We start from the raw sequence: 72,089 nt of genomic DNA, 5'->3' as shown, positions 1-72,089 counted from the left end.
TTTACTTTATGAAAATTGATTTCTTATGCGGGAACACACTCCATTTGCATTAAACATAATGATGTCTGCAGGTGTCTTTGAGGGTGAAGAGTGGGGTGCTCTCAGTAGAGGATGTTCTGGATGGAGAGCAGGTGGATGGACAGGGTCAGAGTGAACTGAGCATCTCATCTAACAGCCTCACACAACTCAATGATCTGCTGTCCAGAGTGACCTACACCAGCACTATCTACCATGTCAGAACCTCAGACCTGGGTAAGTACAGGAGAGACACTCATGTAAAGTGTTCAATTTAAGAAATGCATAAAGCGTTTAGAAATACATACTTTTACAGAATAAAATGAATTGCGAATGTTGTTTTACGGTGACTTTATTTCTTAAGTTTAATATATGGTGGCGGTCCATTATAAGCAATTTTTCGGCATGGTTATATCTTTACTATTTGTTCAAAGAGTCTTCACTATTTTCAAGATTAGTCATTTATTTGTCAAACCACATTTTCTCTTCAGTTCATTTCTCTTTTGAGGACCATAAGGCCATGTTTCCCATCATGATTAGGAGACCATCAGTTCCTGTTCTTTATGACCCAGGAAACGGTAAGTCCACAACATACAAAGTGAAACACACGACAAAACAGCATGCTACCATGGCATCAGATGTGCTGGTTGTAACAAATGTATACATAAATGTCTATAAAGTTGCCAATAAACCAATGAAATGTCAAACCTACTTCTCACTCTCTCTCACAATTCAGATATTAACTCGCAGGTAACCATAATAACAAAAACCTTTCTGAGGTATAAGGAGCTGAACGTCCTCATCCAGAGTATCCGGAAGTTTTACCCAAATATCAAGATCATTGTTGCGGATGACAGCCTGAAGCCTGAACGTGTGTCTGGAAACAACATTGAGCACTACATCATGCCTCCTGCACAGGTACACACTTCTTCTCTACCAGTTTTCTGTGTGTACCACATAAGTGATATCCCACTTGTACCATGATCACTTGCCAGCAAGTTAAAGCTGTCATTGATGTTTCCAGTGCAAAATTTGACTGGAAGGGTAAAAATGACGGTTATCTTCATCACTTACGGCTTGTTAGATCTAGCATTCTGAACACTTTAGAGTTGGCATGAAATGGAAGTTGTGATGGTCTTTTCTTACCTACTGTGACGTGATGTCCAAGTGAAATGGCTTCTTGAACAAAAAATAATAATTGTAGGGCGGGACTTGATTTTGTCCATCTGGAAATGATTGGAATGCTGCAAGAGGGAGGGGAAGTTATTTTGACTAAAGATTATGAAGGCACATGCATTTTACCCTTGGTAAAATAGAGACCTAAATAGAGACTACACAACCGCAGATTACCTGTGCAGTGTAAGTGAAAGACTGTAAATTAAGAAGAATAATGACGAGGTACAGACTGAGCAATCACACTCTGACTGTATAAATGGGCAGACACAGACAGAACTGGCTGTCCAGAGAGAGACGCGTCTGCCCGTACTGTAACCAGGGAGAAGTGGAGACAGAGCAACACTTCCTCACCAGCTGTCCCAACTATGAGGACAGTAGAGGGACATTTTATACAAAATTTGAAATACTTTGGCCTAACTTCACAAAATTAAACAATAAAACACAACTTCATTTATTAGGTGAAAAAGAGACTACATCCTACTAGCAGCAAGATACATTGATGTCTGTCACAAAAAGAGGGAGGAGTCGACTAATCAGTAATGCGCTCACACACACTCACTCATCACTGATAAAAATTATTTTGTGGTGAAGTAAATACTACAGAAAAAAAAAACAATGTAATTTACATGAAAAAAATAGTTCAGGCAAGAATAAAATAAATTCTATATTAGAAATGAAAGCGTAAATATCAACATTATAAAATTAAATAAAATTACTCAACTTTTCTGATACTGGTGTTCCCATCATGCACTGAGCCTTGAATAATTAATGAGGTTGATTTTTCACTGTTTTCCAGCTGTATTTACACTGTTTTATCATTGCTTTTATTTTTAAGATTAGTAACTTGCCATTTTTTGATATTTTGAGTTCATTTTCTACTCAAAATGACACATTCAAACACAAAAACGATCCATCAAATGTTACCGTCATTGTGTATTGTCTACCAAGTATTAAGGTCTCTGCGTTCACTTGATGCGTAACTTCTGATATGTAGATATGGTGTCACAAAATATGTACTGTATTAATTGCTTACAGTATCTCACAAAAGAGAGTACACCCCTCACATTTCAGCAAACTTTTAGTATATCTTCTCAAGGGACAATACTATAGTAATTAAACTTGGATAGATTTATGTGCTGCTTGTATAGCAGTATATATTTACTGTCCTCTGAAAATAACTCAACATACAGCCATTATTGTCAAAATAGCTGGCAACAAATAGAGCCCGACCGATAAAGGATTTTTAAGGCCGATACCGATACAAATATTTGGTGATTTAAAAATCCGATATATCGGCCGATATATATATTTTTTTTTAAATCCAGAAACGTGTAACAAAACATGAACAGATTTTCCCTAACATTAGTTATTTGTAGTTATTTAAGAGTCCTCATCCTTACTAAAATAATATAATGCAGTTTAAAAATAAATGTATTTTTTTTTAAATTAACTTTATTGTCACAACAGAACAGAATATATTAAAGTTCTGATAAATATAATGTATATTAAAAATACAAACTTAAGATACGAAACTTAAAGTCCTTTGAACAAAAAAAATCAACTATTATTATTAATATTGACAGTAATAATTTTAAAAAAATCAATGATGATGATATTATTATTATCATCATCATTTGTATTATTATTAAACAAGACAAAGGTCACTCCTAATTCTATCCATCTATTCCATCAAGCTACAACAAACCATTTTCAATCATCATTTGCTGCCTGCCTTCTAAAATCTACTACTTAGTGATGTTCTAAATACATTATGTGAGGTAATTAACACATGGTTACCGAGTCGATCGTTCCCTGGGATGCGTTTTCATGAAAATCGAATGTAAAGAGTTTTATCTCTAAAAACAGATTAACGTTAGCTCATAACGCTAGTATATAAGAGTAAGTAAAAGTAAATCGCTAGTTAATACCACTAACAAGGCTCAAAATAGCCTCACACTAACACGGTAGCATAATGAGGGTCCCTACATGCAAACCGAAGCATTGAGAACTTTGTAAGTGTACAGACAGTTTAATAAGAAGATACTTTATAAAGACAGTACATAACGCATCGCGTTTACAGGCATCATCTAGGAAAACAGTCTCGACTAGTCGAGTCACGAACGCCGGGCTACGTTAGATTTCACAAACGTAATTCCTATTGACCAGCTCACTTAGCACGGCGTTCGTGACTCGATTAGTTGAGTCTGTTTTCCTAGATGATGCCTGTAAACGCGTAATGTACTGTCTTTATAAAGTATCTTCTTATTAAACTGTCTGTACACTTACAAAGTTCTCAATGCTTCGGTTTGCATGTAGGGACCCTCATTATGCTACCATGTTAGTGTGAGGCTATTTTGAGCCTTATTAGTGGTATTAACTAGCGATTTACTTTTACTTACTCTGTGCCCCATATACTAGCGTTATAAGATCATCTGTTTTTAGAGATATAACTCTTTACATTCGATTTTCATGAAAACGCATCCCAGGGAATGATCGACTCGGTAACCATGTGTTAATTACCCCTACAGTAACGCACACTTGGATTTCACACACGTGTAAAAGAAAAGCTAACTTTTATGCACAGGCTAGCTGCTATGTTTGATACTTTTTCTCTCTGTCTAAATATTCACTCCTCGCGTGCCTAACTTACGTTTTACAATGCAGGGACTGGAACTACAGATATGCTAGTTATAAATACAGTAATCATTACTTTATTTAGGCAGAATAAGTTCGTTGTGATTTCCAAGCTCATTGATGTTAGCAGTCTTCCTTGTAGAGTGTGGACAAACTATGCAGCGCCAACACTCATAACATGGTTGCAGGGTGTTTCGTCTGCTTTTATTTTATTTTTAAAATATTCATTTATCGGCCGTTATAAATGCCGATAACGATAGTTTGGAAAATGCCTAATATCGGCCGATAATATCGGCCCACCGATATATCGGTCGGGCTCTACAACAAATAATTGTCATGCCAATAAAGCACATTTGAATGAGAGAGAGAGAGTGTGTGAGAGTGTCTGTGCAGCATCTAACTACTTAAAGGTGCTGTATGTAACTTTTTCACTCTACTAATAATAGCTAACACTAATACTAGCATAAAAATACCATTATCTGTTTGCATATATTGAGGAAACATGCTAAGTTCACATACTCGTTTCACTGAAAAACACTTCTACAGCCAGTTATTTTACTTTGAAATGTGCATTTCCAGGCTGGAATGTTTGTTATTGTTTTTGGTCTGTGATACTGCACGTTGCCAATTTTCTTTGTCCGTTACGCTCGTTTCTGTTGCGTGTGCTCAAACTGGCAACCCGTGCGAGCGCCGTCCAGTCTGAGGAGCAGGTGGCGGGAGAAACGACAATCTCCGATATTTTAAATTCGACTGCAGTATCTATTTCGGCCACTAGTTGTCATTCTTACATACTGCACCTTTAAGGCCTGTTTACACTAAGGACGATAACTATTATGATAATGATAAAGAAATTGTTCCAAAAATTGTTCTACATATAAAAGAATAGCAGAGTTCACACCACAACTGTAACAATAGCGACACAGAGGAACAATATACTTGGAATCACTTTTTTGGAACCATTTTTCCAGTCGATAAACAACATTTATAGCCATTCATAATCCATCCTGCTTTAAAGAGCTTGAGCATTTAAAGTGGATGACGACAAATCTTTACAGCGCGCTCTTATAAACAGATCAATATCATCCGCTGGTGTGGACACCAATATAGTTATAGTTCAGCCAGGACCACTTTGAGAATGAAATTTATTGACAATCTTTGGATTTGGCGAGAGGCTTAGGCTCTAAGGTGCTCGAGCTGCCATACTAGACAGCTTGAGATACAACCTTGAGACACAAATCCCCCAAGCCTTTTAATAACCAAATGTTTCTTAGCATATGTTTACATGAAGGAGATACAATGATTACGTACATAGAGTTTCTATACAGAATCCACTGCTCTATTATGTACATGCTATAAGGTGAAGGGGTGGAGGTGGGTGTAAATGTCTGTGCGACAGACTGCGGAGCATTCGTTGAATGAGCTTAAATACTATAGTTGATTAGAGTAGGTGGAGTAACAAATCAGCTGAGCATCAGCTGATATTATTTAGCAATCAGTGGTCTGCCTGAACTACGCTTGAATTCCATTCGATCACTCAAGCTCTATTTATATTAATATTTATCATCATTCTTGGGGCGAACGGTCCTGGTGTGAAGCTGTGAGTTTAAATTCTTCAAAAACAGAGGTTGCTGATAAATATAATGTAGTGAAGCTATTTAATTTGTAAAAAGTCGCAGGGCAGCAAGGACAAGAAGTTTCTGTGCTCCTGAATGTGTGTACAGAGCACAATCTCTAATCTCTGTGTGTGTGCTAGGCAGCACATTAATACAGAATGGCGATTTAACTGACTGGAACTATACTTGTGCATTACACGATTTGAGAGAGCACCTTCCAGCCAAATCAGAATCGAGTATTCGGACCAAACACACAAATCAAAATATTCTGGATTTGCATTTAAAAAAAGCTCGATTAAACCAATCTTCTACATTTACAGTGGTTTATTGGTATTTTCTGCCCTGCTGTTAGCTGATATGAGACTATTGATTACTTTTCACAGCATCACTGTTTCTGCTGCTGATGATTTGATTTTTTTCAGGGCTGGTTTGCAGGCAGGAATCTGGCTGTATCACAAGTCACCACCAAATACTTCCTGTGGGTTGATGATGACTTTGTATTTTTGAGTGAGACGCGGATTGAGAGCTTTGTAGAGATTATGGAGGCGGTTCCAGAACTGGACATTGTAAGCATTTTTGTTTTTTTCTGTTGTGTGGAGAGGCATTCACAGGACATGGCACTGACTGTGTCAATAATTTTGCTTACTGATATCCCCATGTCTTAAAAATTAAGAATCAATTCTGATTTTGACCTTTTTTTCTGTCTAGCTTGGTGGTGAGGTATCAGGTAATCAGTATTATTTCAGTTTTGAGTATGATGAGGGAGATGAAGTGGAGGGCGGCTGCCTAAGCCGTTTAAAAGGAGGATTTCATCAGCCACTTCCACACTTTGATGGTTGCATTCTAGTAGATGGAGTTGTAAATTATTTTTTGGGTCGGACGGATGCCGTGAGAAAGGTTGGCTTTGACCCGTTCCTGAAAAGAATAGGTCACTCTGGTAAGTATTCCCCAAATTTTGTCAGTTATTGTAAACTCATTTGAGAGCGGGTTTCTTTCTTCTGGTTACATCCAGTGTGTATCTGTCTTTTAAGGCTGAGCATTGTTTTTTGGAAACTATAGCATTATTGAAATTATTTTATTTCATGCCGGTCTATTACTGTAATAGTCTAGTGAAATCACATTTGTTTATATAGCCAAGCGCTTTATACAATACAAAAGCTTTCAAAGCAGCTTCATGTTAATAAAAATTAAAATAATAGTGTTAATGTAAAATGCATCAATTATGAAATGTCTTAAATTTCAGATGTACAGAAGCTCTACAGAAGGCAGTTGTGTTGTTATTCAGCTCAAGTTTATTAAATTTAGTTAGATAACATGGTCAATGTTGCAGTTTGTGCCTTTATTCAGCTTAATTCAGTTTGAATGTTGTTCTCATCCGACCGTGTCAGTGCTGATAAATCGATAATATTAACTTCTAGTATACTGTAATGTTTCATATGAACTAGTTGGACTAGTTCTATATCAGAAATATTCCTCAAAATCATTATCATAAACAATACAAATTAGTTCCTAGATCAATATTTTCACATAAAACACCTGAAAAATTCATGAACTTCATGTAACATGGTATTTTCTTTCCTGTCCATCATTTTGCGCCATTGTTTTTTTGACATGTTCCTCCTCTGCATTCTTGCCTTTCCTCAGAGTTCTTCATGGATGGACTTGGCCAGCTGTTGGTTGCCTCCTGTAAAGGCCTCTCCATTGGCCACCAGAAACATCGGCCTCGGGGGAAATATTCTAACTTCAGGGCTCAGAAGAAAGCTGACGCGAGAAGAAAAGTGACTCATCATTTCTTTAAGAACTATCTGAATTACATAAAGTTCTGAAAGGATTTTGTCCTTCTCTCCCTTTATAAGGCTTTTGTCTCTTCTTTTGGGGTTAGGTTATTTAACAATTAATAGACTTTGTATTTGTGAGTTTGAGTTTTAGATTTAGTTTTGCTTGCCAAATAGCGCATATATGCTTGATAAAGCCATAGCCATTCTCTGCTTTGGCTTAATGTTTAATTTTATCTATCACATAATGATTAAGATAATGCTGCTTTATGACGATTGTTTGGCCATAAGTTGCATCCTGAGGTCTACAGCGTCTCTCTGGCAGCAAGGGGTTGAAATTGTCAGGATTGTTTAGTTTGGTTTTGTTTTGTTTCTGTTTGAGGTAATTAACTAGACACAGGTGTAACACATGGGGGCAAATCAAACACTATACCCTGCATCTCAATGTCCATACTATACATCCTAAACAGTATGTGAGATTAAAATAAGTGTGTCCCAAAGCATAATATGTTGAAAAGAGTATGCCAGAAGTCCCTGGATGGTCTCCTATTTCCGGTGGATTTTCGAAGTGTGGATCCGTGCTCACTATAACAGCTAATATTGTCCACAACCCACTGCACTTTGGAGGAACTACAAACACGAGTAAAAAGTGTTAAAAAAATACAAAACATGGCGGATATGTGCGACCGGCAGTGAGAGGTTTAGATAAAGGTTTGAGTGACTAATCAAAGTTTAACCTGATAAAAAAACGTTAACGTTATCCTTGTTATTTCATCTGCAAGAACAATGTGGACTTTTATAAAGATCCGTTTGGCCATTAACTTTTAAATGCATCATTATGCATTAATATGAGGAGAGTCTCAGCGTGAAAGACCTGTGACTGACCACCAAAGTGCTTAATACTGTTAAGTGTTAGTCATTTGTTCACGTGTAGTTATTCATTAATGATGTATTCTAAAGTGTTACCCTAATATTACCCTTAAACAGACATCCGTAAAAAAAAATTACTGTCAAATATTCAAGAACTGAATGCATCAAATGAATCAAATAATATTTGTCACCATAAAACCACCCTGTGGCACACATGCCTGGGAACATCACACCATCAAGCAAGCAAATGCAGTTTAAGAAAATGTACAATTTCCAACACAATTTTTGCAGGCCCTGACAATTATCCAGTAAGCAAAACAAGTTCGTTCTTAACAGGAGTTTCTTTCTCGTTTTGCTCCTTGCAAAGTAATCCACAACATCAAAACTGAGCTCTTTGACTCTATGGCAATAAGCTATAGCGAGTTGACAAGTTCTTGGCACATTCTCGTTCTCAGTTTTTAACTTGAGACATTTTGGAAAATGAGTGCTCTCCCTCACAGTTTGTAACTGGCAGCATCAGAATATGAAAAATATTTCTTCCACAAAGTGAATTGTGACTACATAATTTTACTGTGATGAGCTGAAATGGCGGTACCAAGTATTACTATTGGTATTTTACTATACTGATTGGAGAAATTAGAAAATGCTGAGCAGTCTGGTTGAGGAACGACCACTCCCCGAGAAGACAAAGGACATTTCTGGAAATTAACAACTCTCTCTTGAGAAACTAGCATCCCCATCCAAGAGTCAATCACCTCCCCCACCTCCCCCTCCTTCCCCTCCTTTTGCTATCAGAAGACATCATATCTGAACACTAGCGCTACAGCTGAGTTTACCTGCAGTCGTTATTGCAGTGATGGACTGCTGTCTTTCCTCAGTCGACTGCTGTTTGGATTTCATGTGATTTCTCATTGTGGTGGTTTCATTAATTAATTAAAAGTACTTCCATTTTGTAATATAATTTGAATCTATGTAATTCCATACTTCGCTAGGCAGATGATGACATTATGTGATCAAATACCATTCACTTGTTAAACACGCTCCACAGCACCACCCAGTGCATTTAATTATAACTGCGAGTTAGTGATTGGGATTTATCATGGATTCACTGCATTAACGGCCAGCAAAGCAACGTAGTAAAATTCGAATAGCATTTTATTTTTCGAATTATTACACACCGAATATTTGAAAATTCAAATATTCGTGCACATCCCTAGTCTGAGTATTAAAGAAATGCCACAAGAGGCTCGGGGCAATTTGTAGTTATGATCAGCCTGTAATGCTGGATGTCTTCAGACATTCAGCATTATGTATTTTTCTAATGTCAGGTTTGCATCTTTTCTCTTTATTCCAGAGCATTTTTTGTTTTCTATTTATTATCTTTGAACTGATTATGCAATTGGTATGATACATTTACTTGACTAATAATAAATTGTCACATTTGGATTTATTCTTACTCTCAAATTATTTTCCCAAGTAGATTAAGCATATTGTAGAGGATAATCTTGTTCAAACTTTCTTTAGCCCTTTTGAGGTTAGCGGAGGAGTCTCTCCCGATTCACATGTCCACAAAGCACGCACGGAGATGCAGTCATAATACAAGCCGCGGTTTAATAAACATAATCTCCGGTTTACTTTCAATCAAAAAAAAAAAACATATATAACTTTCCAAGAAAACAAAAAACACAATAGCATGCGATTGAAGAAAACTGTTGCTCTCCACACTCTAACCTGTCTACCAATAATTCTAATACACATTTAAGACCTGCACATTCGCGCCGTAATGACGTGTCAAGGAGGAGGAGCAAGTCCATTCACGTGAACAGGTTAGTCCAAATATGAAACAAAGAAAAATATAAAATAAGTAAATTAAACATATCAATTTAGTGCACAAAATTCTAAATATGTCTCCTACATCCTGGCCCCTAATTGTTAATGCCAGAAGCAGAACAATTAAGCATAATATTTTGAATGGAGCCAAAACACACATAACTAATACAAGTCTTGCCATATTTTCAATATACCAAACCAAATGTCAATTCATATTGCATTTATCAAAACGATTACATTGCATTCCATTTATCAATGTCAACACATTGTCATATTTAACTTCCTTCTCTCTTCTTTATATCATCCCCATGAAACCCCCCCACAGTCTATGCCATACATGCATTTAATCCACAATCCATAGGGAAGGAGATGAAGAGTCCAAGGGGTGTAAATGTGGTGTGAAATATGAGAAGTCCATGTACGTGCAGAATTTTGAGTGTATATGTGGTGCGAAATTGAAAAGTCCATGTATGTAAAAATGAACTGGTGTGTGTGAGCACGCAAAGGTATGTACGGGTTTGTCAGGATATGTGAAAGCGTGCATATTGAGCAGACTATAGAATGCTGACATTGCATTGTCAGACTCTTAAGCTGATTCTTCAGCTTCCAGGAGCAAGCAGAGTTTGGTGATGGGTCTTTGTAGAACAGCAGTTCTAGTCTTCAGTATGACACTGCGGACAAGACCCTTGGGCCCTGGCAGGGTCTTCACCACACGACCTAGGGGCCACGAATTCCTTGGTGCTGTATGGTCCACTATGACTACTATGTCATTTACCTTGAAGTTTCTCTTGGTATTGACCCATTTTTGCCGTTGCTGCATCAATGAAAGATATTCAGTGGTCCATCGTTGCCAGAAAAGGTCTGCAAGGTATTGAACCTGTTTCCATCGCTTTCTAGCATACAAGTCATCCTTATTGAAGAGTCCAGGTGGCAAGAGAGGTTTGGATTTCAACTGCAGAAGGTGATTTGGTGTTAGGGATTCAAGATCATTTGTATCACCTGATACAGTTGTAATGGGCCGATCATTGAGAATGCATTCGACTTCGCAGAAAGCTGTTTGTAACATATCATCATCCAATGTCTTTTGTTTTAAGACAGAAAGCAGTATTTTTTTTACTAGCTTGATTAATCTCTCCCACACTCCTCCAAAGTGGGGTGCAAATGGTGGATTGAATATCCACCTGACATGATCACTCAGCAAAGCATCTTGAATTTTGCGAAGGTCAATCTGGTTCAAGGTGGCCTCTAATTCCTTCTGTGCACACACAAAATTGGTGCCACGATCAGACCTGATGGTCAGTATTGGTCCTCTCCGACATAAAAACCGTCGAATAGCATGCCATTGATACAAGAGTCTGTCAAGTGTGCTTGCTACCTCAAGATGAATGGCTCGGCTCGCCATGCAGGTAAATATCACTCCCCATCTCTTCACATGAGAACGGCCTCTTTTGACTTCTATAGGTCCAAAGTAGTCAATACCTACATGTGAGAAAGGTGGTAGATCAGGAGCGACACGTTCCTCTGGTAGGTCAGCCATTTTCTGTTCTCCAGTTTTAGCCTGCATTCGTCTGCAAAAGACACAAGTTCTTATTATCTTTCTTGCAGAGGAATTGGCAGATGGTAGCCAGAACCTCTGACCCAATCTTGAGAGCATGTGATTTCTTCCTGAGTGTCCAACCTTTTGATGAATATCACGCAGGATCAGTCTGGATATGTGCGAGTCTTTGGGTAGGATAATTGGGTTCTTTAGACTCACTGGCATGGCTGCTTTGCTTAGCCTTCCTCAAATCCTCAAAATGTCCTCATCAATGATTGGATCCATTTTGTATATGGAGCTATTTGATTTGATGGGTTTGTCTTCTCTCAAGAGTGTAATCTCAGAGTCAAAGTAGCACTGTTGTTCATAGCTAATGATGGACTTCTCAGCTTCGTCCAGATCCTCTGGAGTTAATCCTTGTTGCTCAACTTTCCACTTGGAATCTATCATAAGACCTTTGTCTTTCTGATTTCGAAGCATCAAGAGTCTTTTGAGCCTTAGCCACCATGCAATAGCTCTTAATAGTTTCCTCCATGAAGAATAATATTCAATTATTCTGGTAGTTGCATTGTTCTGCAGGTTCAAGCAATTCACAGAGATCTCCCGTTTTACCTCTGTATCGTTTGATGAGATGTAACGGAGATCTTCTGGTACCTCAGGCCATTCAGATTTCTCATTTGACAGGAAGTGAGGACCGTTCAGCCATCTGGTGGAATTTAGGAGGGCTTCTATCTGTAGACCACGTGAGCTGTCATCTGCACGGTTGTCTCCAGAACATACATGCCTCCACTGATGTACTTGCGAGAGGTTATGTATCACTGCAATTCTGTTGGCAACATAAGTATGAAATCGTTTTGTTTGGTTGTGGATGTACTTCAGTACTACTGTACTGTCTGTCCAGAAAGTAGAATCATCCAGTTCCATGTGAAGTTCCTTTTGCAACATTCTGTCCACCTTCACAGCCAGGGTCGCGGCTGCAAGCTCAAGTCTAGGAACGGTCATCCGTTTCAGTGGGACTACTCTGGCTTTTCCCAGTACAAAGGTAACGTGAATATCTTTGATACTGTTTGTAAGTTTGAGGTAACTCACCGTCCCATATCCTAGCTCACTTGCATCACAAAAGTGATGCAATTCTGCTGTCTTTACAACACCAAAATTTTCAGGCTTCATGCACCTGTCCACTTCAAATCTGCTCATCTGGTCTAACTCTGTAAGCCATCTTTGCCATGGTCTCATTTCATTTGAGATTATTTCATCCCACCCATATTTCTCATGGCAGAACCTTTGCAGGATTTGCTTAGCCTTGAGAACAAACGGGGAAAGGAAACCTAGTGGGTCATAGATAGAATTGACTACAGAAAGGATTGTTCGTCTTGTGGGAGCTCTATTTATAACGGCTACCCGGAAGGTAAAGACATCCTTTTGGATGTTCCACTGGATTCCGAGTGCCCTCTCAAGAGGAGGTTTTTCTCTGTCCAAGTCCAGTTGCTTCACAAGAGGGGCTCTGTAACTTTCTGGAATAGTCTCAAGGACTTCAAAGCTGTTGCTCACCCATTTACTCAAAGTAAATCCTCCTAGGGTGCATACTTCCCTGAGGTCTTTAATGAGCTTGATTGCTTCTTCCACGGAAGCCACAGATTTGAGACAATCATCGACGTAAAAACTATGATTAATTGTATCAATAACTTGTGAGCTGTATCGTTCAGAATTATCAATTCCTGTTTGCTTTAAGGCAAAATTGGCAATGCTGGGAGATGATACTGCACCAAAAAGATGAACATTCATCCTATAGACTTCCAGTGGCTGGTTAACATTCCCTTGTGGCCACCACAGGAATCGAAGAAAGTCACGATGATCATTTTGAACGCGTACCTGATAGTACATTGCTTCGATGTCTGCCATTATTGAAATTCGTTCCTTCCTGAATCTAAGCAACACACCAAGAAGTGGGTTAGTCAGGTCAGGACCTTGGAGAAGTTCGGAGTTAAGAGCTTTGCCTTTGTATGAAGATGAACAATCAAAAACGACTCTAAGCTTTCCCTTCTTCTTGTGGTACACCCCATGATGTGGTATATACCATAGATGACCATCATTCCTTTGGAGTTGTTCTTGTGGCACCTTTTTTGCGTATCCCTTCTTCAGCACATCCTCCATGAACACACTATACTCATTTGCATAAGCAGGATCCTTCTTGAATCTCTTAGCAAGGTTAAGTGTACGTTGTGCTGTCACTTCATAGTTGTTGGGCAAGGTTGCATCTTTATCACGAAGCGGTAAAGGTAAGTGATAATGCCCATTTTTGAGTTCCACTGAAGTCGTTGCTATGTTCATGAATATTTTGTCTTCAGCTGACATTTCTCTTTTCTCCTCATAATCCTTTTCAGGAAAGTCATGATTATATTGCCCGATAAGCAGATCCTGAAGATTTTCCATAGAGATGCGATTGGCCATCACTAACGTTAATCCAACTTCATCCATAGAGGGACAAGAATTGAGTGGGCCATTAACCACCCACCCTAGCACAGTCTTGACCGCATATGGTCCATTTCCTTGACTGTTCACTATTTTCCACGGTTCCATAGCTTTTGGAACATTAATTCCAATCAAGATTTCAATGTCAGCGTTGATTCTTTTCAGTTCTATTTCTTTCAAATAAGGCCATTTTTCAAGATCATGGTGAGTGAGTAGGTTCTCTTTTGATACAGGGATCTTGGGTTGAGTGTATACTTTAGGCAGATCTATGTATCCACCTCCATCAATACTACCTACTTCTAGTCCTGTGAGCTCATAGCTCTTAACAGGTCTCTCCTGCCCCATCGTTCTCAGAAGAATTTCAGTTCTGCGTCCTTTGGCATTCAGCTGATTCATGAGGTTCTCAGTGCAGAACGTCGCCGAACTGCCTGGATCAAGAAAGGCGTAAGTTTTGATGATCTTACTGCCTTTGGCAACTTTAACTTGGACTGGCACGATTGCTAGTGCACATTCCCTACTGGCCCCTGTTGCACGATCAGCTGATACTAGTGCACTATTAACTGGCGTTTCTTTTGATTCTGTGAAGTTTGGCAAAATCTGCTTCTTTGAATTTTCATTGACAATGTGGAGCAATGTAGGATGTTTTCGTTGACATATCTGGCAAACCATTTTCCTGTTGCAATCTTTGCTCATGTGACCCTTTTTTAAGCATCCAAAACAGTGACCATTCCTTTTGAGATATCCAACCTTTTTGTCTTGGGATTCTGATTTTAATATTTTGCAGTCAGTTAGAGCATGGTTACCTTGGCAGAAACTACATGAGGTCAAAACGGCAACATGGGTGGTGCCTGCTTGCTGCTGCACTTTAGGTGCCTCTCTGCTTTTTTGCTCCTCAGCTCCTGTCACTGTAGTAGCAAAGCTGCTGCCCCTTTTAGGCATCCTCAAGCTGGTTGTTCTGGATTTTACAACTGTACCTTTAACAAACATTCATATAATATTGTTAATCTCACAGTTTCAAACTACAATCCGGCCTCTAGTTCATAAATGCCAGAGGAGAACTGGCCCCCGACTGAGCCTGGGTTCTCCCAAGGTTTTTTTTTTTTTTTTCTCCATTAGGTCACCTGATGGAGTTTTAGGACACCATTAGGTCACTTGATGGAGTTTTTTCGGTTCCTTGCCACTGTTGCCTTTGGCTTGCTCAGTTGGGGATATTTTGGGGATATTTAATTTTATTCTATCAATCAATAAATTCCACTAGAAACAAACTTTGTTGTATTATTTTATTTTAATACTGTGAAGCTGCTTTGATACAATCTGTATTGTGAAAAGCGCTATACAAATATACTTGATTTGATTTGATTTAACAGGAGTAGGATCTTTGATATCTCCGAAAACTGGATGGAGTAAAATCTCAGACTGAATTTCCAGAAATTCTACAAGATTTCTAAATCTAATACGAGTATTCGTTCTTTGGAATGACTCAAAAGTTACAGTCCGCCACCTTTCGCGGAGCTTGTATGGGAGTTTGGATACAATCAATTTCAAGTTTGATACAACGTCCAGTTCATCCATGTATTCTAGATCCTGCATGACATTGCAACATTCCCTAAGGTACAGAGCATAGGCATGAAGTGATTTTCCATCATCAGCTTTAATGGCTGTCCAATTCAGTGCCTTTTCAATATAAGCATTTGCAATCTTCATTTCATTGCCGAAATGTTTCTTTAAAAGTTGCTGAGCTTCAGTATATCCTCTGCGAGCTTCCATGTGCAGACAGCTGCGAACAAGGTCTCTGGCTTGGCCAGCAGTAAACTGTTCAAGAAAGTAGAGTCTATCCTGACTGCTGCTAGTCTTGTCTTCAATCAGATATTTAAAAGCATGAGAGAAAGACTGATAAGACAGTGGATCTCCATCAAAAACAGGAACTTCTCTCTTAGGCAATAGAGAAAGATTTTGCTGCTTAATCATAAGATCAGTCATTTCCTTTTGCCTTTGAGCCATTAAGCTTAAGCCTTTGTTTGAGCTATTACTGACCTCCAACTGTGGGCTTGATGGACTTGCGGCTGCTGCTACTCGAGAGCTTCTTTGCACGTGACTAACTGCTCTCTGGAGTGAAGTTTTAGGTACGGCTGTTACAGGAGCGAATTCTATTGCAGAGGCATCAATAAAAGTGGGTTCAACATTATCTTCCATGTTTGCATCGTAATAGTCATTCATAACATCACCTTGTGACTCAGCATTATTTGTCAGCACTTTGATCTTTGCATCTGCTTCTGCCATTTGAGTTTTTAGTTCTGCCCTTTGATTTTATAATGGCTTCTTCCATCTGTAACACTTGTATATCAGGCAGAGTTTTAGCGCGTGCTTCTAAAGCAGCTTTTTCAGCGGCAGCTATTTTAGCTGCAGAAGAGGCCTTAGATGATTTAGACTTTACAGACACACTTGAAATGTTTGAAATACTGTCTTTAGGTTCGACTGCTGTTAGTTGACTTTGTTGTTCTTTTTTCCATATTTCAACTTCTTTAATAAAGTAATCGAAATTCATCATTCTAACTTCAAACCAATCTACATGATCATTTTCCTTTTCTTCTTCTGCCAAAAGCTCTTGCACTGCTTTATGCACACTTTTGAAATCGTGGATATAAAATAATAACGACGACATGCAATCATCTACCTCTTCAACGATTCCACCTTCAGTAAGCAGAGCTTTAATTTCATTCATTTTCCTCGTGCATACTCCTAATTTGCCTCTACGCGTTGCAATGCGTGAATTTAAAAGCCTTTCGGCCGCAGCGGCCGTCTGAATCTCCTCATCCATTATGTAATACAAGACACAAATACTAGCAACTCCTTTAGCGTTTAAACGCACATTCCAAACTTCTGACAATTGTTTGTCTTACTGCTCACGCTACATGCATGTTGTTTACATGCGTTTACTCAAACATTCCATCCGAGCTCAGATTCATTGATCAGTTGTGTTACTTGTTTACATTCTTGTACTCACAGCTGATGCGTTGTTCATTGATAAATCGCGTCCATCCACATCATGAACGTGAACAGCACAGCTTCCAAGTTCTCTTGAGAAGATAATCCACAGTAAAGTCCTTTCTAGTTTCGTCAATCGATCTCTAGTGCAAGTTTTCTTCAATAAATTGTAGAGGCTAATCTTGTTCAAACTTTCTTTAGCCCTTTTGAGGTTAGCGGAGGAGTCTCTCCCGATTCACATGTCCACAAAGCACGCACGGAGATGCAGTCATAATACAAGCCGCGGTTTAATAAACATAATCTCCGGTTTACTTTCAATCCAAAAAAAAAACATATATAACTTTCCAAGAAAACAAAAAACACAATAGCATGCGATTGAAGAAAACTGTTGCTCTCCACACTCTAACCCAGGGGTGGGCAAACTACGGCCCGCGGGCCACATACGTACATACACATACCTTGAGCCAAAAAGTTTGCCCACCCCTGCTCTAACCTGTCTACCAATAATTCTAATACACATTTAAGACCTGCACATTCACGCCGTAATGACGTGTCAAGGAGGAGCAAGTCCATTCACGTGAACAGGTTAGTCCAAATATGAAACGAAAAATATAAAATAAGTAAATTAACCCTTTCATGCATGAATTATGATAACCTCAGTCAGAATTTTTTTCCTATGTGTTTTTATTGCTCTTAGGGCATGAAAAACAAGAATTGATTTTTATTTTATTTTTTTTACAAATTTTTCAAAGAGATCTTCAGATGTCCACTTGAGTGGACAGCATGCGATTGGTTTAAACTTAAGATATAATATATTAAATATAAGACAATAATCAAACACATAAAGTATGTGAATTTAACAAACTAATCAATACAATTATATCAAATCATGTGAAAACTATAAAATATATACAAAAAATATAAATGCAAAATATTGCAAAGGCTTCATACAACTTCATACAAGTTGCACTTTGCGTATCTTTGATATCAGAACATGAGGACGTGATTCCATCAGAATTTTCTACAGTCTGTCAAGGTACAACTGTGGAAACCACTCAGATGCTCCCTCCAGTGCACCAGAGTATGGAGATTTACCCTTATTAGCTGATCATTCTGATTATGTTCAAGATGGACATGCACATTTCTATCATAGCCCTCCTCTGAGAAAACCTAGCAATACGTTTTTTTCAATCTCATCTGAAATGATCAGTGTTGGGGGTAATGCATTACAAGTAACATGCATAACGCATTCAGATTACTTTTTTGATGTTACAAGTAAAGTAATGTGTTACAAGTAACATGCATTACCTAATCAGATTACTTTTTTATGTAACGAGTAAAGAAACGCATTACAAGTAACATGCATTACGTAATCAGATTACTTTGTGATGTTATGAGTAAAGAAACGCATTACAATAACGCACATTACATAATCTGATTACTTTTTGATGTTATGAGTAAAAAAACGCATTACAATAACATGCATTACGAAATCAGATTACTTTTTGATCTAACAAGTAAAGTAATGCATTACAAGTGTCATACATTATGTAATCACATGACTTTTTTCGATGTCAATGAAAATTACATTCTAATAATACAAGTACATTTATTTACAGTAAAAAAAGTCACTGCAGATTAAGTTTTTAAGTTTTAAATTTCAAAAACAATATTCACATTATAATTATGAATTGTAGCTGAAATATAGCAATTGATGCATGACGTCCACTACAGTGGACATGTGATTAATCAGAGTTGTCTCTCAATCTAAAATCAAAACTTGGAAAATTTTACTGTGATATGACTCATTAGATATTGCTTGATGCTGCAATATTTTTTTTACCTACAAGAGTCTCCTAGGATAGAAGGAATGGGTGGATATTCCGGAGCAACTTGGCATGTCTGACTGACCCTTGGCCATCTTGGTTTGGAGGGGGAAAAAAAATCGAAACACAAAGGCTTGCCACTTGGTTGCAATTTATAGGATGATGCACCAGGGTCCAATGAAGAGGCTGATGTGCAACTTTGCCATAAAAACCCGTGCAAATTCAAGAAAATGCTTTTTTAATAGCTGTCCACTGTAGTGACCACTATGCGTGAAAGGGTTAAACAAATATCAATTTAGTGCACAAAATTCTAAATATGGCTCCTACACATGTTCCCGCAAATCTGTGTCAGATTAGTGAGGGGGGTTATTATCTAATACAGAATAATAATAACAACAACATAATTATATAATTAAAGGATTAAAAGGGATTTAAGTGAATAAATAAATAAGAGTGGTAATAGAAGTCTTAGGCCTAATTATAGTTGAAAATAATATATTTTTTAAAAAATGTGCACACATTCACCCATTTGTATGCCTAATATGTCGAAAAACACAAACGTTTCTTGTCTTGTCACATTCATTTACAAATTACGTGAATAATGATAGCATATTTTCAATTCAAAACAGCGAAATTCCATAAATAGTTGAGTAGTTTGCATCACTAGATTCTATCGTAAAACAGTTGTCTAATACTTACATCAACTCAGTAAGACAGGAACTTCTTTAATAACTTCTTTGATTTATTTGACATTCACGAGCGCAACCTAAAAATGTAATCAGCTGAAAATTTTTAGTTTTACAACTTTTTGTCATCCTAACAACAACTTAATCTACACTAAAATGATAAGATAAGACAATTAACATTAACATAATTGATAAGACAATTAATAATATTTTTATTTACTTTTTCTGCCATTGAATAAAGAACATGAGACTTGAAAGCTTTGTAAAGGAACTGAGAATCATTCAGAATCAGAATATGATGTGGCCACTTGAAGAAAGATAAAGAAGTCTTTCTCTTAGGGTTCTTCTGCTCATAATGGTTTGCCCTTTGTGCTTATTACTCTCTGCAGATTTTCCACTCCTTCATTTTGTAAATGCATTATTGTTCAGTGTGAATCTTAATGTACAAAGAAATTTGATGCCATGATCAGTAATTCCTAGCTTGGTGGTGCAATGTAAAGTGATCGGCTCCATTCCGAGCAACTGGACAAGGAGGAAGATTTCTCGGATATGCTCGTAAGAAGCAGCAGCTATTATTTGATGGTTTTAATAGATGATATATATTTGTAGATTCGTATATATATGTATATATGTTTTTTTATTTTTTTTATTTGTAGTTCACTTCAACAACAGCGCATGCGTGAGAAGACCGCCATATTGCACTTCAGAACCAGGCGATCCATGGTAAGTGCATCTCACTTTTGCCGGGTTTCCATGTATGGTTCTCATGGCTTTTGTTGTGACTGTTTACTGATGGCAAAGATGTGTGTGTACTTAGGTAGAATGATTTGTCTAATGGCTTTCATCACAGCTTATGAAAATTCAAGAAAAGTGTGTCTTGTCCTGTTTACATGACGCAGTAGTATCTGAAAGCTAGTCAGCTATAACACTAACTTAAGTTAGGTCACCCAAAAATGTAAATCATTTACTCACTTGCATGTCATTCCAGCCTCACATTCAGTTTGTGTTTTTAGTTGTCATTGAAATGTTGTGATGTTCCTGTGTCAGATGTGTGTAACTGATGTGTGTAACTGTTCTTTCAGATCATTTCTCATTATGACGTGCACGCGCAACATCCTACTTAAATGTTTCCTGCTTGCTTCTATACTGATCATTTGCTTCGTGTTGAAAGTCATGAAAACCATATCACCAACCCGGTGCGTATACAGTCCTTTTTTCTCTGAGTCTGTATCCGCTTCCGCTTTAAGTCGTGACATAATGAACACTGTTTCCGAGTCCAAGCCTCAACTCATTTCAAATGAGAATACGATCTTAACAGCCACTTATAACCACTATTTATTAATTTCACACATTCAAGATATTGTTTTAAAAACTCACAGTGTACATTCTAATCTCCAGGACGATGGCGTCCCAGACACCAATATTTTAATGATTTATAAAAGATGAATCACTGTCTACCCATCTGATATTTCAGTATGGAGATAACAGTTATAGGGTCATGATTTTTCAGTAGTATACATAGTACAGCATACCTTAGCACCGATTGCTGTTTGCTTTTGGCATCTGATAGAATGTTTGGACCTGGAAACCATGATGTCAGACTTCTCAATATGATTTACACCGATTTCAGAGCAAAAATGGTGTTTATAGTAACAGGGTGTTTCTTTGACTATGGACACTTTCAGCCCTGTGAACAAACTTTGTTTTAAGGAAATTTTCACACACTCAAACTCTTATTTGAATTGCCTATAATGTCAAACAATGGATGTACTGCAGTGCACATGCACAACTACCCCAGTGATGAATAATAAATAAACCAAAATGTATTTGAAATAATATTTTATGCTAAGTATACTACAAATACATTTACATATTTATGTAAATAATATAAATACCTTGCTTTTGTACTGTTGGAATATAATTGATATACATAAAGTCTGCTAAATTGGAACAACTAATTTTGTACTTAATGCCCTTTAGTAATCCAGAAATAGTTGGAGGTCCAACTAAATATATACTTAAGTATATTTTATCGTGCTAAAGTGGAACTATGGCAAGTATATTTTGGATACACTTTAAATATTTTGCATTTAACGACTGATATTATACAGAGATCATACTATTCTTACTAATAGTCATATTAAAACACATTTTAGGCTTAATATTAAGAAATGTGCATTGTGCAATAAAAAAGTACTTCAAATAAAGTTTAATTATAATATTTAGCCTATATCAAATCTCAAGCAATATGTCAGTAAATATGTTAATAGATTTGTAGTATAAGTATGAAATAAACGTATTTTAAATACATTTTGGTATTTGTTTTTTCACTAGGGTACTATTGTCTAATTTTGTCATTCTTATTCTTAAAGTCATGAATATTTCAACATATTTTCCACCACAAATTGTTTGTTCTCAAAATAAAATGGTTAAACTTCATTAATTTCATAGCATTATTATAAGCATTATTTAACATCATTAAATTCATAGCATCATATCATTTTATGTATACTGAATACAGTTAAATAATATACTCACACTTTTTGCATAATTTGATGAAATTGCAGTTTGATTGGAAATGATGCACAAAAAAACAAAACCTTTGACATACACTGCCGTTCAAAAGTTTGGGATTGGTACGATTTTTAAATTTTAAAGAAGACTCTTATGCTCACCAAGGCTGTATTTATTTGATTAAAACAAAAACAAAAAAAACAATCCAGTAATATTATGAAATATTATGACAATTTAAAATAACTGTTTTCTATTTGAATATATTTTAAAATGTAATTTATTCCTGTAATGCAAAGCTGAATTTTCAGCATCATTACTCCAGTTTTCAGTGCCATGTGAAGAGGGTGATTTGATACTTAAAAAAAAAACATTCATTATTATTATCAATCTTGAAAACAGTTGTGTAAAAAAACATTTCAGGACTCTTTGATGAATAGAAAGTTCTATTTCATTTATTTGAAACAGAATCTTTTGTAACATTATAAATGCCTTTACTGTAACTTTTGATCAATTGAATGCATCTTTGCTGAATATTGATTTATTTTATTTTGTTCTGGGGCCTATACCATGAAGCCGGTTTATGTGGCTAGCCAGGTATGTTTCAGTTTAGTTTGTCTTTAATCCTGGGTTTTAAGCACCATGAAAGTGGTTTGGCTTTTAGCAGTGTTCATCGCCATAGTAACTTACACTCCACGGCTAACCTGGTCTCGGGCAGGTTATGCTCCAGATAAGAGATTGCAAACCGAACCAATCAGCTGTGAGCAAAGTGACATGTCTGATGCGCTAAAGTCACTCCACCGGTTTCTACTCCAAATTAAAGGTCACTACATACAGTAGCAAATAATATTTAAAGACAAAATCATCTCGCTTTTAGTAATGCTTATTTAGAATAATAATTTTGTATGATATAGATATTATTTATGTTATTATTACACCCTTAATCGATCACACATGTACAATTTTAGTTTATCAATTATTATTATGCACAGTTTAAATGAATAAATATAAAGGTAATATAATACGCTTTAGAATCAATAGATAAAGCTATAAAATGACTAGCCTACATGTGAGCTTAAATGTTCAATTCTCTCTATACCTTTATCAACTTACCAACTTTTACTTGCACTGATATAGCAAGATTTTTTCTTTTAGTTGTCCTCTTTCAAAGAAAGATATTTTCTCCATGTTGTGTAAATTTGTTTAAATTCTTAATATTTTTCAATCTCGTGATATTCTGCAGAAGAGAGAAGTGAATTGCGCCGCTTCTCTCGTGAGAAATGAATCGCAGTTTCACTCTTTCTCAGCATGTGATTGGCTGTTCGCTACTAATGTCACACCTAAACTCAGGATCAAAGCCTGAGTTGACAGAGAAAGTTGATGATCAGCATCATGGTACCAACAAAGCCTGGTTAGATTGGTTTGGTTTTGTCAACTCAAAACTAATACTGTAACACTGAGTTTGTTCAACTACCATCATGGTACAGGCCCCTACTTCCACTATGGCTACGTTTACACGTGGCCGGTTATTTTCATAAATGGACATTTCACCCTCTCCGTTTTCAGAAAAGTGTTCGTTTACACAAACCTGTGTAAATGCCGTCAATAGCATGCCAAACCTGTAGGTGGCAGTGTAACGAGAAGCTCAAGCCCATGTTAGCCAATCAGAATCCCGAAAATATAGGTCGCACCTTTGACGCAGTGCAAGTTCTGTCGCATACTGTGACGTTGACTGCCTAAAACCAGAGCCCGTCTACAGAGAGCCTTGGCACTTCCTATTAGCCCCATTGTATCGATCTTGGTTGCAGTTCCATTAGAATTCCACTGAAGGTGATGACGGGCGAGCGCAGACTGAATGGGAGTCTATGGGGCTAGGCGGCTAAATGTGTCTCTTTCACCCGATTGCCATTGAGAAATCTCAGAATTTATTGTAGGTTTTGCAAGTTCAACACGGGTTATAGGTCGAAAGTTGAATGAACGAGTACTTATGTCCTTTCGATTTCTTACAGGTTGAGTTGTTGTTGCCCATAACACGCTAGCATTCTGCTAATGAACGCTGATTGGTCAGTGAAGGACTGATTACGACCAGAGATACCGCTTGATGGCATCGTGGCATCCGAAGCGGGACCAGAAACAAACAAAACAAAAACTCTTCTAGCACGTGTATTTACCTGTGTCAGCTGTGTTGTCGATGCCTCGAGAGAAAAGAAAGTGCAGAGCGCGAAAACACCAGAGTGAGTGAAGGATTGCCGTGAAGCAGTATCTCTGGTCGTACGATGTGTATGACGTCATTGACATTTTAAAAGACTTTTTAAAGCAAACAAGTGACTCTAAAAAATCTAACACCCAGCAATGTGTAATTTCTTTGCATCTCCTTTCGAATACAACATTCAAATTACTAGACAAAAAATGATATCCTGAGAAAAGTGGATTTTGATGGGTATAGCGCCATAGACCTCCATTCATTCTGCACTCGCCTGCGAGCGCCCCCGCATGGACAGAGACGTGTTACTGCAGCCAGTCCAGAAACCGGAAGTAACCAGAGAGAGCCAATTCTCTTCCTATTAGACATTCTCTGCTAAAACTCAGTTTTTCTCAGTTTACATGCAAACAAAGTTTTCTGGAGTTTTCCAAAATCTCCACTCTGGCCGGAGTTTTTCGAAAGAATCGTTTTTAGAGGCGAATTCTCTGTTTGCGTGTAAATGAGGGGCACAACCAAAGGGAAATGTCTCCGTTTTTCAAAATAACCATGTACGTGTAAATGGGGCCTCTGTCTCCTTTGTTTCTATGGTTACTGTCATTATGAGTTCATTTGTCCCAGCTGTGTCTTATTAATTATCGTGTTTCTGTTTGCTTTTTAAGATGGACCCTTCACCCTTGCCTTCAGTCTTTGTCTGGTCTCCGTTGTGTTAATGTGTGTTTTCCCTGCTTGTCAGCTAGTTCCAGAGAGTTATTATTAAAGTTTGAATCTGCATCTTTAATCAGAGTCTTCAGACTGTTCCTGAGATAACCACAGTGTGACAGGAGTAATGATGCTGAAAATTCAGCTTTGCATCACAGGAATTAATTATTAATGAATTACATTTTAAAATATATTCAAATAGAAAACAGTTATTTTAAATTGTAACGACATTTCACAATATTACTTTTTTGTTTGTTTGTTATATTTTTAATAAAATAAATGCAGCCTTGGTAAGCATAAGAGACTTCTTTTAAAAACATAAAAAGTCTTACCGATCCCAAACTTTTGAACAGCACTGTAAATGTGGTCAAAGTCAAAGGACCTATTTATCTAAGTAGGCTAACTACATCTGTTAACTTTATTCTGTCCAACAGTGCCAGTCCTGGGCAAGACACGGTCTCAAGGTAAACGGTCAATAAAATGTTGCTAGTTAATATTAAGTAGATCTGGTTAAGATGGTCTACCTAACCTGGGGTCTTTTTCTTATGTTTAGTATAACGGGACACCATATCTTTGGATCTTCGCCCAGGCCAAATGTTACTTGTGAAGGAGCTGAACTCACCAAGCAATTTGCGCCAGAAGATCAACTGGATGACATAACTGAGCGCAGAGCACAGGCGTTCAATCAACATCAGCTCAGGTTGAACTGGGTTTTTTTCTACATCTCACCCAAAATCCTGTAAAACAGCACCACAGTGTCATGTTAAATGATGTTTTATTAACAAAGTTAGGGAGGAGCACGTTATACATTACAGATACAGAGCACAGACAATTAAACCTAATTAAACACGAGTGGAGCACACTCAGTTAATCAACCCAATCGACGAGTTAAGAGGTGTAGGCCTATAGGGGAGAGTGGGGTGAGTTGTGCCAGTTTTTACTCAAAGTGACTTTAAAGTGAGGCCATGGCAGTAATGCCTTCAACTTAAGGATGTACATATATTTCAGGATGTGGTGCATCCCTGAGAACAATAACTTTGGATCTGAAATAAATTGTTTCAGAAATATAGCTCTTGGAAAAAAAGTGGTCTCATGGCACAACTTGCCCCTGGTGCGGGGGAAGTTGTGCCTTTGGGGGAATACAATGGGGGTAAATTGTGCCAGTGATTTCTGAAGTAAAACAGAACATTTTAATGTTATGAACCATAATGCTATATGAAACCAAGATAAATTCAATACAAAATTACTCATTTAAGGTTTATTTAGATATTGTCACCCTGGAATACCATAGCATGCGTTTTTCCTACTATGGTCAATTGCATAGGGATTTTGTATTGAACATAACTCTGGATCACAGTGTCATAGAGACAAGGGGGCGGGCTCATTTTACTCAGACGACCAATCAGTCTCTCAGGATCATTGTGAAGCTATCAAGCTACGCCCTAGCAACCATTTAGAGCACCATAGCAACACAATATATGATATTTGTGAATCATTTCAGGCAAAAAGGCTTTGGCAATAGATGCCTGTTGACAGCGCTGTCTGTCAATTATGTAACATATAAGAATAAAGTGACTAGGCTCATTTCTAAACATCCTATTGTGACATAGGCCACTTAAAAACGGAATAAAACTTCTCTTTAATAACATAGTGCAAACTCAAAACTGAAATCAGTGTTAGCTAAATTAAACAAATAACAGGCAGGCCCAAGTAAAACAATGATGAGGCATGCCCATCTCCTCACTTCTCAAGATTATCCCCTGTGAGAATGTAGGTCTAGGTGGTCTGGATCTGGCACAACTTAACCCAGGCCCTTTGGCACAAATCACCCCGGACCCACAAGTTTGAAAAACTAGCATGATCCAGCAGTTAAGAGCTAACATCATGCTAACTGTATAGACTCATTGTGTAGCCTACTAAAGCACTAAAACATGTGTGAAATGTTTTCAAACTTGTCTATAATTGTTCAGACACTACAATCAAAAAACCTTAATCATAGAAATTTTACTTTGAAAGGGAAAAAACAGTTTTTTGCACTAAAATATACTTAACTCTCATGCCATGTGTCTCTCTTCTTTGGAGGACGAGTAAAAGTGATTGCTTTTCAAAATGATGTGGTCACATGACCAATTTCTTCTATGGTTTTCCAGAAACAAGGGTGGAACTACTTCCCCCCCTTGCACAAATCACCCCACTCTCCCCTATATATATATATATTTACCTCCGTTTATTGACAGTTTAACAGCATTTGGCCCCGCAGTACCTTCATGTCCGAATCGAGCTCTTCCCGTCTGATGAAGAATCTTTCGTCGAATCAGGATCTTTGCCGCAATCCTCTGGTGTTGTCTCGCGGGCGTCAGGCCAAACAACCGGGTCCTCGCCACCGCGGGCGAAAGGAACATCCGCAATCTTCTTCCGCGTATTTCTCTTAACCAGACCATTTAATAATTCCTGCCATAGAGAAATGGAAAATAAGGCAGTGGAGGAAAGAACGGGCCTTCCTCCAGCGTCAGGCCGCCGCAGCAGGCCCTAAGTAAGCCGCGCCGCAGATTCAGTCCCGGCCAGTCCACACTATCAACGTCTGCCGGGTCAACTCCGTGAATAGGGTGGCTCAAAACCTTCTCGTTTTCCGTCCCTGGTTGAACTTTGTATCGTTTCAGTTGTTGAATCAAGCCAGTTGTGCCATTGGATACTCATTTTGATCGGGGAATACGCGTTTTAAATCGTTTATGTACAAATGATTTGCCTAACACGATGCTTCCTTGTGGCGTAAACTCACGTAAACAGTAACGTTAGCCTAGGTCGCACATTACGTGCAGACTGCACACAGAATCATTAAGAACCCATCGTTAACGCTGTCCTGCAATTTATAGTAATTTAAGTAATTTAAACCCACACACATTTATGCAAAGCTTTGTCTTTTACCGTAAGTACTGAACTTGAACTTCACTAAAATGAATACGCGTGTGCCACTCAACCAGCAACGGATAAAGGGCTGTTTGATGATCATCCAACATCAAACAATGATTGCAGTATCAAACCGATGTGTCACAGGTGAATATATGCAGGTTCTAAAACGTTTTAATCTTCTCATCATGTAAGCGTATGTTATCATTTCGAGAAACTAATGAGAAAAAAATGTGTGCGTGTGTAATATATATATATAGTGAGGAAAATAAGTATTTGAACACCCTGCTATCAGGGGCGTCATGCAAGCCAAAATTCTGGGGGGGCACAATATGAGACGTTGCAATTGTTTTCTGACGGGTGATATGGATCATGTTAGGAGGGGTCAGGGGGTTTCTCCCCCCTTAACGGAGCTAGCAGCAACCCTCCTCTATCTGAGGACTAAGTTAAAGTATCTATTTTGTAAGTTTATGTAAAAGACAGGTTGATGAAAGAACTGTAAGCTCAAATTCAAAAGCTTTTGAAGTCTACTTCATTAAAGCATGTTTACACACACACTTACTGTACACTTAGGCCTACTACACATGATTTTAAAAACAGTACCATTGCAGTTTTTATGTTATGATTTTAAATTGGTATGTGACCTAAGAACGATCTTACATTAAAGGTACATAAAGGTGCTGAGGTCTGACTTTGTGGTGTTCTGAAATTAAGTTATTTTAATATTAATATGTGATGAAGGACTTTGAAAGAAGTTTGACAGATTTCAGTGCTGAATAAGGTTAACACTACCCCGTTTATTTGAAAATGGCTAATATCAAATCCATAACTTTTTGATCAAGTTAAAATTTCCAGGTCAACCACAAATAATCCCACTACCTTTTAATATCATCCGATAACTAATTCAATGCTGATTTGTTGCTTTGCCCACTTACCACTTCAAGACCATCTGTAAAACATTGCCAGCTCAACGTGCGAGACGAGTGAGTTGCTTGAATATACAAAGCAAAGATTCTAGAGCGCTACACGATTTGATATACACAGACACCATATTAGGAAAAAGGGGCGGGCTGATGCTGACCGATTTATTACACATCCAGAAGAATACATTTCAGTCGTTATAGGCTCTGGTATATTGTGGAGCATAATAGGAATAAAGTTGTGACAAAAAAATTATCAGGGAGGAAAAATCTGAGGGGGCACGTGCCCCCTCACTTTGAATGGGCATCACGCCACTGCCTGCTATTTTGCAAGTTCTCCCACTTAGAAATCATGGAGGGGTCTGAAATTGTCATCGTAGGTGCATGTCCACTGTGAGAGACATAATCTAAAAAAAAAAATCCAGAAATCACAATGTATGATTTTTTTTAACTATTTATTTGTATGATACAGCTGCAAATAAGTATTTGAACACCTGAGAAAATCAATGTTAATATTTGGTACAGTAGCCTTTGTTTGCAATTACAGAGGTCAAACGTTTCCTGTAGTTTTTCACCAGGTTTGCACACACTGCAGGACGGATTTTGGCCCACTCCTCCACACAGATCTTCTCTAGATCAGTCAGGTTTCTGGGCTGTTGCTGAGAAACACGGAGTTTGAGCTCCCTCCAAAGATTCTCTATTGGGTTTAGGTCTGGAGACTGGCTAGGCCACGCCAGAACCTTGATATGCTTCTTACAGAGCCACTCCTTGGTTATCCTGGCTGTGTGCTTCGGGTCATTGTCATGTTGGAAGACCCAGCCTCGACCCATCTTCAATGCTCTAACTGAGGGAAGGAGGTTGTTCCCCAAAATCTCGCAATACATGGCCCCGGTCATCCTCTTCTTAATACAGTGCAGTCGCCCTGTCCCATGTGCAGAAGAACACCCCCAAAGCATGATGCTACCACCCCCATGCTTCACAGTAGGGATGGTGTTCTTGGGATGGTACTCATCATTCTTCTTTCTTTAAACACGTTTAGTGGAATTATTACCAAAAAGTTCTATTTTGGTCTCATCTGACCACATGACTTTCTCCCATGACTCCTCTGGATCATCCAAATGGTCATTGGAAACTTAAGACGGGCCTTGACATGTGCTGGTTTAAGCAGGGGAACCTTCCGTGCCATGCATGATTTCAAACCATGACGTCTTAGTGTATTACCAACAGTAACCTTGGAAACGGTGGTCCCAGCTCTTTTCAGGTCATTGAACAGCTTAAAAAATCATACATTGTGATTTCTGGATTTTCTTTTTTTTAGATTGTCTCTCACAGTGGACATGCACCTACGATGACAATTTCAGACCCCTCCATGATTTCCAAGTGGGAGAACTTGCAAAATAGCAGGGTGTTCAAATACTTATTTTCCTCACTGTATAATTTGTTTTTTGTTTTTTTAAACGTTTAATAATCGTTCTCTCAGCCCCATACAGTTTCTGATAAGCTTGGGATTCCAATTGCACAGGTTAAAACCATGGGTTCAGTCTGTCAAACTTTACCCCTAATTTCCACCAACTGCAGAACGGAGTCACACTGCATATCTTTGTTGTTTTGAGGTACATTATTTTTGGGAGCCCCTTATAAATTTATTCACTTATTATTAACTTTATTTTCTTCTTGTGTTTTTCTCAGGATGAAAACAAACAAAGAAATTCTTATAGCCAAGGCCAACTCTCCTCTCCAATATCCTACCAGTTTCAACGTAGCTCCTCTGCAGAAAAGTTTAATCCCAGGTCAGCATAGCTTTCCTGTTAAGTCTTGTCTAGGGGCCAGATTTACTAACAGCTTGTGCCAGTTCAAACCCTCTTTTGGCATTAAAAAACTACTGTCAAGATTTACTAAAGACACGCAGTGAAAATTTAGCGCTAACAAAGCATGGAGACAGGTATTTTTGCCCTGTTAAGTAAATCTGGCCCAAGGAATGTTGTTCAACTGGGCACAACCTCACCCTATATGCTGTTTAGCAGTAACATTATACCTTTAAAAATGTTACAGCTAGATATAGCGAGTTAGCTTTGAAAGCATAAGATCTCACCCTCCCTTCAGAGTGCTCTACAAAGCCACGCCTCCTTCAAAACACATGAACTAGCACAACAGCGATCAAACAGTCAGGAGAGATGGTTTAATTACCTCATGTCTCAAAACACATAACATAACAAAAACAATGAACAAACAAATTAAAGAGAACTGACCTGCACCTGACTGCTTCAGTTTCATTTCTGCGTTGATAGTGTTGCCATTTAAAAGCATAAATTCTCAAAACCGCTCAGAATATAACGTCACAGGTTTACATCTCTTCAAAATTACTGTAGTAATGGCATGCATTACATTGTTAGCGGGATGTGAAGAGACTTTCAACCAGCATTAGGTATCCACGATATATCGACCACATATCGATATCAACGATAAATGGTAATTTTTTATATTATCGTTATCGATCCGATAAGAAAATTAGGCCGATATATTAAAGCCGAGAATTATTTACTTAAGCTGAGCCACTTCAGATGGGCGCTGTTCGCCATGATGGAATCACTTTGAAAAGGAAGATACAGTTAAGTGAAACATGTGCAGCACAAATCTGTCATATACGCTTCATAACATTATAATGAGGACACGACTGTAAAAGAATGTAGTGGATTCTTGTTCGCCAGTGTTTCAGCGCGACGAGTGCGTTGTGGCGGAAAGCACGCATCAACGGATTCAAGCTTATGACAAGCACAGTCAATTTCGCTTGAGCATTCGCAGCATTTTGTGCTATTGTAAGTTGTAATATTATGTTTATTTTGTGTATATAAATCTGATTAATCACATATAGGATGCCTTGGTTGAGTTAATATATGAATGATGCAGTAAAGCACTTCATTGTACTGGTGATCAACTTTAGCTCTAGCGCGTGCAGCTCAAACAGCAATGCACATTAATAAATATTGGGACTGTTATATACATGACATTATAATGAGAACACTATTGTAATGAATTATCTTGGGTTTAGTTGCCGTCTCTGCGTGTTGTTGTGAGAATAGCGCGTCAAGAACAGAGATTATAGCCTACACGTTCTGACCACCACAGTTAAATTCGCTTAATTGCATTCGCGTCATTTTGTGCAGATATAAGTCGTAATATTAAGTAATATAAATATCTGATTAATGTCATATAGGATGCGTTTCGTTGAGTTAAAAAACCCGCTAGAAAAGTTATTCAGTTTCCCGGTGCTCATTCTCTTCAGCTTCAGCACGCGCGCTCAAACAGCAATGCAAAACATTAAAAGCTATGATTGGGAATGCATATAGGCCTATATAGTCTACATATAATTAATTTTGTAATAAAATAGTTGTAAACTCTTTGAGTATAGTTGCGTTCTTCAGCAACCGTTAGGTTCATTAAAGGAGCAGTATGTAGGATTGTGGCCAAAACTGGTACTGCAATCACTTTCAAATTACTGTAGAGCGGTGTATCCCCTTTAATAATGTTGTCCATAGGAATGTAAAATTAATTATAAAAGTTAAGGAATCTTACACTGGTTCAAAACTAGGCTACTCTATTGAATGTGTATATAATTTATGTTGAAGTGTTTGGGACATGGCTTTTAATGGTAAGCTTTTTGTTTTTGTAATCAGGCTCTCGAAGTATATAAAAATTTGAATTTAAATGTATCGGCTTTCAAATGTAAAGAATTATCGGTTATCGGTATCGGCCAACATTTTCATATTGGTGCATCCTAACCAGCATGACAATTTCTTTTCTTTTTTTTTTTTAGCAAATCACCATACTCTGCATTTAAGTGAATTGTTTTATATTATAATTTCAGGTCTCGCTCTTCAAACACAAGCAAGAAGTGTAACAACAATCAAGAGTGAGGCATACAAGGTTGGTTTAATCTTCCAATTTCCTTTTGTGATTGTTTTTTTTTTTTTCATAGGTAAATTTGTAGGTAATTGCCTTGTACAATTCATTCAATATTCATTCAATATGCATGCACATTAGAATCCTGTTTCACCATTAAATACTATTTGTTAAGCGTTAAATGCATGTTGATGCAAAATCTTGAGACAGGTGAATTCAGATTCCATTCTTAATCTAAACTTACATTTGCATTAAACACAATGTCTGCAGGTGTCTTTGAGGGTGAAGAGTGGGGTGCTCTCAGTAGAGGATGTTCTGGATGGAGAGCAGGTGGATGGACAGGGTCAGAGTGAACTGAGCATCTCATCTAACAGCCTCACACAACTCAATGATCTGCTGTCCAGAGTGACCTACACCAGCACTATCTACCATGTCAGATGTAAGGGCTATCTTTATATAAAAGTCCAGGAGAGACTGAATTGTAGCTTCCCAGCCAGCACACCCATGTGGGGCCCAGATGGGCTTGACCTGGGCTATCTAACTGGGGCCCAGCCAGTTTTGTCCGCAGTTTCCATGTAGGCCCCACATGGGTTAGCCCAGATTAAATGAACACTGCTCAGTGTGCACACTACCATGGGGTCTATTTGACCCCAATCGACTTTTCCATAGTAAATAAACATGGTTCTCTTCATCTCAGTTGCATACAATCTATACACACACAAAAACCGGGCTTGATTCGGTTGTTCTAAAGGTATGTAAAAAAAAAAGGAAAAAAAAAATAACAAATCTGGTATTTGGTATCAATATGACCCCACATTGAAATATATATATATTTTTATTTTTCATTTGTCTCAAAAAAAATCTATAAATCTGAAAATGTCCATACCACAATGAAGTCCTAGTAATAGAGCACAAATGCAATGTGGAACGAACATGATCACTTGCACATACACGTGACTGCAATAGAAAACATTTTTATAGAAATTGGCAAATAAAATCAATAATTCCAGCATAAATCTGAAAAAATTCACACATAAATGAAGGTCTGGTACTAGAGCACAAATGCAGCGTGAAAAGAACATGACTACACACAGAGGTTTTGATGCTGATGTTTTATTGAAAATAATAGTTGAGTTTGAGATCAAGCACACAACGAAGGAGATTCAATAGGAGACTTTATTTCAGAAATAATACCAGGAAATATAACCACACATCAACTTAAATTAAAAGATACAAGACCAGGAACAGGGAGAAACAGGTTGTGTTCATGGCACAGAGTCACACTTGTGGTGATGGGCCGGTCAAAAATGACCAGCCTATATTTTATATTTATTCTATTTTATAGCAAAAATATCAAAAATGACCGGCTTATAAAAACTAGCTTATAAATCACTTGTTATGCTATATTATATTTATATTTGCATCTGATTAATTATAGGCCTCATTTATCTGAGAGAAGGCATCTAATTTTTTGAGTACAAAAAGCATAATTTTTGAATAATTTTGGAAATATTAAATAAAATCTGGAAAAAAATTACATCGTTGATCACACTAGTCTACTTTAATGTTTCACCAGGAAGTTTGTTTTGAAAAACTTTTATTTTGTACAAAATGGCACATAGTCACACTTGTGGTGTTCCCGGTCAAAAATGGCCTGACATTGAAAGTAAATGGGAGAGACTGAAAATAAGAGGGAAATTTAGTTTTCAGGAGCATGTTATGTTCATGTACACATGTGCATGCAAACATCGAGCCTTGGACCTGTGCATGTGTGGATACATGCACACACACGCTACACACAGACACAGACATGTATGCGCGAATTGGATTTAGTCCGCAGTGACTGACCACGTTTCAGAAGAATCTTTCTTTCATGTTCTTTGTTTCATCACAGTTTTCAGACATCTGACATTACCACACACACACACACACACTCTTTTGAGTATTACATTCTTTTTCACAGAGAGGAATTTGATCCTACCCTGAACTGCATCTAATATCCATTCATCCATCTGACATTACCACGTCTGACATTACACACACGCAAACTGGCATACTGGTTTTAGTCCGCAGTGACCCTGTTTCAAAAGAATCTTTCTTTCATGTTCTTTGTTTCATCACAGTTTTCATACAAAATATTATGACATTTTGTTTTGGGACTTTGAAGTTCTCACATTTACAAATAAAGATGTTATAGCACAGACACATAAATGCTTCATGGTGTCTTGCTTGGCATTTATTTTGTAGCAGGCAGCACAATGGCAAAGAAGCTCTCTGTGCATTGATCGAGATTCTAGTGACGAGGAGGCGATGCAGGATGGATCTTGCAGTGAAGGAACATTAGAAGATGTATCAGAAGAAGGCACCACATGCTACAGACCTTGAAACAACTGATCAGCAGCAGTCTTCTGATGATGAGGGCCCTGTTGATGTTACAGTTACATTCTGGTCAAAAGATGGAACTTTGTCCTGGTCTTCATCCCCACCTATGAGGCAAGGTAGGTTTTCTTGTGAGATTCATCCTGCATAGCCACCTCCTCATCACTAGAATCTCGATCAATGATCTGATGAAGAACATCATGCACAGAGAGCTTCTTTGCCATTGTGCTGCTACAAAATAAATGCCAAGCAAGACACCATGAAGCATTTATATGTGTCTGTGCTATAACATCTTTATTTGTAAATGTGAGAACTTCAAAGTCCCAAAACAAAATGTCATAATATTTTGTCTGAAAACTGTGATGAAACAAAGAACATGAAAGAAAGATTATTTTGAAACCGGGTCACTGCGGACTAAAACCAGTATGCCAGTTTGCGTGTGTGTGTGTAATCTCAGACATGTGGTAATGTCAGATGGATGAATGGATATTATATGCAGTTCAGGGTAGGATCAAATTCCTCTCTGTGAAAAAGGATGTAATACTCAAAAGAGTGTGTGTGTGTGTGTGTGGTAATGTCAGATGCAGTTCAGGGTGGGATCAAATTCCTCTCTGTGAAAAAGAATGTAATGCTCAAAAGACTGTGTGTGTGTGTGTGTGTGTGTGTGTGTGTGTGTGTGTAGCGTGTTTATGCATGTATCCACACATGCACAGGTCCAAGGCTCGATGTTTGCAAGCACACATGCACATATGTGTACATGAACATAACATGCTCCCGAAAACTAAATTTCTCTCTTATTTTCAGTCTCTCCCATTCACTTTCAATGGCAGGTCATTTTTGCCCACATAGACAAGTGTGACTATGTGCCATTTTATACAAAATAAAAGTTTTTCAAAACAAACTTCCTGGTAAAACATTAAAGTAGACTAGTGTGATCAACAGTGCAAATTCTTTTAATATTTTATTTAATGTTGTTAAAATTCATAAATAATGTGTGTTTTTTTACTCAGATAAATGAGGCCTATGATTAATCAGATGCAAATAGAAATATAAAACCAGTCCTAATTGAAAGGGAACAAGTTGACAAAAAGATTGAATCCAATACTGGGTGATAATATAGCATAACAAGTGATTTATAAGCTAGTTTTTATAGGCCGGTCATTTTTGACCAGGAACACCACAAGTGTAACAAGGTGACAACCCTTATGTCTAATATTATGTTATGAGTTTTATATGGGTAATATGTTATTAATTTTGTTTTATTGTTTTGTGATTCTATGGAAGAAGATCCAGTACAGTTTAATCAGAAAACCTGAATGAGTTTTAAAGCACAATTTACACTACACATTTTTTACTCGCACACATTAAGAATCAGCTTAACAATGGTGACATGCTTCATGCTGCAATGCATTCTGGGAGGAGCTATGGATGAGTTTTCTATGATGCACCCAGAATGCATTGCTGCATGAAGAATGTCCCCATCGTTGAAATTTATAGGCTGATTCTTGATGTCTGTGTCTAAAACTTTTTGTGTACAATGTGTTTTTAAACAGGAGCTTATTTTTATTTTTTGTTTTATTGTGTTTATTTTAGTGTTTTATTTTTTAAATAGTTGTTTATCTAACTGCTGGATCTCATGCTGTAGAGTCACAGGTTTACTATTAAGATACATGAGATCTGCAAAAAAGGCTACTACGTGATGATCACAACTAATATATATATATTATATTATATTATGCAATTATCTAATCAACCAATCACATGGCAGTTGATTCAATGCATTTAGGGGTGTGGTCCTGGTCAAGACAATCTCCTGAACTCCAAACTGAATGTCAGAATGGGAAAGAAAGGTGATTTAAGCAATTTTGAGCGTGGCATGGTTGTTGGTGCCAGACGGGCCGGTCTGAGTATTTCACAATCTGCTCAGTTACTGGGATTTTCACACACAACCATTTCTAGGGTTTACAAAGAATGGTGTGAAAAGGGAAAAACATCCAGTATGCGGCAGTCCTGTGGGCGAAAATGCCTTGTTGATGCTAGAGGTCAGAGGAGAATGGGCCGACTGATTCAAGCTGATAGAAGAGCAACTTTGACTGAAATAACCACTCGTTACAACCGAGGTATGAAGCAAAGCATTTGTGAAGCCACAACACGCACAACCTTGAGGCGGATGGGCTACAACAGCAGAAGACCCCACCGGGTACCACTCATCTCCACTACAAATAGGAAAAAGAGGCTACAATTTGCACGAGCTCACCAAAATTGGACAGTTGAAGACTGGAAAAAGTTGCCTGGTCAGATGAGTCTCGATTTCTGTTGAGACATTCAGATGGTAGAGTCAGAATTTGGCGTAAACAGAATGAGAACATGGATCCATCATGCCTTGTTACCACTGTGCAGGCTGGTGGTGGTGGTGTAATGGTGTGGGGGATGTTTTCTTGGCACACTTTAGGCCCCTTAGTGCCAATTGGGCATCGTTTAAATGCCACGGCCTACCTGAGCATTGTTTCTGACCATGTCCATCCCTTTATGACCACCATGTACCCATCCTCTGATGGCTACTTCCAGCAGGATAATGCACCATGTCACAAAGCTCGAATCATTTCAAATTGGTTTTTTGAACATGACAATGAGTTCACTGTACTAAAATGGCCCCCACAGTCACCAGATCTCAACCCAATAGAGCATCTTTGGGTTGTGGTGGAACGGGAGCTTCGTGCCCTGGATGTGCATCCCACAAATCTCCATCAACTGCAAGATGCTATCCTATCAATATGGGCCAACATTTCTAAAGAATGCTTTCAGCACCTTGTTGAATCAATGCCACGTAGAATTAAGGCAGTTCTGAAGGCGAAAGGGGGTCAAACACAGTATTAGTATGGTGTTCCTAATAATCCTTTAGGTGAGTGTATATAATTCCACCAAATCCGCTTATCTTTGTAAAATGGCATAGCCTTTTAAATATCTGAACGTACACTCTTAACATCAAGAATTATATTATGATAGACCTTTAGTAATTAGAACTAAATCTTGGTAACCATGCATGAATGCATATTTGTCATTTTAATTGAACTTAGGACTGGTGGTGGTGCTTAAGATATTAGTCATTCAGTGTTTTAAAAAAAATAATAGTAATAGATAATACTAGTATTAAAAGATAATAATACTACTACTAATTCTACTACTAATAACAATATACAACACACTTTTTTGTCTTCTTTCCTTAGTTCGTCTGTCTTTTGAGGACCATGAAGCCACATTTCCCATCCTGATTAGGAGACCATCAGTTCCTGTTCTTTATGACCCAGGAAAAGGTAAGACCACCACCCACTAATTAAAACACTACAAAACAGCATGCTACCATGGCATCAGATATGCTTGTTATAACAAATATACCTACACATCTATAAAGTTTGTAAAACCTGCTAATGAAATGCACCTACTTCTCTCTCTTTTGCAATTCAGATATTAACTCACAGGTAACCATAATTACCAAGACATTTCTGAGGTACGAGCAGCTGAACGTCCTCATCCAGAGTATCCGGAAGTTTTACCCAAATATCAGGATCATTGTTGCGGATGACAGCCTGAAGCCTGAACGTGTGTCTGGAAACAACATTGAGCACTACATCATGCCTCCTGCACAGGTACACACTTCTGCCCCAACACTTCAATTGATCTAATGCTGTATGTCACACATCTTGGATTTTAAGCGTAGATTACCTGGCAACTAATCACTGCTGATGATTATTTGGTACCACAGGGCTGGTTTGCAGGCAGAAATCTGGCTCTGTCCCAAGTCAGAACTAAATACTTCCTGTGGGTTGATGATGACTTCTTGTTCTTGAAAGAGACACGGGTCGAGAGGTTTGTGGATATTATGGAAGCAATTCCAGAACTAGATGTTGTAAGTATGGAATTATATTCTTTAGAGGGGTGAAAGGTCTTGGAGCACTACAGCACTGTTAAACAAGCTCTTTTTCTCTTGTTAGCTTGGTGGTGAGGTCTCAGGTGAGCAGTTCCATTTCATTCTCGAGTATGATGAGGGAGATGAAGAAGAAGGTGGATGTCTAAAGCGTATTAAAGGAGGGTTTCATCAGCCACTTTCTGGATATAATGAATGCTTTTTAGTAGATGGCGTTGTTAATTATTTCTTGGCGAGGACTGAAGCGGTGCGAAGAATTGGCTTTGACCCATTCCTTAAAAGAGTTGGACACACAGAGTTCTTCATTGATGCACTTGGAAAACTGTTAGTTGCTTCATGCAAGGGACTTTCTATTGGACACCAGACACATCGGGCACAAAACGAATATGACTCATACCGGACTCAAGGGAAACTTGAAGAGAAGAGAAAACTGGCCCATCATTTCTTTAAGAATTATCTTAATTACATCAAGTACTGATTAGTATTAATTACTGATCTTTTTTTTAAATAATCAACTACAAATCGCACAGATCTGCCAGTCACAACACAGTAGTGAAAAATGTATTTCTATGGACGAAATGCAGCTGAAGAATTGCAGAGAACAGTGAGCTGTTGCGGGTGAAGTGCACGACCTAAGTTGCCCTAAACACAAGAATGCTTTATATTAAAGGTTCACTCACAGGACTTCCGGTTATGGGGTGGTATTGAGAAGATGCGTATTAACGACCCTCCTATATTGTTTGAGTAATAATCCTTCAAACTCACTTAAAACTTTATCACATCTTTAGTTAATTAATACACAAAGACCAATGACGGAAATGGCACTGAAAAAACACAGAGAAAGTAAATAATAAAGCGCAAGAGATGTCGCAAGATTCTGATCACGCGGACGAACTAAGAGAGATAGAGGAGGATGACGACAGTGAATCTACAAAAGTAACAGAGTTGAACCCCAGCAATGCAGATGTTTTACAAGCCATTAAAGAAATGGACAAACGAGTTACAAGTAAAATCGACGGTGTTATGTCAGCAATCAAAGAGGTGAAGGAGCGAGTGAAAGAGGACGAGGAATGCATCTCTGGAGCGGAGGATGAAATCGTTCAACTACGATCTCACACGAGCTCGCTTGAGTCACAAGTTAAAAAACTGACAGACAAGGTTGACGACATGGGAAAACAGAAACAGAAGGAACAACCTAAGGTTGGTGGGTTTGCCGGAAAAAGAAGGAAATGATGTGTGTGCATTTTTAGAGGCCTGGATTCCAAAAATATTGGAAATGGACTCAAGCACATCTTTAGTCATAGAGCGCGCATATAGAGTGGGTTCACAACGAAACCTGACCAGAACACAAGACGAGATCCCTGTACACCATCAAGAACACTAATAATGAAGTTCTTGAACTTCAGACAAAAAGAACAGGTGCTGAGAGTGGCCAGGTCCAAGGGGACCGTTTCATATAAGGAACACACTCTTCATTTTCATCCAGATGTTTCTGCTGAAGTTCACAGGAAGCAGAGAGCTTATGATGGTGTCAGACAGAGGCTATGAGAGAGAGGAATCAGTAAACACAGGTCATCTACTACCCTGCTCGTCTACTTGTTACACACCAGGAGAAATCAAGGGTGTTTAACATACCAACTGCAGTGGAAAGCTTCATTGAAGAACTAGACAAAGAATAAAGGTGGGCTTAGTTCAGATGGACTATTACAGTCTGGAAAGTAGGTTGCTTTAAAATAATTCAGATTATATTCCACAAATATCGTTATGCTCTTTTTGTGGTGAGGACTGAATTAGCCTAACAGAATTTGTTTGATCTTGACTATAATTAAAGTCCAACTGAAATCAACATTGACCCTATTTACTTTGTTAGCGCATATTACTAGTCTTGTGGTGAAAAATTTATCCGTGCAAGTTAATACACAAAAAAAGTTAATACACAAAAAAAGTTACTTCCGGTCTGGAATGGCGTTCCTTCTCTGATGACGTCAGTTTGACAGCTTGGGTTGAAAACACTTAACCACTCCCCTCAAACCGTTAGTCTGCTATGAGCAGAGATGGAGAGGAGGAGCGCTAAAGTAAAGCCCTGCCCTCTGTTCAATATTCCTTTTCACTGGGAAATACGTCACAACACTGGAGAAAAGTTGTTTGCAACTTCCGGTTCACACAGACTTTAAGCATATTCAGTTGTTATTGCTCTATGGAGATGTGAAAATGTGTGTTTAGCCTATATTTTAATATAAGTGAGAATAATTTTATAAACAGGGTTGTGATAATAAATAGATATAGGCTGCGTTCGAAACCGCATACTCAATGAGTAGGTACTTAATTTCAATAAGTACTTACTTAACGAGCGCTAAAAGAGTAGGTACTTTATAGCCAGATCTCGTTGAGTATGAATGAGAACCGGACATCTGCCATGTTGACGTTATCATGTGACCTACGACGCGTTATCACAAGCGCAACAACTTAAAAGATTTGAACGACACGTTTAATTAATCTGTCTGTAAATATCATGATATTGATTAAACTTGCTCCTTTTGTGGACTTTTTGAAGAAACTGCTGCCCATTTATTTTGTGAATACATTTAGGGTTGATTTAAGTTCTTATACCCTACTAATGTGACCCACCGTTTTATCCTTAACGATATTTATTTTTATTACGAAATCCCAAAATTGTCATCTCTTAAATGTTGTTAATTTCTTTATTTTATATCCAAATATTTTCATCCATAAGCAAAAGTGGCTTACTGCTTTATGTTTTCCTCTTTTTCTTGTTAAATTTAACTCTCGTTTCATCCCTCAGGCCTATAAATAACAGAAAATGCATTTTTTAAATGTATTATATAATTAATTATTTAAGAAAATATATATTTAGATATTCAACCTTATAGGTTTTTTCCTGTGTATAAAATCTCATGTTTGCAAACCCATGAATGATATATATATATATATATACATATATATAGGCCTATAGATAGATAGATATATATACACATATACCTCATAACATCAGTAACTCGACAGCCCTACCTAGAACGGTTTTCCTCAGCGTTTGTAATGTCTGCACAAAGGGCTGCTGTGCGAAGATTGGAGAAAACTGTTGATTTTATACTCGAAAAATTTAAGTATCATTATTAAAAATTAATATTACCCCAGAACGAATTGCATTGCTATCCCACCCCAAAACATACAATAATAACAACGATAAATGCTGACCAATTAATTATATTACTTTTTACTGAAAATGATATAATTCAATAAAACAAACAAAATGTAATGTATGTCATTTGAAATAGCTATGCATGAATACACTCTAGATGTGTATATAGCGAACATACCTACATTTTCATTCAAACAATAAATAAAGCATGAATTAATTGTATTTTATTTACTGACAACAATGAGAAATATTAATAAATTAGTTAAAGAATGAATCAAAGTCACCATCACACAATAAACAAATGCATATACAAGTCAACACATGAAACAAAGCTTTATTCAAACTACAATCATATATGTAGGCTACAGGCGCTGAACCCCACATCCTTCTGCCGTCTCAACACAGCGGTTCCTATTCTGCGGCTTTATTCTGATGAATCAGCTGACCGCCAGAGGTGAGCCGTTCCCTCGTGCCGGAGGTTGTTGCGTGATGTGTTGTGCTTCACAATCTGAGGCAATAAGGGCAGGTGGAGTGATGGAGGGTCTCATGAGGGCAGGTGGAGTGATGGAGGGTCTCATCCATGGCACCATCTCCAGGATTCAGCTCTGGGCTCCTCATCCTCAGTACTCACACCAGTCTGCTGACATTTCAGATGCTGCAAAAATGCACAAACATAACACAAAAGCAGTCATTATTTTTAGAAGACAAAAATGCTTTTTTTCCACAAATGCCGCCATCATCTTTCCTTGCAGGTCCTGCTCCACCACAACAGCTGTGCAGCAAATGCACAGAAATCAAGAATCAGAAAAGTGCTGTAGTAGCTCAGTTTGAAATTACAATAATTTAAATAAACTACAACTTAATATTTAAATAGTTGTTGTTATTCATTTCTGTAATGTCACAAAGCCTTTGATGGCAGCATTCAGCTTCATGAGACTCACATACCTTTGTGATTTATGAGCTCAACACTACATTTACATGTTGAGGTTGTTTTAACTTTTTATCCTACATAAATGTTCCTTAATTTATCAACAGTACTAATGGACAAATAAAATAGATAACTTATGTTTAGTTACTTTATAGATTGGTTCTACATAATAGCACACATCACTCAGATGCCTATTTCATGTCTATTAGACGTAGTAATCTGCAATTCTTATAGAAGAGTTTCTTGCCAGATATTAAATAGACATTTAGTAATTGTATTTAAGATGTATACGGTTTAAAATGTATGCAAATCCACTTTGGAGACGTATGTGTCCTTACTGGAGCTTCTCTGTTAGCTATATGTAAGCTGCTCATCCTATCCCATAATAAAATGTGATTTACAGCAAAATCACAAATATATAGCGTCTTTACACCTTCAACAATTCAACAGTTTACTGTACAGTAGTTCAACACATGCGATCATTTGATTTGTAAAACTCACATTTGAAAACAGTCTCGTCCGTCATCCTTTCCGTCACGTTCGAGTATGACCTATCCTTCTTCTTCTTTTTTATGACGTATCCTCTCGCGTGGCCTCCTGGGATAGAAGAGTATCCATCGGTTGAGCACTCAAAAATCTGTCCAGAATCAGTAAGCCATCCGGGAACTTCTCGCCTACTCTTTTATGAATATCGATGTTTCGAACGTACTGCTTCCTTCACGTACTGTTTTCGCCTACTATATAGTAGGAAAGTAGGCATATTCGAACGCACTTAAGTCCGAATCTCGCGATAATTAGTACGTCACCCAGGTAATTCTCGCCTACTCTTTTGGATTCGTACATACTTTTTCGCTCGCCTACTCTTTTTCCCATACTAAATAGTAGGGAAGTATGCGGTTTCGAACGCAGCCATAGGCTTAAGTACCTGATAGTTCCTCACGGTTGTGTGGACCAATCAATGTCATACAAGGAGTGTAAGGGGTGGGGGTTTAAATGCAGTAGCATGAACGCTACTGGGGAAAACGGGGATGTTGTTGAATATGTAATAGGTGTTTTGTTCATGATTTTCTTTTTTTTTTTTTTCTTTTTTTTTTTGCTTCTCAGTATTTAAGGTATGTGTGTCTTAAAAGGGAATGTGCCTCCTAATAGGAAATGAGGAGACAGAGAATGTGAATTTTTTAACCTGGAATTGTAGAGGACTGGGTAATTAAAAAAAAAAAATAAAGCAGGTAATGGACAGGATCAAACAATTACAGGTGCAAGTCGTTTTTCTTAAGGAAACTCACATGGTAAAAAGTGAGACAATTAGGATTCGTCGGAGATGGCAAGGGCAAGTTTTTGCTGCCTGTCACACTTCTAATGCAAGGGGAGTAATGACTTTAATTTATAAATCAGTCCCAGTACAGGTTCAGAAGGTAACTAAAGATCCATTAGAAAGATATATTATGCTACAGTGTACCATTTTTTTCAGAAAAGATCAATTTAATTAATGTATATGGTCCAAATGATGACAACCCCAAATTTTTTAATGATTTGTTTTTGCTAACTGCTAGTTTGCCTGGATACTATCTTATCGCAGGGGATATGAATTGTGTACTAGATCCTACCAAAGATCGTTCCACAGGGATTGATAAAACGCATACTAAAGCTAGGAAGTTGATACAGGAATTTATGAAAGACCTTAATTTATTAGATGTAACTTTGGACGGATCTTAACCCAGCAGCAGTATCATATTCATGTTACTCTGGTATGCATCAGACATACTCACGTATTGATTATTTTCTTGTATCGGCAAACTGCTTAACAAAATAACAGATTGTATATATCACAGCATAGTCATCTCTGATCATGCAGCAGTATCCTTATCATACAAAACTACAAAATTCATAGAGAACACCCCTAGATGGCGCTTTCAGATAGGATGGCTTCGGGATCCAGAGTTTATAGAATATATGAATAAACAAATTGATCTGTATTTTGAAATTAATCATTCTGAAACATCTGCTAGTATTAGATGGGAAGCATTCAAAGCTTTTATTCAAGGACATATTATTTGTTTTTGCAGTTCAAAAGCCAGGAGGTCTAGACAGGAAATGAAAAAAATTTGAAGATCAGATCAAAAAATTAAAAAATGATATTTTCCAGAAAGCTACAGACACAGAAGCAAACAATAAATTATTATTACTCCGGTCCCGATATAATGAATTATCAGCAGGTAGAGCAGCTTCAAAAGTTTTGAGATTGAAACAAAAATTTTATGAATATGGAGATAAAACTGGTCGGTTACTTGCATGGCAAATCCGACAACAACAAACAGAACGTACCATCACAGTAATTGAGAGTTCAACAGGAACTATAGTTGACCCTATAGAGATCAATGAAGCATTTAGAAATCATTATAAAAAACTCTATAGTTCAGAGTGCTCATTAGATTTGGATACACAGACGCAATTTTTAGATAGTCTAAATATACCACAGATTTCAATTGAAGAAAAAAACTAATTGGATGAAGACCTAACATTTCAAGAAATTGGAGAAGCCATTGATTCTATGAAAGCAGAGCAGGCCCAGAAGTTTAAAAAAAAAGTTATTAACCCCGTTTTTGGAAATGATAGTGGAGGCCTATCATCAAGGCCTTCTTCCTACATCAATGAGAGGAGCTTTAATCACATTATTACCAAAAGCAGGAAAATCAAACACAAAGTGTGAAAATATGCGGCCAATTAGCTTGTTAAATTCCGATGCAAAAATATTATGTAAAGTTCTAGCTAAGAGGTTAGAAGGAATTCTACCAAATTTAATAGGAGAGGATCAAAATGGTTTCATACAACGCAGGCAAGGATTTGATGTTCGAAGAGTCCTAAATATTCTTCATGAACAGAGGAGTGAACGAGATACTGCCCTACTATCATTGGACGCCGAAAAGGCATTTGATAGGGTTGAATGGTCTTATTTGTTTGATTTGTTGTCTAGATTTGGGTTTGGTGAAGGGTATTGCAGGTTATTATAGCCCTACAGCAGAAGTGTTGACAAATAATATGGTTTCAAAACCATTTAGCATATCGAGAGGGTGCAGACGAGGTTCACCCCTTTCTCCTCTTCTTTTTTGCCATCTCCATCGAGCCTTTTGCAATAGCAGTAAAAAGACATGGGGAATTAACAGGCATTAGGATTAGACAGATAGAACATAAAATAGCATTATTCGCTGATGATGTAATTCTTTTTCTAAAACATCCTGATACATCAATACCTGCTTTATTAGATCTTATTAATACATTTGGAGAAATTTCTGGATAAAAATTAATAATTCTAAAAGTTCCATTCTATATCTAAATGAGATTGACAGACAGCAACCTAGTAAGTGTGCTGCAACCTTCAATATTGTTGATTGTTTTGCATACCTGGGTGTAAAAATTTTACCAAAATTAGAAGTTGTGCAAGTAAATTATGATCCACTTCTTGAAAGTGTTAATAGCTCTATAGAAAGATGGATGTCCTTACCCAAATCCTTAATTGGCAGAATAAATATCTTGAAAATGAATGTTTTGCCAAAATGTTTATATTTATTCCAGAACATTCCTCTGCCTCCCCCTAAAACTCTTTTTCAAAGACTTAAAAAAATATTCACTAAATTCATCTGGAATAACAGATGTTCCAGACTCCGTCTGACACTTTTGTACTTGCCATATGAGAGAGGAGGTCTACAGTGTCCTAACCTTCTTTGGTATTATTGGGCTGTATTATTTTTTATCTCAAGACTGCCCACTATGGGTGGATATAGAATCTTCTGCTATCAAATCGGTCCTGCCTTTATATTTATGTTTATATTCATCAGAATTTAAAGATCTATAAAAAAAAAATGTCTCCAATCCTATAAATATGACTGCCATATGGTATGATGTGAACATTTTTTTAGGTGTCTCCTACCCTTTATCTTGCTTTAGTCTCATTTGGGGCAATACAAAGTTTAAACCAGGCAGACTGGACGCAGGTTTCAAGATTTGGGCAGACAAGGGCAAGAAAGATAGCAGATCTATATGTTAACAACACTCTTATGTCATTTGAGGAAATAGTCAATACATATAATATTCCTAAAAAACATTTCTTTTAGTATTTACAAATAAGAAATTTCATACTCAAATCACAGAATAATTATCTGGATATGCCAACGTTGTCTATCTTAGAAAAATAAATTATAAGAAATTGTTCAAGTAAAGGCTTAATTTCATCATTATACAATATGCTGGTGTCAGGATCAAAGGATTCTTCAAAATACAAATTGGAAGCCTGGAGATTGGATATTAATGAGGATATTCAGATGGAGGACTGGATGGAAGCATGTAAAGAGGCTCAATCACAAACAATGAACACACGACTGAAACTGCTACAATATAAGTGGTTGATGCGGATTTATATAGCTCCAGTTGTATTGCATAAATATAATGAAAATGTCACTGACACTTGCTTAAGATGCAGTGAGTTTAAATGTACATTATATCATTGCATATGGGAGTGTGCGAAGAAGTCAAAAAATTATGGAAAGGTGTGAAAGAAATGATAGAGAAGATTCTTGATGTTAACATTCCATTGTCACCTTTACTTTTTCTATTACATTTGTTTCAATGAGATCAAGTTAAAAAAGAAAGAGTATATATTTATAAATATATGCATTATTCAAGCAAAACAAAATAAAAAAAAACTCACAATTTTAATTTGTAACAAACTGACTTGTTTTAATATGAAATGTCCTCATTCCTTTATATCCGCGGGACTGCATGTGGCGCTGATATCTGTGTCTCACTAGTAGCAATCGCGACCTGCTTCATACCACAGTCATGTTAAAAAACATGAATGTATTCACTCTTCCATAAACATTATTTCCCCATAATCATTAATCATCAAAATGCATCCATCCATGATAAATACATCCAGGGTGTGTAAATGTTAATGTTGAGGAGTTTGGAGTTCTTTTTTTTTTTTTTACATTTGGCAGACGCTTTTATCCAAAGCGACTTACATTGTGTTCCAAGGTACACATTTACATTCTTATCAGTTCTTGCTTTCCCTGGGAATCAAACCCATGACCTGGTGTTGCAAACACCAACACTCTACTGTTTGAGCTACAGGAAAGCTCTTATATGGATGAATGTTATTGTACAGTACATATGCCTATGATATTTAGATATTTACTCATTTATTGTACCCTGTACCAATGTAGATTATCGTTGGAAGTGTGATGGGATCCTTAAAGACACTTGAAGAGATTAATGTGCAGTTTGTCACCTGGAATTGTAAAGGCCTGAAAGGTGCTGTGAAAAGAGTTAATATACTGGCTCAGAAGTTCAGAAGTTGCCTTTATACACGAAAATCTTAAAAATCAAGCGCACAAACAACTATATAAAAATTGGGTTGTCCACGTACCATTGAAAATTTAATTGCAAGTGGAGCGGCTATCATAATTAATAAAAATATTCTTTTTATCACATCTGATTTAATTTCGTACCCAAATGGTAGATATATTATTGTAACTGGAAAACTCTATAATACCCCTGTAACACTGGCAAACATCTATGCTCCCCAACTACGATAATGAGAAATTTATAAACTCAATACTAGCAATCTTACCCAACCTTCATAGCCACAACCGAATTTTAGCAGGAGATTTTAATTTGGCGATGGACACAGTATTGGACAGATCATCAAGTAGGCAACAGCCTGTATCTAAATCAGCAAAACTGATCCAGAACTTTTTAAAATCCGCAAATATAATAGACATTTGGAGACATTTACACCCCCCCAAAACAATTTTTTTTTAATTTCTTTTCGCAGCCACATAAATCTATTCTAGGATTGATTATTTTTTCTTGGATTCTAAATTACTTTCAGCAGTAAAGTATATTGATTGTTCTATCGGATCATGCCCCATTAAATTACAACTAAGCTTTCCTAATAGATATACTTCCAGAACCTGGCAAATGGATTGTAGTTTATTATCTGATGAGAAACATGTTGAGTTTATAAGATCCCAAATAGAATTTAATATGCAAGTCAACGAAACCCCAGAAGTCTCTAAAAGAACATTATGGGAAGCTCAGAAAACTTATTTACGAGGTCAAATTATCTCTCTTTGTGCATATCGGACTAAAACACAAAAAGAGAATAAACAGAAACTAATTGAACAAATTTCAGAAATAGATCAACAATGTGCAACAATGTGTAATCTCCCACTACTGAACTTCTGGCAAATAGGATAACACTTCAAACAGTATTTAATCTTTTATCATCAGCTGAGACTGCAAAATTCACTGTAAAAAATTTAACCGTGATTTTTACGGTAAAAAAACGGCAACTGTGGTTGCCAGAACTTTACCGTCAAAAATACGGTAGCAACGTTATTGGTTTTACAGACTTAACTTAAAATTTACAGTAATAAACCGTATTTTATTATCTGATATAATGTGAATTTACCGTCCTATTGAAGTATTAATATCTGTTTTGTACCATTGTAATACACTGATAATCTCCAATCACAGCAGTGATGAAAGTCACATGATCAATCAAAGCTCATCACAAGCAGCTCTTCCACAAAAAAGTTAATAGAAGCTGCACAGTGTCATTCACACAAACATTAAACACCATCATGGTAACACACATGAAATTGTAAAAATGCAATAAACATTAATTTAACAACATTAAATGTAACATAAAACCCTAATGTACATAACTGATTAGAAAAAAACGAAGAAAACTATGAAGAAACATAGTTATTTCAACAAAAATACATCAAATGTGAAGTGTCACGCAGGGAATTGTGGGAATGTCAATTTACGTTTTTTCACTGTAAATTATACAATGAGTTGTTCTTTTTCACTTTCAAAAACTGTCAATTTAACGGTATTTTACAGTAAAATTACATTAAATGTACCATTAGATCTATCACAGTTATTTACCGTATGTAGTACAGAAACTTTCTGTTAACCAATTAACAGTTTTTCACTGTAGCATTTTTACAGTCTTTTACCGTTAAAATTACGATCATTTTTTACAGTGTTGATAAATCTCTCCAGATATAATTATTATGAAAATGAGGATAAAATATGAAAATATTTGGCTCATCGGATAAGAGTTTCTGAAACATATTAATTAATAATGAAATTCACACAGGTTCTGGTTGTATAATAAGAGATCAATTATAAATCAATCAATCATTTAAACTATTTTGTGGTAAACTATATTCTGGAATGAACAAAAGAAGTCAAACACTTGGACGATTTCTTTGATAGTTTAGATATCCCTTCCATTAATGAAGGAGATAAAAACTATTAGAGGAACCTATTACTCTGGAAGAGGTTAATTTTGCACTACATAGTTTACAACCTTCAAATGCGCCTGGCAACTTCTGCCAAAATTCTTTACATAAAAAAGGAAAGGACCCACTTGATCCAGCGTCATAGACCAGTGAGTTTGCTAAATGCAGATGACAAAATATTATAGCTAAAATAATGGCCATAAGGTTAGAAAATGTGCTCCCAACAATAATTCATGAAGATCATGGTTTCATAAAAAATAGACAAATGGTTCACAACATTTGCAGATTATTTGATATAACATACTCCTCTCCTTCAAGATCTCATTCTGAAATACTTATTTCATTAGACACTGAGAAGGCCTTTGACAGGGTTGAGTGGGATTATCTCTTCACGGCCCTGGCGAATTTTGATTTCGTCTCCACATTTATCTCATGGATAAAGCTCCTTTATGCATCCCCAATGTCATCAGTACAGACAAATAAACTAAGGTCGGATTACTTTGTTAACTCGCTCTACTAGACAAGACTGCCCATTATCTCCGTTGCTTTTTGCATTAGCAATAGAACCTCTGGCAATCTCTCTGCAAAGCTCAACTGTCTATATATAGGGTCGTTCGAGATGGGGAGGAGCATAAAGTCATGTTGAATGTGGATGATTTATTATTAGCCCATATATTTCCAATCTGTTCCTGTGATAGTTTCTGTGTTAAAAACATTTGGACAAATATCAGGGTATGGGGAAAAGGTTGGGTTGAAAGTATACTATTTCCAATTAACAATCTAGCTGATCAACAATCTTTGGAATACTTGCCCTTTAAAACTTCAACCCAGTTTAAATACTTAGGGATCAATGTCACTAAGATATTTGCAGATCTATATAAAGACAATCTTTCAAAATTACTGGATCAAACAATGTGGGATCTACAGAGATGGTCTCATATCCCAATCTCATTAGCAGGAAAAATGTATAGTATAATAAAAAATATATTTTTTATTAATGTATACCAATATATATATATATATATAAAGAAATGTTCTTTACACAGCCTTGATAAAAAAAAATCAGAGTTTATGTGGAATAAAAGATACCCAAGGCACTTTTGCAGAGGCCCAAATCAAAAGGAGGAATGGAATTGCTAAATTTTCAGATTTATTACTAGGTGAGTAATATAATGGAGCCTTCACATGCTATGGTAATTAGGGTAAATACCAAAAGCCGACATGGAAAATGCACATGAACACCCCCTCGTGGTATTTTCCACTGGGCAGCTCGTAGAATATTTTGATGCACGAGTTGCCGAGATGAGATAACCTTTGACTTTTTCAAAATGGCGGAGAGCAATGCAAGAGTTGTGAATGGTAAGCATTGTACACAACTAAACATTTTTTGCTACTGTTAGCGGATAGTTTTTGTAGCCTATACAATGTTGTGTCATTAACAATTGTAATATAATGCGTTAACACTCAAGTGTCAGTTTTGAAAATACCGTAATGGTTTGGTGTTACCTACCCAGAGCAGATGCTAGCTAGCAGTCAATAGGAGCCTCCTAGTAATGAGCGGTCTTTTCCCTACATTATGACAACAAAAGCACTTGAACACAACACACTGGTAAATACCAGTTCACAAGTGGAAAATATCATCTTTTCCATAGCACGTGAAGGCTCCATTAGTATCGACTTAGGTTACGTCTTCATTAATCCGGATACATTTGAAAACAGCGTTTTCATTTATAAACGCTCTCTGTCCACACTAGCGTTTTCGGACGTTTCAGTGTGGATGAGAAACTTTTGAAAAACGCCTGAAAACGCTTAATTCACATTTACTGCGCATGCGTAAAACCCCACAAAAGATCATTGATATGATTCAGAGGGGAAAATAAATAATGAAGTTATCGTGCAATTCTTCTGACAGGATAGTTTTATTTAGTGAAATATCTCACCATTCACTGCAGTCCAGGTCGCACGCAGTCACCATATGTATGGTCTAAAACACAACTGCATGTATTGCGCAGGACAGCAAATGTGAGTAAATTCTGTCATCTTTGCAGGACTGTGATATGAAGAGTGTGCAATGTAGAATATTTTTAGCAGCAGTGTGAAAGTGAACAGCACATAACAGGCATACTGGTATAAACATGAATATCTATTGGTAGCCTACAATATGCGTCACATGACTAAACTTACATCATCGTTTTTAAATACCACCGGTTTCACAGTCCACACTACAACGCGAAAACGGCGTTTTCAGTATCCGCTTTGGAGTGCGATTTCAAAAAAGCTTTGTTTTCATCAATAAAAACGCCGTCTCAGTGTGGACGGAAGGCCAAAACGGAGAGAAAAATATGTTGTTTTCAAACGAACGTATTAGGCCTAGTCCACACGGACACGGGTATTTTTATAACCGAAGTTTTTCCTTCTGCGTTTTAAAAAAAAATCCCGTCCACACATGCTCGGTTTAAAAGAAAATCTCCGCCTACATGAAAACGCAAAAACACGCTATCACACACCGTCATGCCACACCAGCAGGCGGCGATTGTAAAGCCACGTTGGCCAATCAGAAGCCTGAATCAGAAGCAAAAACCCCGGTTTTACGGTCTACTTGACAACACTGCAACTGGCGTTTCTGAAAATCCTCACCCTGGCAGGGGTTTTCAAAAATGTTCGGTTTCAGTGACCTGATACTGCGTTTCCGTGTGGACGAACGACCGAACCGCGTAAAAAAAGTCACGGTTATAAAAAATACCCGTGGCCTTAGGATCGACTGTCCTGCACAGTTCATCTCCAACCCTAATCAAACACACCTGTCTTTAATTTTCAAGTGAACCTGAAGACCTTAATTGATTGCTACAGGTGTGTTTGATTAGGGTTGGAGATGAACTGTGCAGGACAGAACAATCGGCAGGAGCAGGATTGGGCACCCCTGCAATAGACAATCCTGTAGTTTCGCACACACTCAAGATTTGGTCCTAGGTCCAAAGGTTTTTTGATTAGCAAGCCCTATCATAAAAAAAATCACTCTTTCACTCCCTCATTTAAAAATACAATATTTGACGATTGGGTTGGAAAAGGAATTTATAGTTTTATAGACTTATTTATTGATTAAGTATTTGCATCATTTCAACAGCTACAAAATAAATACAACATACCTCGTCACATTTTTTTAAATATTTGCAGGTGCAAAACTTTATTAAACAAAATAATCCATTGTATCCCAACTCTCCAAATCAATCCACAATGGAATTGATGCTTATGCATGACCCCCACAATAAAGGATGTATTTAATATGAAACGCTATTCCAATTGACAAGCACATCAACTCTACAACACTTCAAATCTTCCTGGGAGGAAGATTCGGGTATTGAAATTAAAGAGGAGCAATGGGAGGCAGACCTTAAACAGATTCATAGCTCATCAGTATGTGCAAGACATGGCCTTATACACTTTAAAATAATGCATTATTTACACTGGTCTAAACAAAAACTCAGAAAGAAATTTCCAGTTACAGCCCCTTCATGCGATTGTTGTGGGCTTGCACCGGCATCATTGGCCCATATGTTTTGGAGCTTCTCAAAATTGTCAACCTACTGGAAAAGTGTTTTTCAGACATTGTCAAGAATATTGCAAAGGCCTATTGATCTAGATCCCCTGATGGCGGATCTAGGCATCACAGAATCTAAGATAAAAACAGTGCTGAACACAGTATAGTTTAATTTATCAGTCTACTAGCACAAATATTAATTTTATTAAACTGGAAACAGAAAGCTGCCCCTACACATATAAATCTAATGAGGGATGTAATGGAGCATTTAGAGCTGGAGAAAAATCAGATTCTCCTTGAAAAAGAAAGAAGAAAAAATTAATAAAATCTGGCAACCTTTCATAGATTACTTTAATGACATTAATTATTCTGGTGATAATTAAATTGATCCCTTAATACATGCGAACATTTAAGCTAAGGAGAGGAATAAATTAATGCTTGAGGTATATATTAGCCTAATGTCCCCATCCCCCATTTTCTTTTTCTCTTCCTTTTTTTTATTTATTTAATATATATCAAATATGAACTAACAATTTACAGGTTTGGAACGACTTGAGGGGGAGTAATTCATGACAATTGTTTTTCATTTTTGGGTGAACTATCCCTTTAAAGGAAGGAAAATTCTATTATTAGCAAGGAAATCCATTCTACAGGAAATAAATAACCTTGCTCTATATTTCATAGTGAAAAGCAAGAGTGAGAGTGAAATCTTTGAGTCTAATCTCTTGGATTAAGACAGTCAAGACCTTGTAATGGGATTAGCTAAGGTGACGCATTTAAGGCAAGAGGCTTGTCTCCAAGATAACAGATCACTCAGATGAGGCCTTTAATTGGCATAGACATAACAGAGGTAAAAGACCAAATACAAGATCCTTCAGACTATAGGTCAACATTTGCATTTCTCCGCCATTATGGATTTTACAACATCCTGATTTTATTTGAAATGCTTGGATATGGTGTGACTTGTCTGCTTACACTCACCTACAGCTGGATTGTGCTATGGGAGAAGGAAAAGGATCAAGGATAACTCCATGTCAGCAGTCACATATAACTGGTCTGTGCTGGTCTCTGAAAAGAGAGATCAGAGGTCACAGTATTTGTGTTTCTTGCCTTGAAAAACATGCATTTAAAAATGAGTGATCTCCATGCCAGTTATCTCTATTATTATTGATAATTATAGATGATGAGAGTATATATCAGCCAGGCTGATTAACTGCCTATTTTAAGAACAGCTTTGTCAATTGATAATGAATGATTTAATCAATCAATTATTTAAGTGAATATGGTTTACAATGAAAATTTTCAGAAAATTCAGAAATTTAGTAATACATTTGTTTCTAATATATTCACTCAATATTCCTAAAAGAAAGTGTAAATTGAATTATGTGTATATAAGCATTATGTATAAGAGCTGTACATAAGCATTTTATTGTCCATCAGCAAACCCCTATATCGATCAACCACTTATTGGTTCTTCTTGATGTGTTTTGGGATGATTGACTTTTAATAAGTTGGCTCTTATTAAAAGTCGGTCATGTCTAGTCCACCTGCTTCTTATCCAAAACTAATTCACTTGTCAAGAGAAGGTCAGTGGCATGTTAGTGGTGGTTGAGGAGATTCCCCCTTCCATATGTAAAGCGCTTTGAGTACCCAGAAAAGCGCTATATAAATATAACAAATTATTATAATTATGTTGACCTCTATATTTTTTTTAACAAAGCAAAAGCACTTAAAATCATCAAATGCACAGATACATCCTCGGCACAAAATCAACATTTTTCCATGGCACATGACATTACATAAAATGAAATCTTGTAGAAGAACAGCCCACACACGAGCAAATAAACTGCTCTACCCTTATTCCGGGTGATTTGACCTCCTTAATTACCGAGATGGCTTAAGCTGATCAGAAATCTGGATGAAGGAAGTGTGCTTGTTGGGGATCAGTCTCCACCCCCCCTCACCTCTTACCATCTGGAGGTGATCCTGAAGAGGCGACAGCACCAGACCGAAGCGCTCAGTTTATCTCCAGACCACAAACCCTGTACATGGTCCCTTAAAGTGCAGAGAGTGACCTGTTCCCTCCATTGGCTGCCCCACTGACCAATAGGTAAGTAAAACATAACAATGCTCTAAGGGTGATAAATCTGTATGTATGCATAATTATGTTCTAACGATGAATTATATGAATGACAATATTAACAATACAGCCAGATAAAGGTAACTATGTGACTACAGTAAAAGTTACGAGGAATTTTGAATGATGTAATGCTATGCTATCTGAATGGCATCAATGTAAATTGCAGTAGTGGAAAATCTTCTTTCCCAAATGGAACAACCATATAAATAAGTTATGACATACTTTATCATGCTCATCTGGGAAACGCTACTTGTGTCAAAAGTTCTTGAAAATGTTATATGAAAATGTCATTTTATGTGACATTACATTTTGTAGAATCAATTACATAAATATTTAGCCTAGGCCTTTTTAATGTAGAAATGGAATTCCAAGCTTTTATGATATACACTTGTTTAATGTAATACAATTTGATATTAGATTAATATTAGCAATTTTGTTCACACCTTAATCAGAATATAACGAGAGAAGACAAGTAGTTTTTAGTTAAATTGCAAACATCTCTAGAAACAAACAATGACAACGCTAAACACAATGAATATTTTGTAACTTGTTGGGTGACAGACAGGTTTAAGTTGTTTGGTGTTGTTATTCAGTTATATTGTGTAAAAATATTCAGTCTGTTTAAAATAGCAATAGAGCAGTCACTTTACAATGGCGACTCAACTGATCTTTTTCAAATATAATAGTTTAATATCACACAATCATGCGTCGAACCTGTTCTGCTCACTTGCCTTCTAAATACTGAAATCTGTAAATGCAGTGACACTTAATATAAGCATTTCCATTTCCAGAATGTGTTATACAGTAAATTGAACTTAAAGGACAAATATTGGGATATTAATCACCATATGTATGCTAGTGCATGCTCGGATTTAAATCCCATTCCTCTCTACATTATGAACATTATTTTTAATCCTTTTTTGAGGTATTTGGAAATGCAAATAAAACACACAAAGTCTGCCAATGTCACAGATGTAACATTAGACCCTGTAACTTTATTTGCTCAGGGCAAGATGGCGCGGGATATGTCCGATAAGGACATCCTGAAAATGGAGCTAGAACAACTTCAGAAGGAGGTTAAGACCACTAGAGAGCCTGTAAGTTCCTCTGCCTTCTGATTGGCAGCCCAAAGAAATATGTGTCATTCATTCTTTACATAGCCCCCTTGCATTTTTTGTTTATTAAATATTTTGATAATGCTTTCAGGTACCAGTAAAAGGCACGCATCTGACATACTTTCCCCCTTTCCTCAGGTCTCTAAAACTGCAAAGGAGATTTGTGAATGGGTTGAGGCCCAAGCCGCAGAAGATCCTCTCATAAAAGGAGTTCCTGAGGACAAAAACCCCTTCAAGGAAAAGGGTGGATGCATAATAACTTAGCCTATGTGAATTCTTGTAGCAAAAGTATATGAGGATGTGTTAATTTGTGCTAATGAGAGCTGTTTACCTGTTATCTGAACTTAAATGAGGAGTAAGCACATTGTGCTTAGCTTTAGCATTTCTACTAGACTCCATACAGACTGCAAGACTTACAGAGTCAAAAAGGATTGTGTCTTGTTATTATTAAGGATGGCAGCCCTCTTGAAGCAAACTCTTTGTAAATAAAACTGGCTGTAATTCCATTCTTGTTCCATCTGTCATTCCATTATCCAAAAAATAAAGTCACATTCAGAAAGCAAAAAAATCTGTTCATAACATGTAATGAAATTACTTTTTCCTTCTACCACATAAATAAAGGATTTCTGTTTTGGAACTGAGACTCCACAAGCGAAGATACATTCCATGCTTGCTCTGAGTCATATAAACATGCCAGCTTGTATCTGATTTTCTGTGTAAATAACAATCATAAATAATTTGAGTGTTTTGCATGGGGTACAGTAGGGTATTTGATCTATACATTTAAAATGTGTGTTTTAAAAAAAAATATAGACACTCAGCCACCTCATCGCCTTCATAGTTTACCCTATACAGTTAGGCTGCATATGCTATCTCTGTGTGATGCACAAGCTGTCTGTATGTGTGTGCATTACAATGCAGCAGTGCATTAGTTTAGAACAACGATTAGTGCCGCGGACACACTTAAAGACTAGCTGAAACATTCTAAGACTGAACTGAACACACTTACAGACTGTTTCCAATGACTGGAGCAGAGTTTAAACACGGACTGAACGGACGCAACTGTATCTGACTCACTTTTGGGCATGATCAGTCTTAAAGGTATAGCGGAGGATTTTTTACTTCCGGGTGGATCACCTATACTATTGGTCCTCCTAATTGTCAATCATTCTGGTGAATCAATCAAACTTATTCAAAAAGTGGAGAGGGCGGGTCTTATCTAAAATTCGGAAAGATCCTCCACTATACCTTTAAGTGTCAAATTACATTCATAATCTGCCTTACAGTTGTTAAGTGTGTCCCCGGCATAACTTGCGTATACAATAAGCTGTTGAAAATGTGCATTCACCCGATCAATTTTGAGCATCTAGATGGCATAATCAAACATCTTGTGGAGCCTCTTGAGTATGCATTTATTTGTCATTTTACCATGGAAAGTGTAAAAAGTGTACTTTAAAGATTTCTTATCCTGTTGCACCTTCTATAGGCCATGCTCAGTGACTAGTTGACATTAAGCTTAAAGCATCATGGCACATTAAAGGAGAAGTTCACTTTCAAAAAAACTTTTGCTGATAATTTACTCACCCCCATGTCATCCAAGATGTCCATGTCTTTCTTTCTTCAGTCGCAAAGAAATTAAGGTTTTTGATGAAAACATTCCAGGATTTCCCCCCATGTAATGGATTCTATTGGGACCCAAACGGTAGAAGGTCCAAATGACAGTTTAAGTGCAGCTTCAAAGGGCTTTAAACGATACCAGACGATGAATAAGGGTCTTATCTAGCGAAACGATCGGTCATTTCCAAAATAAATAAAAAAGTTTAAGTTTTATAAGCACAAACGCTCGCCTTGCTCTGTTCTGTGATGCGCGTTGAAGACGTCACGTAATACGCAATTACGTTGAAAAGGTCACACTTGACGTGTTTACAAATGTGCGGAAGGAGGACCATATACACATTTTCAAATGTATTTGTGTCAGTTTATCGTTTAAAATGCCCATTTCGTGTGCGTATCCTGGGTGTTTTAATATTAAAAAGCCAAAAAGAACATTTTCTTCAGGACAGAAATTTTTCAAGCGTGACCTTTTCAACGTAATTGCGTATTACGTGACGTCACGAACGCGCATCACAGAACAGAGCAAGGCGAACATTTGTGCTTATAAAACTTAAACTTTTTTATTTATTTTGGAAATGACCGATCGTTTCGCTAGATAAGACCCTTATTCATCGTCTGGTATCGTTTAAAGCCCTTTGAAGCTGCACTTAAACTGTCATTTGGACCTTCTACCGTTTGGGTCCCAATAGAATCCATTACATGGGGGGAAATCCTGGAATGTTTTCATCAAAAACCTTAATTTCTTTGCGACTGAAGAAAGAAAGACATGGACATCTTGGATGACATGGGGGTGAGTAAATTATCAGCAAAAGTTTTTTTGAAAGTGAACTTCTCCTTTAAAGACGACTAGTCTGTGCAACCCCTACTATATAGTAGGCGAAAAACAGTACCAGGCATGTAATCAGCTAAAGACAAAAAAGGAAGCAAGCCTGACCCCCATGCCACCAAGCGAAAATAATTATATAAAAAAAATCTTATTAAATTAATACAAAAATATCGGTAACACTTTACAATAAGGTTCCTTTATTAAACATTAGTTAATGTATTAACTAACATGAACTAACAATGAGCAATACATTTATTACTGTTTTTGTTAATGTTTGTTAATGTTAGTTAATAAAAATAAAGTTGTTCATTGTTTGTTCATGTTAGTTCACAGTGCATTAACTAATGTTAACAAGATTTTAATAAAGTATTAGTAAATGTTGAAATTAACATTAACAAAGATGAACAAATACTGTATAAGTGCAGTTCATTATTAGTTAATGTTAACTAATGTAGTTAACTAATGAACCTTATTGTAAAGTGTTACCAAAATATCTTACTATTGCAAGAATACTTATTTTTAAGGCAGGTGCGTAGGGGAAATCTGCCACAAAAGTTAAGAACAGTCTTGAAGAAAACAATTAGATGACTTAATTTGTAAGACTAGTCTAGTGCAACCGGCCACAAATCTAGTCTCGGGTAGCCAGACCTGAAGTCAGCCAGCAGTGTGAAGAACCAACGGTCCCTGGGCGTCACGGGCTTCTGTCTGAGTCCATCGCAACTCTAGGGGGCAGCATTGCAGCATAAATGAAGAGTGTGTGAAGACACAAGACACCCTGCAGTAAAAGCAGCTCTAAAGTACTGATTTTTTCCCCTTCTACTGTTTTGATTTACTTGCGTCTAATTTATCAGCAATGAGTAGTCGTAGGCTACTATGCACAACATATGAGAAGTTAAACATTTTGAAACTATGAGTTCTGTTCTTTGATGTTGTGCAAAGTAATCTTTATTTTATGTTTCTGGGAAGGTGTTATATCAGTAACAGTCTTTTCCTTGAAAAACAGCCCTTAATATATATGTTTTTGTAAAGCAGTGTTTATTTATTAATTGTTTTGAATGAAGCATTGCCTTGATTACTTAAAGTTACTTTAACACATTATATTTTTGGCTTAATTTATGAATTGCCTACTTTGTAAAAATCATAAATTAACAAGCATCTCTTTTTACAAACTGCAGGAATTATATTAATTTATAAGGCTCTTTTGTGTCAAATAAATCATTCCAAATGATGAAAAGATTCCAACAGTAGTGACCAGGTTGAAGCTCTATATATAGCGCCATCTATAGACTCAACATCTCATTTACACCACTAATGTACATCTAACATTCAAAGGTGTGTTCAAATCTGTAAGTAAAATATCTTTCCATTCTCATCATGTATTAGAAACAATCTCAGTTAACTAGTCAATCCTTGAGAATATTTTGCTTTGAAATATGCTGCAGTTTGGTGAGAAAACAGCTTATCTGTCGAGTCGTCTGAAACCTGATGAATTTGTCTTTGACTTGTGAGTTTATTTACCTGGGCCTCAAGGGGCCCGACACTTACTTTCACCACTGATGGTGTTATCCTTGTAAATCTTCCGGTGAATATTTTGACAAGGCCTGGAATCAAAGGTGTGGTGGTGAGCCTGAGCTCTGGAGGACTAAGTGGACATTTCCTTTTGAAACATGTATAATATAAGCCTGTGATGAATGAAGCCATTGTCAGAGACACAACCCCAGTCCTCTTACTTTTCCTTCTCTCTGACTCACTCACTCTTTAAATAATTTTCAAAGTGTATCTGTGCATTTCAGATGGATCTTTACTTACTCTCTCAGACCTCTCCCTCTTCATTTCTCCTGTTTACATTTTGTAGCCATGAATAACTTTGTAGTTATTAGTGTATTTTTGTGTGTTATTGAGAAAGGTAATTATAATTCATTTAAAACGCTTTGACAAGTCTCCAAAATGCTGTGACATCGTTTGCCCAATACATGTTTAAAGTGGAAATAGAATTGAAGAAAACCCCATGAGCAGTTTAACATTTTTAGAGCCCCTTTAGATCTTAGCTTAGATATGAAAATTAATTATACTTATAATTTAACAGTGGTAATTGAGTGTAATACTACATAATTTTTTGGGGAATATGAAAGTTAAAGAAAATGTGTTGAAAAATGAGCAGTAAACTTTTTCAAAGTTTTCAAAACATAGTTGAATTTCATCAGTAGAATAATTTTTTTTTGTGTGTATGCATGTGTGTTTCCAGATGTCCTGTTTTGGGCCAGATTTACTGAGCATGGTCAGAAAGAGAGAGCGGCTGCGGGGGAGAATTTAGGAGAGTAGGAGGTTTTACCGGATTGTCACTGTGCCACGCATGTCAAACTCACCACAATACATAATTAGCCTGTCTTTGCTGGGCAGTGCCAGGATATCTATAGCCACTGGTGGCTTGCTGTAATTCATGCTCTCTAGTCTAAATACTGATTCAGAGGGAGGAAATCTTTCTGAGAGAAATATGAGGCTTTCAGTCGAGGCAGTGAAGCACTTTGAGATACGAACATACCTCCAAGTTGTCATTTCTCACCATCATGTTGTTCCAAACCTTATTTTTTCATACTATACAATGAAAGTAAATGACAACAATTTGCTGCAAAAAAAATCCTCTTTTATGTTCTCCAGAACAATGTGAAATGGGTAAATGATGACAGAATTTTCATTTTTGGGTGAACTAAGTTCATTCTTTACATTGCCATCCATTGCAGTTGACAATACTGTTTAGTTACAAGGTCTCAACTCTGTTGGTTGGTTTTTGTAACAACAGCCATGTGTGTGTGACTCACTCTGATCATGGAGGTCTGGGTTAATGGCTTGTCTTCAAATAATCTGTTTATTTTTTGGTTGAGAACTAAATTTGCAGGCACTGTTTAGACAGCACAGCACCACACGCTGTATATGTTTTGTCAGGTGATTTCAATCAAATAATAAAAAAAGGATTTATTATATCAAGACAACAACTACATATTTACTACTTTTATAAAGATCTTTGTGAGAAAAAAATTGTATGAAGAGAGTTTGGGGCTTCCTTAAATCAAGACAAACAGAATTAACAGGAAATTGCTAAATGAATGCAATTGCTATTTTTTGTACACTTTGTCACATTTAATCACATGTATTTTGCATTCATTTTCAGTAAAATAGGTAATGTATTATAAATTGAATTGTTTGACTACATATGGATTCCAATTATTTTATTTAGTTGATGCACCCAATTATCATTAACTTCTTTTTAATTATTTTATCAAGCTTTAGTTGGTTACTCACCAAATTCAGAGTGTAGAGCTGGTAGATGTAAAGTTTTTCAATCTAACAAATTATATTTTAGCATATTTGTAATGCAAAGATATGTTCAACTGTTCAAAAGTCTGGGCTCAATAAATGTAATAAAATAAGTTATTTTAAAAATATTATTTTAATAATATTTCACAATATTGCTGTTTTTTTATCAAATAACTGTAGCCTTTGTGATCGTTTTTGTGCCTTACATAATAATGTGCCTTACATAATTTACTTCCATTATATTAAAATGCCAGGATATTCTTCCCAAATATACTTTTTGTTTGTCACAGAAGTAAGATAGTCATTCAAGTTTGAAATGACATGAGGGTAAATTATGACAGATTGTTCCTTTTTGAGTGAACTGTCCCTTTAATGAAAACATAAAGTATTCAAATATAACGTGAGATGTAGAGGAGGGAATGTGTGAATGCTCAGATTTCTGAATCTCCTCCCTCACATCAGCAGAAGGGAATGTTCCTCCCTTTCGCACAAGGACTGGCGCGTCTGTGTGTGTGAAGGAGGGATGGTGAAACTGGTGTGCGTCAGGGATCCTTTTCCGCTCGCGCTCTCTCTCTTCTCCAGATGTGAATCTCCCGTGGCCCTTCTCGTTGGCTCATCCAGCGCTCTGACGAGACTTCCAGCTGTACGGCATCCAGAATAGGCCACAGCTGTTTCCAATCTGTGTGCTTTTCCAATGGGGAGAGGAAACTCAAGAATAATATAGGACTTTACTCTTGTTACTAAACAATTTATAAGACTGTCTTAGACACTCATTTATTGGTCAAAACCAGAAACATTTAAGTGCATTTCTAAAGTTAGATGCATAAGTCATGACTGAGTTTAAAACACCTTTTAATAATATCCTGCCTTTTTTCAATCACAGGCACTTCATACCATACAAAAGTTTAAGGTCAGTTAGATTTTTTTTAATGAAATCTATACTTTTGTTCAGCAAAGGACCATTATATTGATCAAAAGTGACAGTAAAGACCATTATAACTTGACAAAAGTTTCCACAGAAATATCAAGCAGCACAACTGTTTTCAACATTCATAATAATAAGAAATATGTTTCTTAAGCATCAAATCAGCATATTAGAATGATTTCTGAAGGATCACGTGGCACTGAAGACTAGTATAATGATGCTGAGAATTCATCTTTGCATCACAGGAATAAATTATATTTGAAAATAGAAAAGCTAATTTCACAATATTACTGTTTTTACTGTATTTTTTAACAACAACAAAAAATATCCTTTGTGAGCATAAGATACTTCTTTGATGTGTGTCCAGCAATCTTTGAATGTGAGAGTGTGTCAGAACAAGAATAACAAATGTTGCTGAGAGCATTTTTCCAGAAGAGATCTGTTCTAGACCAATAATGTATGACACATGTTTATAGGACACAAAGGGAGAGAAAAGACAGAGGCCTGGGGCGTGCCCTGGGGAGTTTGAGACCTTCTCAAACTGCCCCATTTATATCCACATTGTCTGATCCACAAAATATTAAAATGAGTGGTGAGAATGAATGCAAGGCAGAAAAAAAGTCCTTCTGCCTTTTTTTCTAGCATAAGAAATGGCTGTAAATGGTGAGCTGAAGTTTATTTGCCATTTGTGCCAGTACAGCTAGTACAAGCAGGAATTTTTGTAGCAAAGCTCATTGAGTCAACATTAAAAAGTCAACATAAAAGAAGAACTAACAAAACTACACACAATAAATAGACTTTGAGAAGGTACAGTAAACGAAGAACAGTATAAACCTACAACAAACAAACACAATAAAGATGATTACCTCCATATAGGAATATTGCACTGTCCAGATAATACATAATATACTTTTTTTTCTTTTTCTTTTTTAACATTTTAACATTTAACAAAACATTCTCTGTTTAACAGAGACAGACACATAAACACATCACAGGCATAAACTACCCTTCCTAACATATATAAAAGGAGATAACACTTGTCATCTTATAAAAATGAGATAGACATTTGTTCCCTCTGCCATATCCTCAGCCATCAGTCTGACCGTGGCTGGAAAAAAAACTGTTATAAAACCGCATATTGTGTAAAAGATAATACACAATGCCATATCTTTCTCTGCCATATCTCAGTCTGATATCTCAGATCTGCAGACTGGACCAGTTAATTATTAATTATTTAATTATTAATATTATTATTATTATTATCATTATTGACAGCAATATTTGGGGACTGTAATTGATTTTGGTGGTATTTTTTTTATTTAATTTTAAGTTATTTAAATAAACCACTTTCAACTAAGAATTCAACAACATTTACCCCTATACAGACAGTAAATACAAGTGAATACTAACATTTAAAAGTTTGGCATCTGTAAGTTTATTTTGCACACCAGGGCTGTGTTTATTCAATCAAAAAATACAGTAAAACAGTGAATTGTGAGATATTATTACTATATTTATTTTTTACAATAACTGTTTTCTATTTTAATATACTTTAAACTGTAATTTATTCCTGTGATGGTAAAGCTGAATTTTCAGCATTGTTACTCTAGTGCCACATGATAATTCAGAAATCATTCTAATATGTTGATTTGATCAACATTATGTTGAGTGACAAATGGGGTCCTTATAGAAAACGGCACATCCACTGGACTGTGTTACGAGCGATGTAGATGCAGATGCTGGCAAGCTGTAGCGTGCCCTTTTGGCAACTGCTCCTGCTGAGTCGTAACCTACCTAGCACCCCACGTAAGCCCAGAATGATAGTCCTCCATTCCAATGAGATGGAAGGGACAGGGCTTACCATGGAGATTGTCGTAGCTGCTGTTCCTTTACATTTTATTTCACGGGAAGAGTGCTTACAAGAGTTCCCTTTTTTTCAGCCATGTCCAGTGTATTAACGCTGGGGAAGAGTACCTAGTCCAAAGGAAAGGGACACTACGATGACCACATACCCGTAGGGAGGAACATGTGGGAATACACTTATGGACTGACCCGTAGGGCAGTGTTTCATATGAAAAGGCTTTTGCAGTAGGTCCTGCCTAGACAAGGATGGAACTACTACAGATGACAGAACAAAAACTGCCCAGGAAAAGACACAGGTTTACCGACAGGTTTACTGTGAAAGAATACACATTTGGGATTACCAAGGAGAAATCACAAAACATTGAGCCCAGTACAGGGGCTGACTGAGTGGGCATGCACTCGAGTACTCAAGTCTGACTGCCGAAGGATGTTTGGAGGAAACCTCAGTCCAGGGTTCGCCAAGTGGGGAACTCACCTGGAGAGCCAAGAAGGGCTCGTAACCCCCCCTTAGAGGGGAATGGCGCTGCAAGGGAGACACCGAGCCAGCCTTCCCAAACATTACCTGTTTGTACCCAACACACAAGAAGAAACCGGCTCCTCCCAAGATTGTAGTCTCGAAGGTATTAGGTGTCGCCCAGCCCGCAGCTCCGCATATGTCTGCCAAAGAAGCAGATGATGTAGTTGCCTCAGTGGAATGCCCTCGGCAACGAGCAGATCGGGGGGCAGCCAGCGGTGGCCTGATGGCAGAAGTGTCACGCAGGGGCAGGATGTGCTTAATCGCTTCAGTCTGCAGTCCTCAAGAGTGTCACCGAAGAGGCCACCTTGCGATATGGGGCCGTTAATAAAGTGCACTTTTCCGGCATGCCGCATCTCAGCAAGGTTCAGCCAGAAATTACATTCCTGGACCACCAGAGTGGACATCGTCTGGCCAAGGTCCCACACCACGACTTTCGTCACCCGGAGGGCGATGTCAGTCTCCGTGTGCAGTTCCTGCATCAACCCCAGCTCAGAACTACCCTTGAGCATTTCTTTGAGTGCTTTGACCTGGTGTACTTGCAGGATGGTCATCGCATGCAAGGCAAAGGTGGCCTGTCCAGTGGCACTGTAACATTTAGCAGTCAGGGCTGCCGTCATCTTTCAGGCCTTGGACAGGAGACGCAGACGGTTCCGCCCGGTGGTGGCACTTTGAGGGCACAAGTGCACCACAATCGCACACTCCACCTAGGGAATCTCCACGCAACCCTTGGAGGCCCCACCATCGGGGGTAGTAAGTGTAGAGGAGGCTACGAAGTGGCTACGGGCAGTGAAAGGTGCCTTCCACTACTTCTGAACCTCCTCATGCACTTCCCGGAAGAAAGGCACTAGGGCGGTGAACCGCGCGCCGCACCCAGGAACCAATTATCCAACTGCAAGCACTCATGGCAAAGTGGAGGGTTCCACCACGCCCAAAGGGGGAAGCTTGGCTTCATCTTCCTCTGCAGAGGACAATAGCCCGCTCTCTGATGCAGCTATTGACATCTGATTCTCACCCTCATGACACGTACTCATGACACACTGGGTCCCCTGTAAGAAGGACCCGTGCCATCACTCGGGAGCTTAAGGTCACACGCCGAGGAGTGGGAGGTCCATGGGGACTGGCCCGGCGGAAACGCTCCCACTGTAACCCTCAGGTCTCTCAGAGTGTTAACCATGCCGGTGGCTCTGCATTGTGCAGAGAGAATGTGATAGATAACAGCAGAGGGGACTCCAGCCTTCATGAGGAAGGAGAGTCGCAACCACAGTGTCAACATGGTCATGCCCTCCACCAGTGAGAACGATCTCCATAGCACTCGTCTTTCGTTGCTTTAGTGATTGGAAGAGTGATCGCTGTGCAACCACTCGGCTCCAAAGCAAAAATCTGAATAAGTGAATAATATCCGTATGTACGGGGAGTAGCTCGACATGCAAATTCCACTAGCCAATTCCACTGGCCATTTTCTACAATTCAGAGGTGATTAAGACCCCAAGTAAGACCCCTTTTGTTAGTCGACATAACATTGTAGTAACTGACAGATGGGGAACTGAAGGCTACAGATCACTATGGTGTGAGTGCAGTAAATTCATACTAAACAGAAATGCCTAAAATAGAATATTTTCAAATATACCATACCAAATTTTAGATGATCTATAGAATAATTCACTCTTTGGACATTCCTCCCCAAAACATCTCCTAAATCACTGGTACTTTAATAATATAACAGCAACCATTTGCTGTCCTACAAGGTAACATCTTAAACTTTTTTTCTATTTAATCTGTGCTTATTAACACTTTACCAAAAATACATTGACATTAGTTAACTATGTTAGTTGACATGGTCTAACAATTAATTAGTACTTCTTCAGCATTTATTAATCTGAGGTATTTTTAACATTTACTAATACATTATTAAAATAGAAAGTTATGTCTGTTAATATTATTGAATGACCTAAGCTAACATGAACTACCAAATAAAGATAATAAAGAATAAATACTGTAACAAATGTATTGCTTATAGTTAATATTAGTTGATGCATTAACTAATGTTAACTAATAGGACCTAATTGTAAAGTGTTACCTATTTATTTTTTATTTTCTGTCTCACACTTAAAATAGAAAACAGAGAATCTGTGAGGGGAGAAGAACTGGTTTGTTATTTCTAGAAAATCCTGAGAAACACTGATCTTCATCCTGCCGTCTGTACCGGACATGTCAGGCCAGCATGACACCAGCAGTCACCCTGTGGGTGGCCGGGTGGACTAGACAAAATATTCACAGCATACAGACAGATTCTTTCTAATTAATGTATGTTTTGCTTGTAATTTAATCTATTATCCAGATTTCTAAAACCGACCTCAAATACTAGATAAGCAACATAAATGTCAAAGCGGATACTAAATCAGTTATCAGAGAGACAGTTATGCCCCAAAACACTACAATTAGGCTCACCCACATTCTTATCCACTCCAGTAAACCCACACAGGTGATGCCTGCAGGGCATAAAAAAGTGTTTATAAACTGTATGTGTGCAAGAGATGAATGGGTGTGGCTGATCCATACACAATGATTGACAGTAGCAGCTATTGTTATATTAGTTAATTACCTGTTTAATTCAGTTTCTCTCTCTTCTAATTGTGTACTTGTTTGTTTGATAGTATAATGTGGGAATCTGGTTGGATGACGCTATTGCTTGACTCATGTGTTGTTGTTTTCTTCCTCTTTGATGGTCCCCTTTTCCATATTTCCTTTCATTCCTTCAAATCCTCACTTTCATTTGTTCTCTTTTTATTTCATTTCTTTGTTTTTATTTTTCTTTCTTAGCCTACTACTTAATTTTTGCATATTTTTTTATGTTATTTTATTTTCACTTTCCTCAACATTTTGAAAAGGAACTCTGTCCTGGATCCTTTTAATCACTTATATTTGTTCAGATGTTACAATCTTATCTCAGGTTTGTTCTCTTCATTCCAGGCTCTTTATGAAATCTCAAATATTTTTTTGGCTGGAGGGCCAGTAGAGGGCGTCAGTTATGCTGTATGTTGTGGATATTTTCTTTTCCTCTTTTTTTTCAGTTTCAGATTTGCTGATCAGTTACGCTAATAAGATCTGGTGATGTGACATTTTAGCTTTTAAAATCACAGTTTTGACAACATTAGATTATTCTGGTGTTTAAATCTCTTCATGATGATGTGAAGCCTCTTTAGTATAGGCTAGGCTACTTCAGAGATGCTGAGTTTCTATTTTCTGCCAAAAAAAATAACTTTCTCACTACCTCGCCAGCCTGGCAGTAATTTATGAAGCATTCTGTTTTAAACAGATAATATGTCGATGCTGGAATAGATATGTGTTGCATAAAAACATTTTCCTGTATCAATATACTGACCTGCTGGGACTTTAGACTATAGAATTAAGTCTGTGGAAGAATATTAAATGAAGGTCAAAAGAAAAGAGGAAATCTCTCGCTTCCAATTGACAGCACAGCTTGTCAGTCTGACAAAATATCCTTCCAAGACTCCTGATCAGATTGCAGGCAAATGAAGAAAGCTAAGGAGAGAGGAAGGTGGGAAGATCATCATCCTTCTCTCCAAAGCCTGAGGAATGTCAGTATGTCTGGAGGAGAAAAAGAGATTCCAGTTTCTAAATGCTAAATGCTCATTTCTTTCTCTATCAAAGCTTTCTTTTATTCACGCCATCCCCAAGTATTCCCTATATCTAATTTTTTAAATGTTTAATATGAATCCCTTATGTTTTTTTAGGCCACAATGGCAGAATAAATAAATAAAATTAAAACAACAAAAGTAAAGCAAGTATTAAACAACAAATGGCCTATTTAAAAAGTATTTGGCTGATTGATGACAGATGATGATTGGTTGTTTTCTCTTCCCTTATTGAGTCATTCCAATCTAGTAATGGAGTAATAATCAAAGCAGTTTTGTCTTCTGCCATCAATGGCATTGAAATATTATCGGATGGATGTACTGTAGTAAATACAAGTCGGCAGACTTTTGTTTGAATGTGTTGTTCGGGAACTAATTTTTACAGCAGATTGTAAGTCATTTGGGACCCTGTGTTCAGCAGAGAGAGAGAGAAATAAAGGCACTTAAGTTATGCTGCAGGCAGGTAGAGGCAAGTAGGCAACTTCAGAGAGAAGCACAGAGTGAACGGGAGATTTAAAGGTGCAATCCTATATCACTAAACCTTGAACCATCGCTACTCCTTTATAGCTGTATAGACCTCCATGTAGAAGTTTGTTTTTGTAGGATTTGCTGGAATCTTGAGGGAATCAATCCCATGATGGTTTAATTGACAGCTAAAGGGAAATCGAATCCGAATGTGTCAGTTTGGGAGTTGTCACAGACTGCTAGTAGTGTATCTTACTGTAAATGTAAATGATGTAGCCTACTGTGCGGAAAAAACTGTCACTCAATGACATCACTGCAATAGCAAACCACAACCATCCAACCAATTCGGATGTAGACAAAATAATATTTTCTTGTTCAAGATGCCATTTCACTCAGATAGCCTATAGGCCTACATCATAATAGGGAAGAAATGCCGAATTTAAATAATTCCCAGATTCCCAGAAGTGATATCCAGACTTTTGGAAGGACAGAAGTTAAAACTCGCTTAGCAAACAAAAACATAAGGCACGTCAGTGCATTTAATGTTATTAGCTTATTTTATTTTATTTCCCCCTCTTACTCTCTTTCTCGCTCAAACACACAATCACAGTGCTGGCATCCCACTTTCTGATTTGTCATTCATGTTTAGCTATAGGCTACTTTAAACTCAGTTTCTTCTTTTTTAATCTAAGTCACATTATTTTGAGTCTCCAACCACACCCACTTCTTTTTCATTCTCCACCTACCTCATTTTCCTCTCGTCCAGCCTCCCTGTTCTCCTTGGCTTGTGAGGGTTCGTTTGCATGATGTCCGTATGTGGAGCTAATCTCTGTCCCCCTCTCCTGTTTGTGTGTGAGACTTGCCGTTTTTTAGAGGCTCACAAAATGACATGTAAGGGCGCCAGTCAAGTGCCAGACATTCTCGAGTTAGAACTAGAAGCATTGGGTAGGCTATTATTATCAAATTTCCGTGGAAATAAATTATAAATTGATCAGAATGCAGCAATATATGTAAGAATGATGCATGAATTATAAACACAAGTTTGTTCTGCTTGTGTTTCAATGTACAATACTGTTCAAAAGTTTGGAGTCAGTAGGATTTTCTTTTATGTTTTTGAAAGAAGTTTCTTATATGAACACTAAAGCTTATTTTTTCTGAGAAGAAATACAGTCAAAGAGTAATTGTGAAACTATTTAAAATAGCTGTTTTCTCTGTTTATATGTTTTAAAATGTAGCTACTCCAGTCTTCAGTGTCACACCTTCAGAAATCAGTCTAATATGATGATTTGCTGCAAGAGACATTTTATTATCAATGTTGTGAATAGTTGCGCAGCTTATATTGTTGTGGAAACCATGATACTCTTTTTCAGGATGTTTTGATGAATCGAAAGTTAAAATAAAATCTTTTGTAACATTATAAATGTCTTTACTGTGGGCTTTGATGAATTTAATGCATCCTTGCTGAATGAAAGTATTAATTTCTTTGAAAATAAAGTCTTACTGACCCCCAAACTTTTGAATGACATGTATACAAATGCAGGTAATATTTACCAGAGTAATCATTTTATTCAGAACAGGATCAAATATTTTAAGAACTTAGTAAATCTCTACTTTATTAGTTTGATTAGTTTCCCCTATAAACTTTATGATTAAACAAATATTTCACCAATTCACCAAGCCGAGAAAAAACAACAATTTGGTAATTTCAGAGAGACTTGTTGACCAAAAAAGTACCATAAATGTACCTGAGGTAAAAATATCTAAAATATTTAAAGCTATTTATCATATGAAAAATTAAGCTTTATGCAATTTTAATAAATGTGAAATATTGGATTCAGTCTTTTTCTTGTCATC

General features: G+C 37.2%; 3 protein-coding genes and 1 long non-coding RNA gene across 4 annotated transcripts in view; 3 read left to right on the top strand and 1 right to left on the bottom strand.

The window, feature by feature from the left end:
* Positions 1–7,288, top strand: part of LOC311083226 (beta-1,4 N-acetylgalactosaminyltransferase 1-like) — a 16,107-nt gene extending 8,819 nt beyond the window's left edge. Inside the window, exons 4-9 of the mRNA XM_084114616.1 lie at positions 72–252; positions 507–593; positions 752–933; positions 5,861–6,004; positions 6,147–6,375; positions 7,083–7,288. Of these exons, the coding sequence (XP_083970742.1) occupies positions 72–252; positions 507–593; positions 752–933; positions 5,861–6,004; positions 6,147–6,375; positions 7,083–7,264 (1,005 nt within the window). The 3' untranslated portion in view covers positions 7,265–7,288. The remainder of the gene's footprint in view (positions 1–71; positions 253–506; positions 594–751; positions 934–5,860; positions 6,005–6,146; positions 6,376–7,082) is intronic.
* A 19,811-nt stretch (positions 7,289–27,099) lies between these two features.
* On the top strand, positions 27,100–39,341 carry LOC311081054 (beta-1,4 N-acetylgalactosaminyltransferase 1-like; the record flags this gene model as incomplete). Its single annotated transcript, XM_084111451.1, has 8 exons — positions 27,100–27,251; positions 30,349–30,449; positions 32,525–32,583; positions 32,830–32,998; positions 38,166–38,252; positions 38,404–38,585; positions 38,702–38,845; positions 38,931–39,341. The coding sequence occupies 8 exons, from the start codon at positions 27,100–27,102 to the stop codon at positions 39,339–39,341; spliced, it is 1,305 nt and encodes a 434-aa protein (XP_083967577.1).
* Positions 39,342–42,340: 2,999 nt separating this feature from the next.
* On the bottom strand, positions 42,341–43,687 carry LOC311096068. Its single transcript, XR_014608949.1, has 2 exons — positions 43,453–43,687; positions 42,341–42,678 (listed from the first exon to the last, which is right to left on the bottom strand). It is a non-coding gene; the product is annotated as an uncharacterized lncRNA (long non-coding RNA).
* A 12,083-nt stretch (positions 43,688–55,770) lies between these two features.
* On the top strand, positions 55,771–57,697 carry gngt2a (guanine nucleotide binding protein (G protein), gamma transducing activity polypeptide 2a). Its single transcript, XM_084138563.1, has 3 exons — positions 55,771–55,909; positions 56,947–57,036; positions 57,193–57,697. Exons 2-3 carry the CDS (start codon positions 56,953–56,955, stop codon positions 57,316–57,318), a joined length of 210 nt encoding a protein of 69 aa, XP_083994689.1. The 5' UTR covers positions 55,771–55,909; positions 56,947–56,952; the 3' UTR covers positions 57,319–57,697.
* The last annotated feature ends 14,392 nt before the right edge of the window (positions 57,698–72,089 follow it).

The sequence above is a fragment of the Abramis brama genome (genome assembly GCF_963993115.1).
Source record: "Abramis brama genome assembly, chromosome: 1".
In the NCBI taxonomy this organism is placed as follows: domain Eukaryota; kingdom Metazoa; phylum Chordata; class Actinopteri; order Cypriniformes; family Leuciscidae; genus Abramis; species Abramis brama.
This window is presented reverse-complemented; position numbering and strand designations above follow the sequence as displayed.

What these genes read in the sequence shown, in the direction of transcription:
- gngt2a (XM_084138563.1), top strand. Translation starts at nt 56,953, where the DNA reads ATGGCGCGGGATATGTCCGATAAGGACATCCTGAAAATGGAGCTAGAA. An exon ending in TTAAGACCACTAGAGAGCCT is followed by an intron (nt 57,037 to 57,192) that starts GTAAGTTCCTCT and finishes CCCTTTCCTCAG; the next exon opens with GTCTCTAAAACTGCAAAGGA.